The 70,559-nt window shown below is 47.3% G+C and overlaps 2 protein-coding genes, 1 non-coding gene and 1 pseudogene across 3 annotated transcripts; 1 reads left to right on the top strand and 3 right to left on the bottom strand.

Annotated features, from left to right (window-relative positions):
• Positions 1-5,941, bottom strand: part of LOC119231496 (polyunsaturated fatty acid lipoxygenase ALOX12-like) — a 21,519-nt pseudogene extending 15,578 nt beyond the window's left edge.
• A 3,563-nt stretch (positions 5,942-9,504) lies between these two features.
• Positions 9,505-17,133, bottom strand: LOC119231062 (polyunsaturated fatty acid (12S)/(13S)-lipoxygenase, epidermal-type-like). The gene is made up of 14 exons (XM_037492687.1): positions 16,999-17,133; positions 16,396-16,597; positions 16,132-16,213; positions 15,933-16,055; positions 15,735-15,838; positions 15,411-15,571; positions 14,210-14,353; positions 13,907-14,116; positions 12,009-12,095; positions 11,607-11,776; positions 11,365-11,487; positions 10,347-10,446; positions 9,787-9,954; positions 9,505-9,684 (listed from the first exon to the last, which is right to left on the bottom strand). Exons 1-14 carry the CDS (start codon positions 17,131-17,133, stop codon positions 9,505-9,507), a joined length of 1,989 nt encoding a protein of 662 aa, XP_037348584.1.
• A 28,779-nt stretch (positions 17,134-45,912) lies between these two features.
• On the bottom strand, positions 45,913-55,302 carry LOC119232067 (polyunsaturated fatty acid lipoxygenase ALOX15-like). The gene is made up of 14 exons (XM_037493951.2): positions 55,128-55,302; positions 53,370-53,574; positions 53,056-53,137; positions 52,840-52,962; positions 52,595-52,698; positions 52,262-52,422; positions 51,493-51,636; positions 49,570-49,779; positions 48,216-48,302; positions 47,953-48,122; positions 47,671-47,792; positions 47,005-47,105; positions 46,727-46,894; positions 45,913-46,618 (listed from the first exon to the last, which is right to left on the bottom strand). The coding sequence occupies exons 1-14, from the start codon at positions 55,260-55,262 to the stop codon at positions 46,439-46,441; spliced, it is 1,992 nt and encodes a 663-aa protein (XP_037349848.1). The 5' UTR covers positions 55,263-55,302; the 3' UTR covers positions 45,913-46,438.
• Positions 55,303-66,387: 11,085 nt separating this feature from the next.
• LOC119233144 (small nucleolar RNA SNORA70) lies at positions 66,388-66,518 on the top strand. Its single transcript, XR_005122296.1, has one exon. It is a non-coding gene; the product is annotated as a small nucleolar RNA SNORA70 (small nucleolar RNA).
• Positions 66,519-70,559: the final 4,041 nt, after the last annotated feature.

Raw genomic sequence — 70,559 nt, 5'->3', positions numbered from 1 at the left:
CCTGTCTTCCAAAAGAACATATTTCAAGTTCAATGCACCACACCCCTCTTCTCCCCACTGCCACCCTCATCCTTCTTTGGGAGATGTGCTATGGTGCCTTTCTCTGATGTATCCTCTCACCTAAGCCGCAGGAAAAGGGTTCTTAGTGCTCCCTTTACGTGGCTCCCTCTCACCTAGTCTCAACATCACATACATTGTTTCTTTTTTTTAAGATTTATTTATTTATACAAGAACTGGGGTACAGGCCAGAGGCACAGGAGGGAGAGAGGATTCACCAGAGACAGAGCGGGGAGCAGAACAGGCAGACGGACCCAAAGCACTGCTGAGGGGAGCAGCAGGTGAGTCAGGAGAGGTCTGCCGCGCCCTGTGGGTATCTCCCTGGGCGGCCAGGAATCGATCCCCCACTGCAGAGGCTGCAGACAGCTTCACAGCACTGCCCTCAACCCACTGCGCCACCGGGGAGGCCCACATACACTGTTTCTTAACCTGACAGGGTTGCTGCCCTCCTCGGTAATTATACTTGCTCGCCCCTCCAAAACTACCTGTTTCCATTCTTACCTGTCCTTGCCCTCTAGTGTCTCCTCTACTTAATTCTAAGGTAACAGATTCTACATTTCGTTCATTCCACCGCCAGCCCTGTGCTCCCTGTGAGGACTCACAGCTGTCTCCCATGCTTTTCCAACTTTTCAGCCCTCACAATCATGTTTCCCTCACTGTCTCCTAAACGGGGCGCCCACCGCCTCCTATCCCCTGCTACCCTCACCTTTCCCTGCCTTCCCTTGTTCCCCTTCATGGAGACACCTTTCTACTTTTACTCTGGTTCGTCAGTTTTCCATCAGTGTGCCCCTCTCTGTCCTCACCTTCTTGGAAGAGGCACCCTCAGATCACTTACTCTGTGTTCTTCTTACCGCCCATCTTGTCCTGTGGAAATCAGGGACCATAGCTTTTCGTGCCCTTCACGCATCCTGCGATCTCAAAACGTATTGTCTAGAGATCACCATGTTTTAGTTCCCCCTGACTTTGCTCACCCCTATTCCGCTACCCGCTGAGCCCCAGCAGATCCCGAGGCCTGGCGCCGGCCTCCTCGCCCCGCCCCGCCCCGCCCCGCCCCGCCCCGCCCCTCACCGGTGCCCTCGGGCAGGCTCAGCACGTCCTCGCCCTGCACCCAGCGGTAGCACGGGAAGGCGGCCTCGGCGCTGTCTCCCGGGCCCCGCACGGTGATGCGGTCGCAGAACCACGCGTCGTCCACCAGGGAGTGGTGTTTGCGCAGCTTCACGAACTGCAGCGGCCCCAGGTCCTCGGCGACGTGGCGCTCGAACTCCTCCACCTGGGGGCGCGGAAGCCGGCGGTGAGCCTCCGGGGCAGGAGGGGCGTCCGGCCGGGGCTGGGGCTGGGCTGAGGGGTGGCGTGGCGCCGGGGCGCGGCGGGCCGCTCTGGGGCGTCTCGCTTGGCCAGGTGCCCCGAGACGGCGCCCCGCGTCCGCTCCTCGGGACCCCGCGCGGCGAGGCCGAGCGAGCGGGGCGCGGACCGCAGGTGCCGAAGGGCCGGGCGCGCATCGCCACGACCGTCCATCCTCCGCCGACAGCCGTCGCCGCGTCCGCGCTCCCCGAGGCGCGTCCCGTTTACCCCGGACCCTGCGCTGTCAGGCCTCGGGCGCCCTTGGGAGGGGGAGGCTGAGAGGACCAGGGTCGGGGCGGGGGCGGCGGGGGAGGGTTGGGTGCCGCCCGGCCTCTGCCCCGGGAGCCCAAGTCGCCGGCGGGGACCGCCGGGGCGGCCAGGCGGCGCCGTTTCTTGCCTGGCCCCCAGCCCTCGCCGGCCCCCAGGGCGGAAGCCCCCCGTCGCGAGCCCCTCCCGACCGGGCTGGGGCTCCCGGCTCCGGCCCGCTGACCTGGCCCCGCGCCGGCCGCAGCTGCAGCTCCAGCTCCGCCTCCCCGCGCGCCCCGACGAGCCACAGCTGCACGCGGTTGTGGGACCCCGAGTAGAGCGAGGCCCCGGTGGCCACGCGGATGCGGTAGCGGCCGACGGTGCTCAGAAACTTGCCGGCCCAGGCGTCGGTGTTTCTTCAACATACCGGACAGACGATGGGCGGCCAGCTCTTGGCGTTGTCTCTAGGACTAGACAAAAACTTAAAAATGAAGGTGTCTGCGTGCCCACCCACTATATAAGATTTGAGGTGCTCCTGGGGCCCCACCTTAGGCAAATCCCAACCCGTGACTGGCCCTATAAAGTCAAAATGGATTATGAATTGAATTATGAATAGGGGGATTGGGTGGACTGGGGTGGGAGAAGGTTGTGAGGTGATGGTCTGTGTTCATTCTCTTGCTAATCATTCCAGAACATATTTGCATATTAGATTATGTTGTACACTTTCAATATATACAATTGTATTTGTTATTTGCCCCTCAATAAAGTGGGCAGGGGCAGAATCATTTGCTCATTAGGGGCCATAATTACTTAGGTCTTGGGGTAAGGATTGGCAGGAGACTTGCTTTTCACTATAAATCTTTTGTACTATTTGAATTTTTTGCCATGAGAAAAAAAAATACAGAAAAATCCCTTCAATTATAAACAATGAATGAATGAATGAATGCCAGGTAAGACAGAGACATGGAAGTCATTTTGACTTTAAGGAGAACATGCTCAGAAAAAAAAACAAACAAAACAGCCCTAGGGGTTCTAATGCAGCAATATAAAGCTACACCAATGGAGGACTTTTCTTTAAAATACAATAGATTTGAGTGTATTTGGATGACAAAGAACTAGAGAGAGAAACATTGAAGATCTAGGATACAGAAGACATACCTGAAGAAGGGACAATATGGTGCCTCCCTGGGGACGTAGGCAGTTGAGCGCAGTGCTGTGAGGCTGTCCGCAGCCTCTGCAGCATGAATTCTATCCAGGCAGGTCAGGGAGCTGCCCACATGGCACCTAAGACCTCTCCTGTCTCGCCTGCTGCTCCCCTCAGCAGTGTATTTCAGTCATTCTGCCTGTTCTGTTCCCCACTCTGTCTCTGGTGAATCCTCTCACGTTTCCACACATCTGGCCTGTCCCCCAGTTCTTATATGCATGCATAAATACATCTTTTTAAAAAGAAAAAAGAAGGGACAATATGACAGGGTGGGATGAATTCAAAGCGTATGTCATGTGCTGGTCTTGGATGAGGAGAGTGGACAGGAGGCAGAGAGTGGGGATGGAGGCAGATGAGAGGAAAATAGAAAATTCTGTTTAGGGATATGGAGGAAGTCCCATCTATGGTGGGATGAATTGTGCCCTCCCAAATTCATATGCTAAAATCCCAACCCCCTAGTATCTTGGAATGTGATTGTATTTGGAGATAGGGCCTTGAAATATATAATTAAGGTAAGGGCCTGCTGGTGGCACAGTGGTTGAGCGCTGGGCTGTGAAGCTGTCTGCAGCTTCTGCAGCGCCAGTTCGATCCCCGACTGCCCAGCGAGGGTCCCACATGGCGCGCAGACCTCTCCTGCCGCCCGCTGCTCCCCTCAGCAGTGTATTTTGTCAGTCTGCCTGTTCTGCTCCCTACTCTGGCTCTGGTGGATTCTCTCACCCTCCTGCGCTTCTTTTTTTTTTTTTTTTTTTAATAGAATTTTTTTTTTATAGAGGCATGTTATTTATTTATTTGTTTGTTTGTTTGTTTGTTTATACATGCACTGGGTACAATCAGAAGCGCGGGAGGGTGAGAGAATTCACCAGAGCCAGAGTGGGGAGCAGAGCAGGCAGAAGGACCGAAGTACACTGCTGAGGGGAGCAGCGGGCAGCAGGAGAGGTCTGCGCGCCATGCAGGACCCTCCTCCGGTGGCCGGGGAGCAGCCGGGGATCGAACCGGCACCACAGAGGCCGCGGGCAGCTTCGCAACCCAGCGCTCAGCCGCTGCACCACCGGGGAGGCCCCCTCCTGCGCTTCTGACTGTACCCAGTGCTTATATAAAATAAATAAATAAATCTTAAAAAAAAAAAGTTTAAAAAAAAGAAAAGAAAAAAGAAGAAAATATACATGTGAAGGTAAAATGAGGTCATCCTGGCAGGCCCTAATCCATTTTGACTGGACTCCTCATAGGTCACACTCATGCACAATAGAAGATCATGTAAAGAATTTGGGAAAAGGTGGTCATCTCCAAGCCAAGAAGAGTGCTCCTCACTAGAAACCAAGTCTATCAACATCATGATCTTGCATTTCTAGCCTCCAGAACTGTGGGGAGACAAGCTTCTGTTAGTGAGCCGCCCAGTGTGTGGTCCTTAGCTATGCCAGCCTGAGCTGACTAATATGCCATCTGACAGCTTCTGTGTTCACCCCACCCCTCTCCCCAGCCACTGACACCAGCTTATCTCTCCTTCTCTGTGTCCCAGGTATCACATTCCTGGATCTATTTTTCACCGCTAGACCAAAGGGCAGGGCCATGCTGTCCCAGCCCATCTTGCACAACCAAAGCTCATCTGGATGTGTGGCTCATCTGATAAAGACTGCCCAGTCTCTGTGGCCTCTGGTTACACTGAAGCAGGAAGTTGCTAGGTCTGCTGCTTGGAGTCTGTCACTTAGATTCTGCGGCTTCCTGGGGCATGCTGTTTGCCCTTAGTAGTAGCTAAGGTTACCTTGACCCCCTTCCCAAACAATAAAGAAAGTCTATAATAGATGGGGTGACAAGTTCCACAAACAAACTATATCAAACCAGCTTCTCAACCTTATTCATTACCTGACAACTGGTGCTGATCTTTCTCTTCCCTGATGATCCAAACCTAAAAGTTATCCCAGAATGCTATTGTTCAGACAGTTACACAGCAGAGTTTTTTGGAAGGTTGGGAGTGGCTGGGATGAGAAATTGCATCATCCTCTAACCAGCAGGGGCCGTATCACTTACTATAAGACAGTCTCTTCTTAAATGTTTTTTCTCTGTTGCTCTGTTCTTTTTATTATTCCCAACATCCCACACTGGACTCACAGTAACCCTCAAGCATCATTTTGCTCAGGTCTCTCACCTTCCTTCTCTCTTTATTCCTGCTCACTCTCAATGCTGCGCACTCCCCAGTCCTACTTCCGTTGTTAATGGAAACTCAAAACTCATCTCATGTTAGAGAAATTCAGTTATTTTTGATCAGCTATTGTTTTATTTATTTATTTAATGCGTAGAATAACTGGGTGCAGGCCAGAGGTTGGGGGAGTGGGAGGATTCACCAGAGACAGAGTGGGGAGCAAAACCAGCAGATTGTCTGAGATACCCTGCTGAGGGGAGCAGCAGGGTGAGACAGGAGAGGTCTGCTGTGCCATGTGGGCAGCTCCCCTGCTAGGGATCAAACTCAGGTGATGGTGGTGATAGTGCTGAGACTTAACCCCTAGGCCACGAGGGAGTTCCAGCTATCGTTTCAATAGCACAGAGTAAAGGCAATGACTTGCATGTCCATGAACATGATTAATTCTTTGCAATAACCTCTTCCCCAGAAGTTCTAGGGATATGGCGGGAAGTAGAGATTTGTTCTTCAAAAGATATGGGTCAAATCCACTAACACTCTCGAAGGAAAGGTGGCTCTATCTCTTTTTCTGGTATCTCTTTTTTCTGTTTTTTCTCTCTCTTTCTCTGTTTAATTCTTACCAAAAAAAAATGCACTGAGGTAGATCTAATTGTCCCAGTTTTAGAAATAAAGACATGAAAGTTCAAATAAATGAAGCCATGTCCCCAAAGTCAGCACACACACAGGTGGGGCCTAATGAACACTCACTGGATTCATCTCCTGAATGCTCTTCCTGACCCATGGGTGTTGCCTTCTGACCTCACTTCTCTCCTGAAACCTCTCCTAAAGCTACTTTATGACCTGTCGATTCTTAAATCCCAAGGTATTTTCTCAATGATTATAGTTGTCAAAATCGGTGATATGTTGGCTTTTTGTAACTTTTACCTGGGCTGCTGGGAGAGGTGCCCATTGTGGCTCATGACCTTGGGCCATTCCCTCTGTTCTCAGTGGAGACCCTTGGGAGTTAAATTGGTAGCAGCCAAGAGCACCATGGTTCTCAAGACCTCTCCAGGTGGCCACTGGGAATCTCAGCCACACTACCAGATACCTCAGGAGTGGTAAAGAGATGCAGAAGTTAAAAACCTGATCAGCAAATACAATCCTTTCCATAGTTATTGAAACTTGGCTCTCCCCTTGTGAGATGTCTGTTTAAGTCCTTTTCTCTTTTTAAAAGTCTTTTGTCCATTTTTATATAGGGTAGCCTGCTTTTTTTTATCTATTTGTAGAAATTCATCATTTATTTTAGCCTGAGAATTATTTTATTAAAGATGCCTTCTAAGATAGCATTTCATTGTCTTCTGACAGCCAGCATTTCATTAGGAAAAACACTATTTTATTACTGATGTCCCTTTGAAGGTAAGGAGGATTTTTTTCTCTTGCTACTGTTAAGATTTTTCTCCTTGTTATTGGTTTGAGCAGTTTTATTATTATAAGAGGGTATTTTTTTTTTCTTTTCATTCTGTTTGGAGTTTGTAATGGTTAAGCTGTCGGTGATGATGGATTTTGGTTAATTCTCAGCCAAATCTGTTTTTTTCTCTTTCTTCTTCTCTCCTCTGACTTTTGGTTGGGACCTAAAAGGTCAAATGGAAATTCAGGTCTTACAGGGACTGGAGGCCACCATCAGATGAGCTTAGTCCCCAGTTATATTGAGGACTGTGATTGCTAGGACCCCTCCCAGCTTAGTTTCCAGCACATTAAGAAAATGTTTTCTGAAGGAAGACGAATCTAGCTAGAAAACTAGACTAACTGACCTAAGCTAGACTTAACAGAATTCATTGGTCCAAATTATTTAATTCACCATGGCCTGAAATCAATAACATTTATCCTTTTGTTTATAATTGTCACCATTACACATGGTGACAAACCTATCACTTTTTAAGTGATGGCTTATTGGTTGTATTTATGTTGCTTTTAGATAATCCAAAAAGAGAAAGATGAATGACTATGTGCTGGAGAAAAAACATTAGATGATCACTGGGAGAAGCTTGGAGACAGTTTTGTGATTTTGAAGAAATATGCTTCTAGGTGCCAAAAACAAATACCAAGGCTCTGTTGTTAGACTTCCTTGGAATGAGATGGGGCAAAAGATGAAGTGATGAGCTTGAAACTGGGATCCCAGTCTAAAAGAATGAGTGCATCTCCAGAATTAGGGATGCTTTCACACTATTTTTTTTACAGATGGTTGCTATGCTGCAAACTCCAGGGAACACATTCACATAAAATACAACACAAATGGCAGCAACTGGAGTTTTGCATAAGCATTTTACATGCAATGCAGATAGACTAGGACAGAAAGAACCATTCCTAGGACTATGTAATATTGTGACTTTCATGACTTTGTCATGAGCATTCCATGCAGGAATCACCAAAAAGAGTGATTTACAGATAGCAGCAAGCCTGTCCTATGCAGACATGCCTGAACAAAAATTAGTAAAACTGTAGATCATAGATAAAATTCAGACAAAAGATTTTAGATGAGGGGGCCTCCCTGGTGGCACAGGGCTTAAAGACACAGCACTATCAAGCTATCGCCAGGCACTGCAGCACAAGTTCGATCCTGGCAGGCCAGGGAGCTGACCCACATGGTGTTAGACCTCGCCTGTCTCGCCCACTGCTCCCCTCAGCACTGTATTTCAGTAGATCTGCCTGTTCTGCTCCTCAGTCTCTCTGGTGAATCCTCTCACCCCCCCACCCTACACCTCCGGCTTACACCCCAGTTCTTGTATGCATAAATAAACAAATCTTTTTTTTTTTTTAAGATTTATTTATTTATTTATTTATTTATTTATTTATTTATTTATATAAGCACTGGGAGGGTGAGAAGCCTGGGAGGGTGAGAAGCATGGGAGGGTGAGAGAAATCACCAGAGCCAGAGCAGGGAGCAGAACAGGCAGACTGACGAAATACACTGCTGAGGGGAGCAGTGGGCGGCAGGAGAGGTCTGAGTGCCATGTGGGACCCTTACTGGTGGCCGGGGATGGAACCAGCGCTGCAGAGGCTGCGGGCAGCTTCGCAACCCAGCGCTCAACTGCTGCGCCACTGGGGAGGCCCCTAAATAAACAAATCTTTAAAAAAGTAATTTAGATGAAAATTTAGAGAACTTGAGGTCATGTCGTTAAAATTCCTAGTGTGGTGCCTGATCTACTCGATCCTTATTTTCCATCCATTTTCAGTGTCTAGGACTGTGGGCTGTATATGATTTAATGGGGGGAGGAGAAAACAGAAAAAAAGAGGAAGATGATCTAGGGTCCTGGGAAAGGGCGGCGATACACCCAGAGAAAGGAACTGGGCAGAGGGTGGCAGGGCTGGGGAGCAGCACAGAATACCTTATCAAAGGTGGGCTAAGGGTTATGTTGCTTGATGACTCCAAGAAGTCTCAAGTCAAAAACCAATGTTAAGGGCCTCCCCAGTGGCGCAGTGGTTGAGCGCTGGGTTGCGAAGCTCCACGCGGCCTCTGCAGCACCTGTTCGATCCCCACCTGCTCCCCGGCCACCGGAGGAGGGTCCCACATGGCGCGCAGACCTCTCCTGCCGCCCGCTGCTCCCCTCAGCAGTGTACTTCGGTCCTTCTGCCTGCTATGCTGCCCTCTCTGGCTCTGGTGATTCTCTCACCCTCCCTCTCTTCTGACTGTACCCAGTGCATGTATAAACAAATAAACAAACAAACAAATAAATAAATAAAAATACATACCTCTTAAAAAAAAAAAAAACAATGTTAAGAACCAGATTCCTAGGGGCCTCCCCTGGTGGCGCAGCAGTTGAGCGCTGGGCTGCGAAGCTGCCCGCAGCCTCTGCAGCACCAGTTTGATCCCCCGGTGCCTGCGAGGGTCCTACATGGCGCGCAGACCTCTCCTGCCGCACCCGCTGCTCCCCTCAGCAGTGTATTTTGTCAGTCTGCCTGCTCTGCTCCCCACTCTGGCTCTGGTGAATTCTCTCACCCTCCCGCGTTTCTGACTGTACCCAGTGCTTGTATAAATAAATAAATAAATAAATCTTTAAAAAAAAACAAAACAGATTCCTAGGCTCCACTGAGTTCCATCAGCAAGAACTGCCATTTGGCTTGCAGAGGCTTAAGGAAACCTTTGAAGGAAGCATTGACTGCAAGAAAACATTTCTGTTCCAGGAAAGCATCTTTATTTTTCTCATTTTGGAATATAAATGAGAGGGCAGGAAACTAGGTCTTTTTCCCACTTCCTTTCCTTTACTACCCACCATCAAATTTTTTATTTAATCAGATTGTTATATTTATATATAACCATATCCTTTGGGGAAAAGGAGAGGGAAGAGCTAGATCAAAGGGTAGAGTGCAGGACTGGGGGGCCAGCAAGACAGGACAACTACAGGGTGCCGGCTTCCAAAATTCAAAGGGAACCACCCCTGTGCATTCCCTAGAGCTGTGGGAGGCTGTTCACCAGAAAAGTGGCCCAAGGAGGATGGAGTGCTTAGGGGCCATGGTGCACTGGGGCTGAGGTGGGCAGGGCCTCTTAGATAGTCACACTGTTCTCCACCATGCTGGGTCGAAGGTACTCATAGGGCAGGTCCAGACCTGCATTCCGGACCTCAATCTCCTTGTCCATGGCAGCCAGCTCCTCCTGGAATTGCTTCAGCACAGCTTGGGGCTCAGGACCAGAGAAATATTCCTCTTTGTGCTGCCCCAAGGCTACCTGAGAGGAGAACAAGATGACTCAGACCTTGGGCCCTTTGGCCAAGAATCACAACCCTCTTCCAAGCTGTTCTGTCCCAGGACACAGGCATCTGTCTCTAACCATGACAGGTTGGCGTCTGCCTAGGAACTTTGTGAAGGTCTTCTGTATACGGGCCTGCTGGAGATTAGGCAGCGAGTCCACTATGTCCTTCTCTGTCACATCCTTGGTGATGGGAGGGGGTTTCCGCATGGTACATGGGCCGTTAGGGATCCAGGCGTACCAATCCAGCTACAGGAAGGAGAGTCATTCAGAAACCCAGGCTGGGCCTCCCTGGTGGCTCAGGGGCTAAAGACAGCACTATGAAGCTATTGCCAGCCACTGCAGCATGAGCCCGCCAGGGAGCTACCCACATGGCGCAGCAGACCTCTCCTGACTTGCCCGCTGTTCCCCTCAGCAGTGTACTTTGGTCAATCTGCCTGTTATGTTCCCCACTCTGTCTCTGGTGACTCCTCTCACCACCCTCTCCCCGCACCTCTGGTTTACACCCCAGTTCTTGTATGCATAAACAAATAAATCTTTAAAAAAAAAAAAAAAAAAAGGAAAGAAACCCAGGCGCTGACACCTCCCCGCCCCCATCTTTTACATCCCTGGAGTCCCTAAGAGGTGTCACAACTGATTACCTGGCCCAGGTGGGCAGAAGCGTGCTGGGCAGTGCACGTGAAGATGCACATGGAGACAAAGCGGCAGAGCTGGGCCTGAGACACTAAGGAGATGGGGAACCTGGGGAATTGAGGCGAATCAGACAATTTGGGGTGAGGACACAAGGAGACCTCAGGCAGTAAAAGATGTCTGGAGAGGCAGACAAGAATTTCCATCTGTACTCGTGGCCTCTAGACTCCGTCTTACACACAGTGTGGACACCGAGTCCTCAAGTAATGTTATTTGATAGGTTCTTGGAAATGGTGACTTTAAGCCAAAAAAAATAAAAAAGAAATCAATTTTACCATAGACTAATTGCTATAAACAAGAGTTCCAACAGTATATATCTCTGCTTACAAAAACATCACCAAACTTCTAAAGACTGAGAGCATTTCTACATTAAACATTTGTATTCTTTCACTCAGTCATTTTCCAACCTGCTTATCAGTAGGTGGGTAGCTGGAGACTATCCCAGTAGTTCAGAGTTCAGAGTTCAATGTGGGACCCCAATCTGCATAGGACACCCTTCCATCACTCACCCCCTCAGATTGGGACAATGTAGACATGACAATGAAGCCAACACGAGCACCTGGAGAAGGCCCACACAGACATGGGGAGACATGTGACCCCAGCCGGGAATGGATTTTTTTCTCATCGACAAGATAATGAAATGATGTAATTGGAAGACCCATTAGGTTCAACTGGATGAACCTTGGTAGTATAGGGAGAAAGTAGGAAAGGGTGAGGGACAAGACCCAAGAAAAATATCTGGTTCCAAAGGAAGCTCTTGGTGCGGGAGAGCAGGAACACTACCTGGAGAATGAGAAAGAAGCAGGGCTGGGGAATTGGGAACCATCATTAGGTTTTCTGGAGGAAGCTCTGGAGAGGCGGAGAGAATGTTCAGGTCCTCAAGATAGGCTGTTTTATGCTGGCAGAGATATGGGTTGTCAACAAATGGGGTGAGTTGACAAGATCAGTGAGAAGGGATCTGCGCCTCACCCACGATCCTGGGCTCCCTGAAGTCCAACCTCAGTGACCTCTCTGCACCAGGCTTGCAGTTCTGGATCATCCTTCACAGCTTCATCACTCTTGTAGAAAAGACCAACCATCCTCTCCACATACCTGCTCCCCAGGGAAGAAGGCGCCCAGTCTCAGGTGGCCAGTGGAGGGCCTCTGGGCCCACCAGTCTCCCTTGTTCTCTCTAATAGGCCCACTAGGACACCCCTCTCTGTCACTCTCACCGGTTGATGATTCCCCACAGTTTGAGGGCATCTTGACCATAGAAAGAAGATTTCACATCCAAGAGCCCACGGTCAGCCAGGTCATCAGGCGGGCAGAAGGAACGATAGGTCAGACCAGCTGTGGCTCTCTGGAGAATGTCCACATGGCCTCCACTACCAGTGCTCACCACCTGAGGAGAGCCCATGCAGATAAACTAGAATTAGCCATGCCAGTGGTGGGGGGAGGAGAGAGATCAGTGTCAGGTTGATAATTCTACTCAGGCCCCTTTAAGTAGAAGGCCATTCAGGTGTGAGGCAGATCAGGGAGGATTTGGGGGGAAGGGGGAAGGCCAAAGGGAAACCACCCTTAGAAGTCTTTCACCACTGAACCCTTCTCCCCTTTTTACCCATCCTTTTCCATACCAGATCAAAAATTCCCCATTCAGAGACAAGAGTACTCCGGGCCAAGGTGTTGATCTCCATGGTGTAGCGAAAGTGGGGGATCAGGAGCTGATTGTAGAAGAAAGAAATGGGACATAGTCAAATAAAAGGGATTCCAGGTTCAATGAAGGGAGGGGAAAGTAAAGGGCTAAGGATCGAAAAGAAGGGGGAGGATGGGGCCTCATGAAAATGAGAAACTCCAAATTGAATTTGATAGGTTACAATTTGGGAGAAGAGGGCCTTCCTGGTGGCGCAGGTGTTAAAGACAGAGCTATCAAGTTATCGCCAACCACTGCAGCATGAGTTCGATCCCTGGCCAGCCAGGGAGCTACCCACATGGTCCAGCAGACCTTTCCTGCCTTGCCCGCTGCTCCCTCAGCAGTCTCTAGTCTGTCTGCCTGTTCTGGTCCCCACTCTGTCTCTGGTGGATCCTCTCACCCCCCACACCTCTGGCCTGTACCCCAGTTCTTGTATGCATAAATAAATAAATCTTAAAAAAAAAAAAGATTTGGGAGAAGAGAGATGAGGAAATGTCTTCTGTGGTCTCATGTTGTTTGTAAGAATTCTAGGGAATCCCTTCTCTAACACCACAAAAGCTAGCAAATTTCCCATGTGAAACCATGTCTTAAGCTTGTCTCTTATTCTTATCAATAATGTATCTTTACTCTGTTCAAAGGCAAATTCCTTCCATCCCCTTTGCCTTCCTTCGGACATTATTCCTACAGTATTGTGTTCTCTCTCTCTCTCTTTCTCTAACACACACAGACACACACACACACACACACACACACAGATCTAATTAACACTACCCCTAATTTCCTGCTTCCTCTTTCACAACAAGTCTTAAAAGAATTATCTAGAATTGGTTCTACTTCCTTACTTCACATTTTTCCATTAAGTCCTAGTCAGTCATGCGTCTTTCTCCTGAGACAGCACTCATCAATGGATTAACCAAAGGTTTTCTTATATTGGAAAATACAAACATCTCTTCATTGTAACTTTGCTGACCTCTCAGCAATTTCTGACACAGATAATCATGCCTCCCTCTTGAAACATTTTCTTCTCTAGGTTCCCATGATATCAACCTTTTTGTTTTCCTCCCTATCTCAATGGGTGTCCTCCTCTTGCGTCCTCTCACTTATAAAGGCCGAGTACCCTCAAGTTATAGCAGGGTAAAATGTAATTTTTTCAAGTTCAAGTTCAAAAGTGAATTTGATTTTTTTCCCCCACCAAGTAACATAGCTTATTCTCTCAGCTTCTCCCACCTCCCATTTCTCCTACTCAACACTTCAAGCACTCATATCCTGCTCCTCAATCCTAATTGAAGCCATTATCATATACTTCTATAGCTCTACCTGATTGGAATGTTCCCATCTCTTATTACCCACCTGGCAACCTCCTCAGCTCAAATTTCAACTCCTTTGTAAAACCTGTTCTTACTGGGGCCTCCCTGGTGGCACAAGGGGTTAAGATGGAGCACTATGAAGCTATCAGCAGCCACTACAAAGAGAGTTCTATCCCTAGCCAGGGAGCTGACCCCCATAGTGCAGCAGACTTCTCCTGTCTCACCCCCCTGCTCCCCTCAGCAATGTATTTCAGTAGATCTACCTCTTTTGCTCCCCACTCTGTCTCTGGTGAATCCTCTCACCCCCACCCCGCATCTCTGGCCTGCACCCCAGCTCTTGTATGCATAAATAAATCTTTAGGAAAAAAAACACCCTATTCTCTTTCATTCGCCAACTCTGGGTGTTCCCATAGTGTGTATGTTTGTGTGTAATGCAACATGACACAAGGCTAGACTCTGTAGATGCCCCCTGAGGCTAAGAATATGAACTATGAAGGGCAGGCAGACACAAAAAAAAACAGAGAAGCTGAAAAACCTTGTAGATAGGATGCAGGCTGGGCAGTCTCCTCATTGTGGCCACAGCAATAACCTCAGCCATCAGGTGTCCCCTCAGCAGATGTGACTGTAGCTGGTGCAGCTGGAAATCAGAGCTACGGACCCAGGTCTTGGCCAGAAGCCAAGCATTGGGGGGATCCGAAGGCAGGAACAGCATAGGTGGGGGGCATCCATGACGAGGTGACTGGAGCTAGAGCAGAGAGAGAATGGGGACTGAGGGCCTGTGTGTCTACATTACTCGAGGGGATTAATGTCTGGGAATAAGACACCTGGATCCTCTTACCTGGATGACCATGGGTAAAAGTTTTCCATCAGGCTGTAGCTTCAGCATTACCAGCGGGGCTGTCACATATTGTTGCTTAAAAATGATGACATTAGGCTTGACCCCTTCCAGCAGGGAAAAATCAGCCTCAAACAGAGATCCAGCCTGGAGGACCGAGGACCAGGATTGATAAAAGGTGTTAGGATCAGCTCTGGACCTAACCTTCTCTCACTGTTCATGGTGGACCCTTCCCCTCGCTACCCAAGTGTTTTTACTTTAAAGAACAATCACTTTCATCATAACCAAAGCCCTAAATGCAAGGTTTCCATGTCCAATGTTTTCCATTAGAACTGGAGGTCCCTGTAGTGAACTTTCTGGTTTTCTACCACATACCCCCATCTCCCACAAAGTCTTCCCTTACCCCCCAACTCTTTTTTTAAAGATTTATTTATTTATGCATACAAGAGCAGGGGCATAGGCCAGAGGTGCGAGGGGTGAGAGGATTTACCAGAGAGAGTGGGGAGTAGAACAGGCAGATGTACGAAATACACTGCTGAGGGGAGCACTGGGCAAGACAGGAGAGGTCTGCTGTTTCATGTGGGTAGCTCCCTGGCCGGGGATAGAACTCTCGCTGTAGTGACTGCTGATAGCTTGATAGCACTGTCTTTAATCCCTGCGCCATCAGGGAGGCCCTATCCCCCCCACTCTTTTAGGATTTAACCAAATGTAGCACGAAAGTGTTCCCCGAAATGGCTCCAGCTCTCTGCAGGGCTATGTTCGCATTCTCTTTCTATTTTCCTCCAAAAGCTTGATCTCCTTCCAAAAATGGACATGCATCTAGTGAAGAAGGAAGAGATGAAGATGGAGATGGGAGAGCAACAGGAGATACAGCAGATGGTGTAGATCCGTAGTTCTTGACCAGGGGTGATTTTGCTCCCCAGAGGACATTTGGGAATGTCTGGAAACATTTGTGGTTATCACATTGGGCTTGCTCTTGGCATCTAGGTGGTGGGATGCTACTCTGTATCCTACCCTGCACAGCAGACACACAACAGCCACCTGACCCAACCTGTCAATAGTTCCAAAGAGACAAACCCTAAGTGCAGGTGGAGGAGGGTGTAGACAAAAGAGGTGAAGATGGGAGAGACTGGGGGAGGGAGGAGGAGAGAAAGGAGGTGGGGACAATGGCTGACAGGAGAAGTGAACTGAGGGCGCCCAGCACCTGGAGTTCTCGCTCCAGCTCTGTCCTCAAGTCTTCTGTCCCTGGGGGCAGCACCAGGCGGGCTGGGAGACGCTTGGACCGCCTCAGGAGCATGGGGTTTGCACCATTGAGAAACTGGTACCCAAAGAGGGCGTCATCCTTCCAGCATTCACGAACCCGCTCTAGGAACATCAATTGGGGAGCCCCTGGGGAGCGCCGAGCTCCTGATCCACACACATTCCACATTCCACATCCACACACATCCACACTCGCTACCCTCTCTCTTCTTTCAAACCTCTGGGTTAGAAATAAGCACATGGGTTTTGGGAGGTTGTGGTAACTAACCAGCCAGGGCAGTCTTTCCCTGAGGGAATATTCTTTCGAAGTCTTGCAGGCTGTTTGCACATTTTGTGATATCCAGAGTTCCCTTGACCGCCAAGTCCCTAAGCCTGTGGCAAGAGAGGCCGTGCGGGAAGACCGAGAAAGCAGCCCGCCCGGCGGTCCGGGATGCCAGTGCCCAGCCCCAGCCCGGCCGGCACTCACACTTTGGCCAGAGAGAGCGAGAAGTCTAAATCTTTGTCCTCGCGGAACCGCTTGTTCCTGGGTAGATCCCACGGCGTGCTCCCCGCGACAGGCAGAATTAACCCATCTTTCCAGGCGCCCCACCTGCAGGAAGAGCGCGCGGTCAGGGCAGGCGGTGGCCCCGCGAGGCCCGGCAGGGGTCAGAGGCCCTCGGACTCACCGGTACACCCTCCTTCTGTCCTCGAGCTCCTCCTCCCGGAGTTTCTTAAACAGGTTTTGGGGGTCGTCGCTCACGGTCCGGGCTGGGGGAGGGCGTTACTAGAGCACACCCCTGCACGCTGGGCCCCCTCCGGCAGCCATGCTGCTTAGCCCCTTTTCACTTCCCTCACCTTCGTCTCTCACCTTTCCCTTTCCACCATGGTATCCGCCATCCACCCCTCCTGCTTGCAGCCCTCCGCGCCGCCCCCCATCCTCACGCCCTCACCGGTGCCCTCCGGCAAGCTGACCACCCCGTCGCCCTGCACCCAGCGGTAGCAGGGGAAGAGCGCCTCGCCCCGGGCGCCGGGACCCTCCACTGCGATCCGCTCGCAGAACCAGTCCAGATCCAGCAGGACCTTGTGCTTGCGCAGCTTCACCAGCAGGAGGCGCCCCAGGTACTGGGAGACTTGGACCTCGAACTTGGTTTCCTGCGGGTCAGGACGAAGGTCAGCAGGCTGGTTTGGGGTCCTCAAAGAGGGCGCCTGGGTCAGCGAAACTTCAGAGGACGGCGGCTGCATTTTCGCCTCCGAGCACTGCCCGGGAGAGGCCTGAGCCCCGGGCTGGGGCTGAAGAGGCATAGCCCATTCTGGGGAGCTCCCGCCTGCTCCCCCCTCCCCGCCCCCACCCCTCCACCACCAGCGTCGGGGAAAGCTCTGCAAGTCTACTGGCTCCACCCCGGTGGGAAATTCTGCTCTTTTCTTCCCGCCCTCCAGCTTTCCTTTTACCCTACCTTCCCTAGCGCGCCCCGACCTCCTTCCCTACCTGGCTCCCCAGGAGCCCTCCGCGAGGCTCCAGGCCCGGCTCCCGCCCTGCAGAGCCTGGCACTGACCTTGCCACTTGCTGGCCGCAGCTGCTTGCCCACGTCGGCTTCCCCGTGCTCGCCCACCAGCCACAGCTGCACCCGGTTGCCGGGCACCGCCAAGAGGGAGGCCCCGGTGGCCACGCGGACCGTGTACTTGGCCATCTTGCCCGAACCTGGACGGGAAGCTGAGGTATATAAGCAGCTCGGAGGCCTACCCAGAGAAGCCACGCCCGGCCCCAGCCCCTGCTGTGTGGGATTCCAGGGTCTCCACCTTCCACCACCGCTTCCTCTCTGGGCCTCTGGCGGTGTTTTCTCAATGAGCTCCGGAAGGTGCACCCACTCTTATCACTTGGCCAAGACTCCCAGGTGCTAGTCCCACACCCCCGCCCGGAGCCGAAGGCACAGGCTTCCAGATGAACAGTGGCATCACCTCCACCCAATTTTGGTGAATAAATGAGTAAAAGAACAACAGGCCACAGAGATGAGGGAGGTGAAATGTTTGAAGCGTGGGTGTGTTTCCAGTGGAAAGTGATCAGGGCAAGATCGGGACTTTTTAATTGAAGGCAAGTATGAGATAATGCCAGGCAGGTGAAAGTAGGTGGATTTGTTGTCCAGACTCTGGGGTGGAGAGTGGGGATTTGCTTGGAATTCCCCTGAGTCATAAAGCTTCCACCCAGCATCCTTGAAACCAGGTCTTCGGTGCCAACACCTAGATTCAGTTCTTCAGTTGTGAGATACCAAGTGTCCATCCAAGAAATCTTCCTGGTTTGCTTCAGTTAGTTTTAAGTGGGTCTCTAGTGGATTAAAAAAAAAAATTCTATTAGGAGTAAGTCCTCCTGTAGGCACAGAAAAGAAATGACACCAGGTAGTGATGAACCTCACCGCTAGGGATGCGGTGTGGATGGTCCCTTCCTTCTGCTGAGTAGTTGGTTTACCTTTTTTTTTTTTTTTGAGATTTATTTATTTATGCATACAAGAACTGGGGTACAGGCCAGAGGTGTGGGGGGTGAGAGGATTCACCAAAGACAGAGTGGGGAACAGAACAGGCAGATCAACTGAAATACACTGCTGAGGGGAGCAGCGGGCGAGACAGGAGAGGTCTGCTGCGCCATGTGGGTCACCTCCCTGGCTGGGGATGGAACTTGTGCTGCAATGGCTGCAGACAGCTTCACAGTGCTGACACTTAACCCATCATTTGGAAAGCTGCAGTCCTGTGGCTTCTGCTCCTTGGTTAGCTCCACACCTCTTCACACAGAGCTACTGGATTCACTGATAGCTTCTTCTGTACCTGTTAAGGGCTAGTAGATGAGAAGTAGGGTGAGGTGACAATGGCTTCCATCTGCCATCTCCAAGGCAAAATACATTATGGTCCTTCAGGTCTTCTTAACAGGTGTCGCCTTTAAAAATCTCCAGTGAGTTTCCTTCATTCACAGCCAATTAAAGAAAAAAGATGAAATCTTACTATTTGCAACAACATAGGTGAAACTGGAGAGGATTATGCTAAGCGAAGTAAGTCAGAAGGAGAAAGATAAAAATGGAATGATTTACTCGTACATGGAACATATAAAGAAACAAAACAAAGGAACAGACAAAGCTAAACCAAAACAAACCCTAAAATCTGACTGCAAAATTGAGGCTACCAGGAGGTGAGAGTGGAATGGGGAGCACAGTGGGGAGAGACTCCTAGGAACTGGAAGGTTCTAGGCGCCTTGGTGGTGAGCATGGTGTGGTAACATACATTTAAAGAGGTGTGAAATTACGCTCCTAAATCATATACAGTATGCCAATATGACCTGAATACAAAATAACACATTAAAAAATTTTAAAACAGGGTCCTCCCTAGTGGCCTAGAGGTTAAGTCTCAGCACTATCACCACTACAACCTGAGTTCGATCCCCAGCCAGGGACTTAACCACATGGCACAGCAGACCTCTCCTGCCTCACCCGCTGCTCCCCTCAGCAGTGTATTTCAGTCAGTCTGCCTGTTCTGCTCCCCACTCTGTCTCTGGTGAATCCTCTCATCCCCTGCACCTCTGGCCTACACCCTAGTTCTTCTATGCAAAAAAATAAAAAATAAAAAAACCCTCCAGACCAACAACAAACATAAGTTTCTATATTAAAGTGTGTCCCCCAAATTCAGAAGACACATGGCTCTCTCCTCTTCCCAATAAAGGGGGTGAGGACTAAAAGGGACAATGCTCCATCCTCCTAGGGCCTCAGAGTTCTTTTATTATAACTTTTTCACTCCTCTACACTCCAGTGAAAGCACCAGGAGATTCATATTCTGCCAGTTTTCCTACAATAGCCAAGAACCCAATAGAAGACAGATGGGACATTTGGCACATTTAAATTAGGATAATTGGAGAGAAGTTTATTTACAAAGGGACAACTTATAAAGGGGTGGTTAGGATGTGAGAGAACTACACAGGGGTAGTGGGAAAACCTACAGAGGGGTAGCAGCCTTATGGCTACACCACCCCTAAACTCAAGAAAAAAGGGGAAGGAGAGAGAACTAGAATCTAGAAAGAGAAAACTAGGTAGCGCAGGCTTCCTTGAGAGACCAGAGTGTTTGGGGCAAGCCATACAGCCTAAAATGACCTTTTAGAGAGGGATCTAGTAACATAAACACCTTGTTATCACTCTCCTCCTTCCCTATGACATCCTGCTGGGGTTCCCCATTGGAAAAACCCATCAGAGCACATTAATATTTTCCATAAGATCACCCTCCCAGGAAAGAGAGAAGAGTGCAAAGGGCTGGAAATGGAGAGACGAAAAGAGTTTATGCAAACAGAAAACTTTTAGCAGACACCTTCAGTCTTTACTAGAACTTCTCTTGGATCCCCTCACCTTGGCTTTGGAGAGAAAAGAACCCTGTCCCTCCCTCCTCTTCATAAGTGGAAAGGAAATAGTTCCCTTGAAACATTCCACAGAGTACTAGGAACTTGTTCTGTCTGTCCTTGTTTTACATTAATTAGAAGGATGATTAATTAGTGAGCTGGCACCTTCAGTAAGCTCTGCATGGGGTTGGAAAAATCCACACTAGCTGGGAACTAGTGAGGGTTCCCCACCCTAGGGTAGAAAGTAGGCAGTGGCCAAGCAGCTGGTTAAACAATCATCGGTTTCTTCTGGGACTCATATCAAGAGATGAAAGGCCAACCCTAAGAATATCAGTCTTGTGGCTCTAAAATGAATCTAAAATGAGACACAGATTCTAGTTCAAGCCTGCTCATCTGGAAGCAGATGGAAACGCAGAAGATTATGTAACTGTTGTGGCAAACTCTTTTTGAATACAATCAGAGATTTGAGAACACTGGTGCAAAATCAAGAAATTACCCATGAGTTGTGATTAATGTGGTAGCACATCATCGAGCAGTAAAGCTGTCACAATAACTAGAAAGGGCCTCCCCTGGTGGCCCAGCGGTTGAGCGCTGGGCTGCGAGGCTGCCCGCAGCCTCTGCAGCGCTGGTTCATTCCCCGGCCGCCCATGAGGGTCCCACAAAAACAAAACAAACAAAAAAACAAAACACAATAACTAGGAAAATGGAGAATCCTGGCAAATAAAGGGGACATCTGAGAGGAACAAAAGAAGTTAGGGAATTCACCCACTCTCCAGACTTTACCACTCCACCAAATTCTATCTCCATATGACCCCCAAGTTGTGATCAAAGACACTACAATATTCCATTCGAAAGACGTTTCTACCATTATTGTGGGATGCCAGCAGATGAGCAGGGCATAGCAACATTTAAGAATGACCTCTGGACTGCTCTTCATTTCCCATTCATAATCTTTTTTTTTTTTTTTAAAGATTTATTTATTTATTTATTTATACAAGCACTGGGTACAGTCAGAAGCCCGGGAGGGTGAGAGAATTCACCAGAGCCAGAGCGGGGAGCAGAGCAGGCAGAAGGACCGAAGTACACTGCTGAGGGGAGCAGCGGGTGGCAGGAGAGGTCTGCGCACCACGTGGGACCCTCCTCTGGTGGCCCGGGAGCAGCCGGGGATCGAACCGGCACCGCAGAGGCTGCGGGCAGCTTCGCAACCCAGCGCTCAACCGCTGCGCCACCGGGGAGGCCCTCCCATTCATAATCTTAAGTCAGGGCAACAAAACAGTTTAGCAGAGCTGTGTGGAGCTTTCAAGATTACTGCTAAGAAATGTAAGCTCCTAACAGCTCAGTTCTAGTTATTAAGTCTCTGATGATGATTCATATGCCAAATATACACTTAATGTTTATATGGATTTCTATGTGAATTTCCTTATCAGAGACAAGGATCATAGAGAAAATAGTTAGTGGTTAAGGACGTAGGTTTCTGAGACACACACAAAAGTGGAATCCTGGCTCTTGCTCTACCTTGCTTTGTGTCCACGACACATTACTGAACTTCTTGGAGTCTCAATGTCCTCATCTATAAAATGAAAATAATAACACCAACATCATAGAACTATCTGAGCATTAAAGGCCTTGCTGTGCTGCTGCTTTTAATGCAGTAGCAAATATTTAATAAGCATTTATCAAACGGTCAATATCATCACTAGGTACAAAGAAGCCTCAAGGCTTAGTGGGGACGCAAGCTTGTGACTAAACATAAAAGGAGGCCAATAGCAGACACAAAATGAATCACCTTGAGGTCATCGACTGTGAGGTGACTGTGTCGTGGCTTTTTTGATGAGTAAATCAGAGAGTGGACTCAATTGTAGGCAGGAATTTTCTACATAATTTAAGTGAGTTTTAGGGTCATCTTCTCCAGGGCTTCCAGATCTTGATCAAACCCAATTTCTTGTAGGACTCAGAGATATCTGCCTAGGGTTTGAAAAGATCAAAGTTAATGAAGATGTACTGGTAAGCAAAAATAGACTGGACCTATCACATTGCTGGGAGATCAGAGATTAGCCTTGAGGATCTCTTCCCATCTAAACTTGACTACCACATTAATCACAACTCACAGTTAATTTCTTGATTTTGCACCAATGTTCTCAAGTCTCTGATTGTATTCAAAAAGAGTTTGCAACAACAGTTAGATAATTTTCTGCTTTTCCATCTGCTTCCAGATGAGCAGGCTTGAACTAGAATCTGTCTTATTTTAGATTCATTTTAGAATCACAAGATTGATGTTCTTAGAGTTGGCCTTTCATCTCTTGAAACCAATAGGATACGAATCCTATCAGAAGATAACTGATGGTTGTTTAACCAGCTGCTTGGCCACTGCCTACTTTCTACCCTAGGGTAGGGAACCCTCACTAGTTCAGAGACCCCATCTAAACTTGACTCATCAAAGATTCAAGGGTGGAGATGAATCTGTCTCTAACTAAAAACACCACTTAGAAAACATCTGGAAAAAAAAGAAAAAAGAAAACATCTGGGAGGATTATTCAGGTTTAACTCTAAATAATTGCATGGCATCTGTTTAAGTTACCAGTTTTGTTAGATTCCATGAACTGAAGGAGGCTATTCAAAACACATTCTTTAGCAAATGCCCCTGACTCTGAGATCCTTGTTAGCACAACACCATGAAGATGCACAGGCTGAGGAAACTAAAGAATCTGAAGGATGCATGGCCTCCCTGGCAGCACAGCGGGCAGTGGGTCGAGCACAGCACTGAGAAGCATCCTAGCTTCTGCAGTGCGAGTTTGATCCCCAGCAGGCCAGAGAGCTACCCACGTGATGCAGACCTCCCAGGTCTCAACTGCTGCCCCCCTCAGCAGTGTATTTCAGTCAGTCTGCCTGTTCTGTTCCCCACTCTGTCTCTAGTGAATCCTCTCACCACCACCACCACCACTCCCACCCCCACACCTCTGGCCTGTACCCCAGTTCTTGTACGCATAAATAAATAAATCTTAAAAAAAAATAAAGAATCTGAAGGATGCAAGTTCAGGGCTCTCTAATGAAACAACTCCAAGAAACATACCCTGAGGCCTTGGAACCACTTGCTGGCAGCCTTGAGTAGACTGAGACACTTAGAAATACTGCAAGGAAAAGGGACACTGGGCTAAATGTGGTTCAAAAGAAAAATATCAGCATTACATGACTTCCCTCTGAGACATGTGCTTCTGTCTGCCCCCTTAAATACAATGGATGAAATGAAACCCCCATGTATGGGCACCCATATGTAACAGTGTAAGTTCCCTGACCCACCCTAAGGAAGGATGGAGCTGGGCAGGAAGGTGAAGCCAGGAAGTGTGACAGTGTGAAGAAGTAGGGACTGGGGAAAAGGACTTGAAGGGAGTAGCAGGAGGAGAAGCTTCTGCTTCTTGGAGACCAGGAAGATCTGGATGAGGTCCATGGAGCAGAGACATATGAAGAAGCTGCACTTGCTTCTTGGCCTTGGACTTGTACCAAGAACATGGGGGACATGGAAGGAGACATTGGAAAGAGGCAGAGATGTGGATGAGAGACCAGTGGGGAGGCTGATAATGGCAGCCTTTGTCTTGACTTGGGTTTTGATGTATTCTTTTCCTTCCAGACTTGCCTGGTCCCTTCTGTCCCTTTCCTGTGAGTCCCCACCGGGAGGTGCCTTAGACTTGTGGTAAACTTTGGGGCCTCAGTGGCCCTGCTTTGGGTGAGCCCTGTTTAACTGGGCATTTACCCATGAGATGGGTAACTTGGGGTGCTTGATTTGGAACCCATATCCTTTCCCTTTTTTTTCTATCACACACTAATTGTATTAAAGTTCTTTTCTATTCAAAATCTTGTGCACTAGCGTATGTTTTGCCTCGATGCAGCAGGTGGTAGAACCTATTTAGAGCAGGCAGGTTTGGGAGTTCTAGGGTGCCCTTTATTCTGCCTTGTAGCACATAACTGTGGGTGGTAACCTTTCTGATAGACACTAGAATCCCCTTCTCACCCTAACACTGTTCCCCCCATAATCCCTCAATAGTGGAGTTAGGTAATTTATCACATGACTTGGCCCTCTTTAGCCCCTCCCCATATATCCTGGACCCCATGATGCCTAACACAGCCTTTTGTTAAGTTCTGCAGCCCTATTAATCTATGAGCCCAAGACTTATTTTCTAACCAGCAAGTAAATAGTTTACGTGATCATGAGGATTAGCCCTTGAAACTGTGGTCCTGCGCTCACATTTGTCCCCTGACAGATTTGATAGGCACCCTGTTTCCCTGTCCCCTCCCACTTCCCCAAGCCTTTGAGGGGGACAGTGCTCTCATTCAGAACACCCTGCACTCCCATTCCTGGGGCTTTTTTGGCTACAGGACCAACAAGACATAGGATTTATTTGGGAAGCAAAGGCCTTGAAAGTGGAAATCTCTACCATGCCCCTCCATGAACTACCCCAATATGCTTTATTTATTTATTTATTTTTTTATAGAGGCATGTTTTATTTATTTATTTATTCATTTGTTTGTTTGTTTTGTTTATACATGCACTGGGTACAGTCAGAAGCGTGGGAGGGCGAGAGAATTCACCAGAGCCAGAGCTGGGAGCAGAGCAGGCAGAAGGACCAAAGTACACTGCTGAGGGGAGCAGCAGGTGGCAGGGGAGGTCTGCGCGCCATGTGGGACCCTCCTCTGGTGGCCAGGGAGCAGCCGGGGATCGAACAGGCACCTGCAGAGGCAGCGGGCAGCTTCGCAACCCAGTGCTCAACCGCTGCACCACCGGGGAGACCCCAATATGCTTTAAAACCTGAAGCTACTGAACATCTCAGAGGTTTTATTCAAGGACCCTTTGTGTTTTTTGTTTGTTTGTTTTAAAGATGAATTTATGCACACAAGAGCCTGGGTGCAGGCCAGAGATGCAGGGCAGTGAGAGGATTCACCAGAGACAGAGTGGGGAGCAGAACAGGCAGACTGACTGAAACAAACTGCTGAGGGGAGCAGCAGCTGTCAAGAGAGGTCTGCTGCACCATGTGGGTCACCTCCTTGGCTGGGGAAAGAGCTCATGCTACAGTGGCTGCAGATAGCTTCATAGTGCTGCACTTTAACTCTATGCCACGAGGGAAGCCCCTCAAGGACACTTTGGAGAAGGTTCCTCATCCCAATCTGCAACTCTTGACACACCCTTGTTTTCTATGGAAAAGCCTAAACTTTATGCTCTGCTAAAGACACTTTGAAGAGGATAAAAAGGCCACAGATGGGGAGAAAACATTTGCAACACTTAAGAGGCTTGCATCCAAAATATACAAAGAACACTTACAACTTGACAATAAGAAAGCAAACAACTCAACTTAAAAATGGGCAAAAATTGGCAAACTCTAAGATCTGTTAAAAGATAAAATTAACTGTTTAGAGATAGAATTAACTCAGAGCATTCATGAATGGGGCAGCATTGAGTTTAGATACTGCAACAGTTTACACAAAATGATGGAGAGGTGTGCTGTGCCATGTGGGTCAGCTCCCTGGTCAGGGATCGAACTCATGCTGCAGAGGCTACGGATAGCTTCATAGTGCTGTGCTTAACCCCTTGCACCACCAGGAAGGCCCCCATTTTTCTATTTTTAACAGATCCCATTTATACAAAGGACCTAAAGTCATCATCTTCATGGACACAAAACATAATCCCGACAAAATGGTAAGTGTGGGGCAAAAAAGAGCCACCACAAGCAATTACATTTTATTTGACTCCTTAAATCTCATGGTTTGGGATACGCCCTTACTGTTATTAGCGTGTTCTCTCATTGGCTAGAAGCAATCTCATATAAGAGGCCACCAAAGAACTACGGTCCTCTGTAGCCAACACTGTAGATAAACTTGAGGGGACCCAGACCTGGAGACACATCTCACAATCACAGAAGTACAAGTGAGTCTTTTAATGAAAATCTCCTGCAGGTGCAGATCTTAAACAGAGGCTCTCAAGACTCCCCAGAAGCAGAGGCCTCCCTGGTACTGCAAGGGGTTGAGCATCAGCACTGTGAAGCTATCCGTGGCTACTGCAGCATGAGTTCGATCCCCAGCCAGGGAGGTGACCCACATGGCACAGCAGACCTCTCCTGTCTCCTCCGCTGCTCCCCTCTGCAGTGTATTTCAGTAGAACTGCCTGTTCTGCTCCCCATTCTGTCTCTGGTAAATCCTCTCACCTACACCCCAGTTCTTATATGCATAAATAAATAAATCTTAAAAAAAAAAAAAAAGACTCCCTGGCCTCCCTGGTGGCGCAGGCAGTTAAATGCAGCGCTGTGAAGCTGTCCACAGCCTCTGCAGTGCCGGTTCCATCCCCGTCGGCCTTGGAGCAACCCACATGGCGAGCAGACCTCTCCTGTCTCACCCGCTGCTCCCCTCAGCAGTGTATTTCATCAGTCTGCCTGTTCTGTTCCCCGCTCTGTCTCTGGTGAATCCTCTCACCCTCCCGTGCATCTGGCCTGTACCCCGGTTCTTGTATAAATTTAAATTTTTAAAAAGACTCCCCAGAAGCAGATGGCATCATGAAGCAGACAACCTTCCCCAAAACTTTCCATCACATAGATGAAATCACCAGGTACTGGCTATTAGCTTCCATAAAGGATGTTGAAACAAGTTCTCCATCCACAATCACTGCCACCCTTGTCAAGGATTTCATAGCCTATTTCCATCCTCACCCTTTTCTTTACCCTCCTCTGCTGCATCCTTGTCCTTCTCCACCCCTCCAACATCATCCTTGCTTTCCACTGAAGTCCCTCCACTACACCACTGCTTTCCATGATAGTCTACTTGTGTCATTCTCTCACTCTCTCCCTCACCCAAGCTATTCCCCACTTTGATAATTCCTCCATCCTTCTCAGGACCCCAAAATGTATGGCATTCTTTCAACTTAATTCATAACTCAAACTCATAACCTTGCTTCCAGGGCTTGACTGTACACCTCTTTCCATCAGCGTCATCCAGTGTTCTAAAAAACCCCATTCCCCATTCCCAACAGCACTACACACACGCTCTCCTTTCTGGCCCTGCTCAGGCCAGGGCAGACTCATCAAAATTAACATCATCACCGAGAAGTGAAAGAACCCCAACACTTGGTCTTTCACCACCCCCTGGCACTGGACATGATTCTGGCTTCTCAAGGAGGTAGTGGCAGTGGTAGGTAACAGCTGCTATGCACAGGTTTCCCTGAACCTCTCTGATGGCTGTGCAACTACTAAAAATATTGAGGTCACAAACCAGGAAATTCATCAGGTCATCACTAGGGACATTTCAGCACCAAGGTCCTGGGGCCTTCTTGATTGGCTCCCTTTACAACTGCAGTTTGGCTTACCCATTATCCAACTTTCAGAAATTCTCTCTGCAATAAGCCAGAAAGAAAAAGAAAAACATCAGATGGTTTCACTTACAGGAGGAATGTAGAGGAAACAAATAAGGGATCAGGGGGAAAAAAGTAATCATAATAAATTAAAAATCAAAATCAACAGGAAACTATAAATCAGAGACATTCTGCAGGGGAGGAGGAGGGTGAAGGATCATACAGGGGAGGGAAGAGCCCAAGGGACTCTGGTGATGGCGCACGGGTGAATTGGTGGTGGGAATTTCATAGGGACTACACCTGAGAGGAGAAAGCATACATGGTACAAAAATGAAGAATGATATAAAGTATATATTAAAAAATTAGTAAAAAAAAATCTTCGTTATTTTTCTTGCATTCCTCTTATTAAGTGCCTGATTTCTAAGACCTTCCAACAGCTGTCAGTCTGATGACATGTGCAACAGATGGTTCAGCTAATTTTGCAGGAACATCAACAAGAGCCTCAGGAAATTATTGCTTATACCTACCTAGTCTCACTCATGAGGCTTATTGCCTCTAAGTCGTTCAACAATAAATGCTATTAGTTTTATCTTTAACAAAATAGGGGACTGATGATGTTGAACTTGACCTAAACCCTATGATGCTGGAAGGTAGGGATGGCTAAAGAAATTCCCCCTCACCTTTTGTGGTTTTTTTAAAGATTTATTTATTTATGCATACAAGAACTGGGGTACAGGCCAGAGGTGTGGGGAGTGAGAGGATTCACCAGAGACAGAGTAGGGTGCAGAACAGGCAGATGTACTGAAATACACTGCTGAGGGGAGCAGCGGGTGAGTCAGGAGAGGTCTGCTGTGCCAAGTGAGTCACCTCCCTGGCTGGGGATCAAACTCGTGCTGCAATGGCTGGGGATAGCTTCATAATGCTGAGACTTAACCCCTTGCACCACCAGGGAGGCCCCATCTTTTATGTTCTATAGAATGAAACCCATTTCCCTTCCGCATGTAACTTAGTTAATGCTAAGTGGATAAGCCCTTTGTCCACCTCCAAGCACAGAATTTAAAGCCAGACACAAAACCTCCAAGTTCCCATTTTTTGCCTCATAAATGGGCATCTGAACTGTTCATTCTCCCTGGTCAACTGGAGCAAAATAATTATCAACTTGACCAAACTTCAATTAAGTTTTTCACCTCCCCACAAGACCCTGAACTTATACTCACCCAGCAGGGCAAATACACACTAGAATTCGGTACAACCCCTCCCAACCAACCTCAAGGAAATATATTGCCTGCTCCAAGGTTCAATCACACTGCCACACTGGCTTCTTTCTAGTTTGTTTACTTCCCCTATTAAAGAAAATTTCTATCTGCCTGATTTTGAAGACACTTGGAGATCTTGTGGTCAAAGTGTTCTCCCTATTGCAGTAATCTGCAATAGACTTGCTTAAGCCTGGATCTATTTTTATTGAATGGGATATTGGCAAATGGGTCTTTTTTTTTTTTTAATTGTATTGTATTGGGCACTAGGCAATCCTTTAAAGATCTATATTGTTCCAATATGGCAAATTCTTTTTATTTCCTGAAATGTAATAAATATACAACTTGACTTTCTCAAACTGAACACACCCTTGTAATCAACACCCAGATTAAAAAAAAAAACAGTAACACCCAGAAGCCTCTTTCATGACTCCTTCCAGTCATTACCCTCCTCCACACAATTCTGATCTCTAGCACCATCAATTCTTTTTTTTTTTTTTAAAGATTTATTTATTTATTTATTTATTTATTTATTTATACAAGCACTGGGTACAGTCAGAAGTTCGGGAGGGTGAGAGAATTCACCAGAGACAGAACGGAACAGAACAGGCAGACTGTCGAAATACACTGCTGAGGGGAGCAGTGGGCGTGGCAGGAGAGGTCTGCGTGCCAGTGGCCAGGGATCAAACAGGTGCTGCAAAGGCTCCGAGGGCAACTTTGCAGCCCAGTTCTCAACCGCTGCGCCACCAGGGGAGGCCTCCATCAATTCTTTTGCCCAGTTTTGTATATAAATGAAATCTCAGTACACATATTCTTTTGGGTTTGTCATCTTTTGTTCAACATTGTGCTTGTGGTTGCTTACTGTTTGTTCCTTCATTCTCATGACTGCATAAAGTTCTTTTGTGCAAATATTCCACAACTAACATATCCATTCCATTGTCGATAGCTGTTTTGGGTAGCTTCCAGTTTGGGGATATTGTAAACAGTACTGCTGTCAATATTCTAGTGCATGTCTTTTAGGAAACATACATAAATGCATTTGTTGGACACAGAATAAGGAGTAGAGAGCCTCCCTGGTGGCGCAGGGGTTAAAGACATAGCATTATGAAGCTGTCTGCAGCCACTGCAGCGCAAGTTCTATCCCAGCCAGGGAACTGACCCACATGGCGCAGCTGACCTCTCCTGACTCGCCCACTGCTCCCCTCAGCAGTGTGTTTCAGTGGATCTGCTTGTTCTGTTCCCCACTCTGTCTCTGGTGAATCCTCGCACACCCCCCAACCTCTGGCCTACACCCCAGTTCTTTTATGCATAAATAAATAAATCTTTTTTAAATAAATAAATAAAACAGCCATTTAGAGTTTTGTGAAGAGAGGCCAGAACTATCCCCCAAGATGGGTGACCCCCCCAGATGGATGAGAACCCTGCACTGCTGAATCACAGCATCCAGAGCCTGCACCCAGCATTGTGGCTGCCAGGCGCAGAGAAAGGCCAAAGGGGATGCTGAGGCGATAAAGCCAAGGTAAATGTCTCATCACAGAGAAGATCCGCCAGGTTATCTGCTAACTTGCTCCTCCAAAGCCAAGCCTAAAAGAACTCTGCAAAGAAGGGAGCAAAGGTACCCCAAAGGGAAAGGGTCAAACTGCTGGAGGCCAGGACGGAGCTAGCCCTGCGGAACATGGGAATACCAAGCAGACCAGCCCCAGGAAACACTCAGAAAGCAACGGTCTGTGATGGAGAGTGAAACGTGTACTTTCCGTGACTGTGCAGTTTGGAATATTGTTTTTATCAACTCCCATAAAAATGCAGAATTTTGTTTTACTTTTTTGAACGCTACAGAACATTTGTTGTTTTTTGGGGGGGAGGGCATATGTCACTAATATAATGTCTCCAAAACTGGATGGACATGGGAAAAAGACACGCTCCCCTTTCAGTTTTGAGAGACTTCCTCTTGGTTCCCAGGAGGAGAGATTCTTTGATGTTGACACATGTTAGGCACCTTGGCACAGAAACCCCATAGTGTTAAAAAATGAAAATTTGTTTTTAAGTCCTGTAGATTTAAGGTAATGTGTGTGTGGGGTATGGGGGAGAGCTAAGGGGGGAGGGCTGTAGACTATGGTGGAGGGCTGTGGGTGCTTTGGGGTGGTGTATGTCTCCAGATATACATCTGGAGAGGCACAATCCTATATCTGAGTCACATACATCGTTGTAATCCAATGTTACCTCAATTAAAATGAAAGAGTTGGCATTCCTCAAAAAGGCAGCAATTCCTTTTGTAGAATGTAAATCTTCAGACTGACAATTTCCCCATTTTCTTTTTTTTAAAGATTTATTTATTTATGCATAAAAGAACTGGGGTGTAGGGGCCTCCCCTGTGGCGCAGTGGGTTGATCACAGCACTGTGAAGCTGTCCGCAGCCTCTGCGGTGCGGGTTTGATTCCTGGCGGGCCAGGCAGATTCCTACATGGCGCGGCAGACCTCTCCTGTCGTGCCCGCTGCTCCCCTCAGCAGTGTATTTCGGTCATCTGCCTGTTCTGCTCCTGCTCTGTCTCTGTTTAATCCTCTCACCCTCCCATGCCTCTGGCCTGTACCCCAGCTTTTGTATAAAAATAAATAAATCTTAAAAAATAAATAAATAATAAAATGTAAAAAAAAAACCCACAAATATCTTTAAAAAAGAAAAGAAAAAAAAAAAACTGGGGTGTAGGCCAGAGGTGTAGGGGTGAGAGGATTCACCAGAGACAGAGTGGGGAATAGAACAGGCAGATTGACTGAAATACACTGCTGCAGCAGGTGAGGCAGGAAAGGTCTGCTGCGCCATGTGGTAGTTCCCTGGCCAGCCAGGGATCGAACTCTTGCTGCAAAGGCTGTAGATAGCTTCAGGCCCAATTTTCCTATTTTCATCGCATTCCCTGAAAGTCAGATTTCACTTATGAACAGTTGTTAAACAACTTGCTAAATGTAAAATTCAACCTTCACTGTGAACTTTCTCTGTTCAGACCATCAGATAAAGACTTAACTGGATTTCTTGGTAGCTTTCTGATTTGGACAGTCCATTGGAGAAGGGAGTTTGAAAGTTGCTGTATACTGTTAATGACTGCCCATTTCCTGCTGGAAGTACTATGATTATCTTTAATAAAGCTGGATATTGTATGGCTTGGAAACAAAGTTAAATAGATTTAAAAATATATAAATCTACAGCCAGCAAAAAAGTAGACCTTGAGTACAGATGTGCAGAGATGAGCTGCATTTGTTTTCTTGTTAGACTCTAGAGAACAGTGGGTCAGCTAAAGAACAATGGGGGGTGACATCCTTAAAGTACCCAAAGAAAGAAATCTATAAACCTAGAATTCTAACACTTGTAAGACATTATTCAAAAGTAAAATCAATAAAGACATTTTCTGACAGACACAAACCAGGAAAATTCATCACCGAAAAAAAAAAAAAGAACTTGCACTGCAAAATATTAAAGGAAGCTCTTCTGGCAAAATGAAATAATATGGGATGAAAAATTGTAATCACCTGAAGGAATGAAGATTTCTAAAATGATAAATGATCTTTTATATCTTTACAAAAGAAAACTGGTTGTTTATGGAAAATTAATGGAGTCTGGCAAGATGGCAGCAAGCTTTCCTCAGGTCACACACAACAAAGCTGAGACAAAGCAAACATGATCTGGGCCTCCCCTGGTGGAGCAGCAGTTGAGCACTGGCCCGCAGCCTCTGCAGCACCGGTTCGATACCCAGTCACCAATGAGGGTCCCACATGGCGGGCAGACCTCTCCTTCTGAGCCCGCTGCTCCCCTCAGCAGGGTATTTCATCGGTCTGCCTGTTCTGTTCCTGACTCTGGTGAATTCTCTTACCCTCCAGCGCTTCTGACTGTACCCAGTGCGTGTCTAAATAAATAAATAAATCTAAAAAAAAAAAGCAAATATGATCTCCTGAGGGAAAAGCTGAGCATCAGCATACAAATAGAAAACAGCAGCCTGACTGAAAGGGTCAGGAAAAACTAAGCAATAATCAGTACAGCCCACTAATGGGAGGAGGCACTGTGGGGCAGAGCTACAACCCACTGGATGAAGGAGGCATTGCCGGGCAGCGTCCCCTAAGGCTATGGACCTGGGCACTTACCCACATCAGGGCTCCTGAGGTCCAGTGCTGTACTGGATAAGGGGGTGCATGAGCAGACACCTAATATAGAGGGTGCATTGCTAGAGAGCTACAGAGTGAGGACTACTGGCTTGAATCTGAGGCTCATAACACAGAACACTTGTAGCTAGAACTGGGTTCAAGAACCCCAACTTCCTTATAGAAGAGATCACTCCTGAAGTTCTGGCTGAGCCGTCTGCTAGACCTGTTACCACCCCCTACATTGAGTCGTCATGACAACTGCCCCCTTTTTCCAGACTGAGAGATCTAAAATACAAGGACAAAAGGGGCGGTGATGAGAGAGACTTCAAAGAGATTTTAACACATCTTTGAAAGCAGATGAAGAAATGGATGCCAATTTTACAATGTAAACACTACGGATTAAAGCACATTAAGAAGGGAACACTAAGTACAAAGGCAAATAGCCCTGCAGAGACCCTCTCAGAGGTCCATGACTGGGGTGTGGGGACCAGGTATACCTTGAATACATATAAATGAGAAATACAAAGTCTTGGCTGCAACAATCCCTAGACAACACACCTCACCTTGCAGGCAGCATGCACCCCTGATGCAGTTACAAATGATGGAGCTCTCAGATAAGCATCAACAAGTTTGTCTTTCCTGTATTTCTTGCAATTTCCCCTTGTTTGACAGGTTTGTCTTCTTGCCTTCCAAGGAAAAGGGAGTGAAACAGCAGTTGTTGAAAAAACCAAGCTGGCCCCCACCTGTCTCCATGCCGACCCCTTCCCTTTGCCTTTTGCAGATCCTTGCCCACTTCCCTCCTCTTTTTCCCCCTTTGTATAAATACCCCTGCACTCTGCCAGAGAGCAGGACGGTGTTCTTTCAGACACGAGTGAGCTGCCCTCTTCATTTGTCGGCAAATTAAATCACTTTCATTTTTCTCCAACTCTGTTTCCTTATTGGCTGAGGGAAACTGAAGCTGGCGTTCAGTATCATCTCTGTTAAGATCCTAAGGTTTCATTCCATGGGAAAATTGAAATTAAGAGTGTTACAGGGCAGCCCTGATATTGAACGGGTTGCCTGGCTGTGGGTCCTCACCCGCGCGCTTACAAGGGACTTATTAATACTCCACTACAGGGCCTCCCAGGTGGCGCAGTGGTTGAGCGCTGGGTTGCGAAGTTGCCCGTCGGCCTCTGCGGCGCCGGTTCAATCCCCGGCTGCTCCCCGGCCACCGGAGGAGGGTCCCACATGGCGCGCAGACCTCTCCTGCCGCCCGCTGCTCCCCTCAGCAGTGTCCTTCGGTCCTTCTGCCTGCTCTGCTCCCCGCTCTGGCTCTGGTGAATTCTCTCACCCTCCCGCGCTTCTGACTGTACCCAGTGCATGTATAAACAAAAACAAACAAATAAATAAAAACATGCCTCTATTAAAAAAAAAAATTAGTAAATACTCCACTACAGGCACACACAAAAGGCTAATAAAAGGTTTATTTACAAGGGAAAGGGAATTGAGGAAATGTACAGCTCAGGGGGGAAAATAGGGAAATAAAGTCTTTAATGCGTCCTACCCGATCCGCTGACCTGGAAACCCAAAGTCACTCTTAGAGCTGGCCGCGCTGCGAGCTGGCGGAGAGTCAAAAATGGGGGACCCGCCCAAAGCCCACGTGTCTGGCTTTATGCCAACCTGACTGCTTAACCCCACCCTCAGGTCCCAGCCACCTTCCCTTTGGTGGTGATGGGATTTGGAGTTCCCAGTGTCTTTGGCTTTGGCCTGGGGTGGGGGTGGAGTCCACGAAGCCTGTATGGGATTAGCTTTAGGACATCCTTTTCCCCCTAACAAGAGGATCTGAACATGGGACACTAGGACAGAGACTAGTTAAGTTAGGGCACAAGGCTTAGAGGGCGGGGGTTAATGTGAACACACAACCAATGGTGGAGCCCCACCCTTTCCCCTCACCCTGCTCCTGAATACCAGGAACCTGGTGTGTGCCCTGAATTTGGAAGATTCTCTTATGGAGAAACTAGAGGACTCCAGAGAAAATATCTCCAAATCTTGCCATGTGGGGATGCATCACCATCAGACTGAAGTCAGTTTGGGACATGTGCTGGGTTTGGAGAGCAGGGTCCTGGTAACTCTGGGGAAAGTTACACCAGAGCTCCCCTTTCAGCGGCACTGGTGCGTTTCTCCACGAGACAGAGGCGTTAGTTATATCCAAAAGGGGAGGTTTATTACTAAAAAAGGAAGAGAAGAATAAATGACACTTGCAGAAAGAGCTACCCCAAAAGGGACAGGTTTGCTAAAAGAGAGGCCTGCGTGGTCACAGGCGGGCAGCCTTGGGAGGAGCTGCCTCTGCTGCTTTGCAAAGGGAGGTCAGTGGGGATGTCAGTCACAGGAGGAGGTGGGCAGAAGGGCTGCTGCCCCTTGCAGGTGCAGAAATTGCACAGACTTTGTCTTCTCTTTGAGAGGGGCTTGCGCCTTTGTGGAGTTAACTTTTGTTAACCTAATTACTTTTAGGGTGTGGCTAGGTTGATTTGTAAGGCCTGGTGTTCTCTACAAGGGCCCCTCCATCTCCATATCCCCACCTCTGGTCTGCGCCTCACCGGGCTCTCTACAGCAGTCTGACACTTGATAGATACAGCAGTCAGCACCCAGGGATTTTTGATTTCTACAGCTGGTTTAACCACTATGTTAATCAATTCTTCCCCCACCTCCAGCTCCCCAGCATTGCTGGAGCCAGGTTTCTGGTCTTGTGGTGCCTCCTTTCCAAATTTTCTACTGTTCACCTACATCAAGACTACTCAAAGAGAAAGCTTCCTATTCACATAAAGCTTCTGTTCTTTCTTTTTATAGCTAATATTTTCTTAAGATTCATTCTTGGCTTTGATCCTTTAATAATTGTTACATTGAAATACCACAAACGTTTCCAGTGAGCAAAGGCAAACTTCCTTCATTTCAGGAATAGTTTTTTTGAGTTTTTTGTGAATATTTTTTTAAAGATTTATTTTTATTTATGCATACAATTTATTTTTTTAAGATTATTTATTTATGCATACAAGAGCTGGGGCACAGGCCAGAGATGCAGGGGTTGAGAGGATTCATCAGAGACAGAGTGGGGAACAGAACAGGCAGACTGACTGAAATACACTGCTGAGGGTTAACAGCGAGTGAGACAGGAGAGGTCTGCTGCACCATGTGGGATTCTCCCTGGCCGCCCTGGGAACTGCCATTGCTTCTAGTGCTGTGCCTAATCCCTTGCACCTCTGGAGGCCCTATGCATACAAGTTAATGTATATTTATTTATGCATGCGACAACTGGGGTGTAGGCCAGAGGTGTGGGGTGGGGGAGTAAGAGGATTCATCAGAGACAGAGTGGGGAACAGAACAGGCAGACTGACTGGAATACACAGCTTAGGGGAGCAGTGGGCTAGACTGGAGAGGTCAGCTGCGTCATGTGGGTAGCTCCCTGGTGACTTATGATAGCTTTGATGGAGGATAAGAATAGAAAAACTGGTAAAGAGGTGCCACAAGACCAGAAACCTGGCTCACACAAAGCCGAGAGCTGGAGGTGGGGGTAGAAGGGATTAGCATAGCCATTGACCCAGCTATAGAAACCAAGATTCTTAGGTGCCAATGCCTAGATCACAAAGCATAAGATCCAAGCAGGTATCAGACTGCTGCTGTAAGGAGTGTCTAGAGCATAGAACCAAAGATAAAGACAGGGAGATTGAGCCCATTGTAGAATCTCTGGTCCCTTTCAAATTCTACAGATATCCAAACTTAGCAACCAACTCACAAGGAGTGAGCCCCTCCCAAACAGAAGAAGACTATAGCAGAACACTATATAGAAGAAGACTGCACTGGCTCGGGCAGCAATCCCTCTGCCCACCCGTGCCTATGCAGGTGCCTCTTTTTACCAACTCTCTCCCTCTGGAGGGCAGCAGCTTCCTGCCTGCCCGTGACATGTACCTGCTGGAGCTTCTCTTCACTGACCTCCTTCAGCGGAGGCCGCTCTCCTCAAGGCCTCCCGCCTGCAACCACGCAGGCCTCTCTCAGCAAGCCTGTCCCTTCTGGGGCAGCTCTTCCTGCCCGCTTGTGTCATGCAAGTGTCCTTCATTCTTCTGTCCCCTCTTCCTAATAAATCTGCTCTTTAAATATAACTGATGTCCCTGTCTCCTGGAGAAATTCGCCTAGGAACCTCGCTGCGTGCAGCTGAGAGGGGAACTCTGGTGACAGCATTCCCAGAGTGAACCCAAGGACCCCACACTCCAAACCCACTGACTCCAAAAATGACATCAGCTTCACAGTGCTGAGACTTAACCCCCTGCGCCACCAGGGAGGCCTGCTGTGAATATTATTTTTTAAAGATTTATCTATTTTTATACAAGAGTTGGGGTACAGGCCAGAGGCGCAGAAGGGTGAGAGGATTCACCAGAGACAGAGCGGGGAACAGAACAGGCAGAAGGACCAAAGACACTGCTGAGGGGAGCAGCAGGCGCGACAGGAGAGGTCTGCGTGCCATGTGGGAATCTCCCTGGCTGGCCAGACTCAATCCCATGCTGCAGAGGCTGCGGACAGCTTACAGCACTGTGCTCAACCTGCTGTGCCACCAGGGAGGACTGCTGTGAATATTTTTTAGTGCCATTTGTTATGTCTTTTCCTCGGTGCACTCTGCAGATGATCCCCAAATCCACATGTCCAGCGTGGGTCCTTGCCAAGCACCATACATCCACACACAACATCTCTACCTTGATGACCCCTAAGTCATCAAACACAAATTTTCCAAAAAATCACTCTTCTTCCTCAACTCCCTCCCTTTCCCTGTCACTGAGATGTCACTATCATCTCTGTCTAAGCTGCTGTTTGGGGTGATGCCATTGCCCTGGACATTCATCCTGGGAATTTTTCTCTTCTCTTCGCAAAAGGGGGCTGCCCTCACCACCAGGTCACTTCATTCAGCCTCCTTTGTGTTTTTCACATTTCTCTGCCCGCCTTCTCTCCTACTCCCTCTCATTCATTATCACCTCATTTGGAAGGCCCAACCACTGTCATAATGGGTCTTCCCACTCCACTATCCTTCAATCACTAAATGTCTGCCAAGTTAAACTTTTTGGTCTGATCATGACACTCCCATTTCTTGGAAACCAGCATTGGCTCCCTGCCATCTCCACAAGCTCATAAAAACCCATTCCAGTTTCATGTGCAGATTAATCTGTCTAAGCCTGGGTTTCTCACTAAAAAACAAAACAAAAACAAAAAAAAAAAAAAAAAAAAAACCCAGCTCCTGTATTCATAAATAAATCTTTAAAAAAAAACCAGGAGGAAAGAGCATGGTGACCGTCTGAAAGGGAAATGCTAAGCAAATGAAATCTTTCTGTTTCCTGCTAAAAGAGTCACAAGTCTGGTGCAGTAAATAGTGCAAAGTAAATGTAGACAACAAGTTTTGCTTCTCTAAAGCCTATCTAGATGAGATTACCTAACAGAGGTTACATTTCACCAAGGCCAGACAGCCGCCAGGCTGATTGATATCCCTGGGCATCCTTGAATACCTGTCTTTTGTCACAAACTTTTGTGCTTAGTGACAGATGTTAGATGTTATTAATGTAAGATGGTTATGTATAAAAGAAACCCTTTGTCCCTAGACTGGTGCTCAGACCTTAAGGGGCTACCCAGGTCTGGGACCTCATGAGTAATAAAGCGTCTCCTGACCTCACCATTCCTGAAGTACCGCTTGTTCTTCCCCTGCCTGGGTAAAAGCCGAGAATTTATTTCTGCAACAGGTCCACAGGTGTCTTGGTGGTGGTAGTTTTTTTTTTTTTAAGATTTATTTATTTATGCATACAAGAGCTGGGGTACAGGCCAGAAGTGCAGGGTGTGAGAGGATTCACCAGAGACAGAGTGGGGAGCAGAACAGGTGGATCCACTGAAATACACTGCTGAGGGGAGCAGTGGGCGAGACAGGAGAGGTCTGCTGCGCCATGTGGGTCACCTCTCTGTCCAGGGATGGAACTCGTGCTGCAGAGACTGTGGACAGCTTCATAGCGCTGCTCTTAACCCCTTGCGCCACCAGGGAGGCCCTGAAGCACTTTTATTTAATGAATAAATCACTAGTTTTAAAATTGACAAGGAGTCTCTAAATATTCAACAGTAATGTCCATATTGAAAGGGAACTGCTAAGCAAATAAATTTTTCCATCTCCTTCCTAAAGGGTCATAGGGCTGGTGCAGTAAATAATCCTATGCATTTGTAAATAATAAGTTTGCTCACTTAATAAATCTTTCTTAGAGAGTTTTCTATCTAAGTTTTCGCTTATCTAACCAAGGTTACATTTTAACAAGGTCAGACATCCAGCCCAGCTAATTTATCTCTCAAACGCCATCCCCGAATGTCTGCATCTTTCCCCCTTTGTTTAGGAGTTTTACAGCAAATAGTTGTGCTTGCTAACCCATGTTATCAATGTAAGATGGTTGTGTATAAAGGAAACCTTTTGTCTCTAGACAGGTGCTCAGACCTTACGGGGCTACCCAGGTCTGAGACCCCATAAGCAATAAAGTATATAAAGCATAAGTAATAAAGCTTCTCCTGACCTTGCCATTCCTGAAGTACTGCTTGTTCTTCCCCTGCCTGGGTAAAAGGCTAGAATTTATTTCTGCAACAATATCATTAACAGTGATTATTTATATAGAGAACATATAACAGTGTCCTTTGGGATCATGCTATGTGTTCAGAAACCCAATAAAATCTGTTAGAAATAATTGGTAATCGTGATGCATTCTAGTAATTTGGTCCTAAAATTTTAGTTTTGAAACAAAAAAACTAGGGCCTCCCTGGCGGTGCAAGAGGTTAAGCATAGCACTAGGAAGCTATCCACAGCCACTACAGCACGAATTTGATCCCAGGCCAGGGAGCTGAACCACTTGGCACAGCAGACCTTTCCTGTCTTGACTGTTGCTCCCCTCAACAATGTGTTTCTATAGATCTCCCTGTTCTGCTCCCCACTCTGTCTCTGGTGAATCCTCTCACCCCGAGCATCTAGCCTACACCCCAGTTCTTGTATGCATAAATAAATAAAAATAAATCTTAAAAAAAAAGAGAGAAAGCTTTGATATTACTGACTAACCTGATCTCATTCTGAAGCATCTTACAGGCCAAAAAGGAAATGAGGTTAGTAAAATGCCTCAACAGAGTTTGAGTAATCCTGGATTTGAGATTTACTGGAACTATTTGAAAATGGGTGGCCTGTGCTTCCAGCTTCTCAAGCTCAGTAAACTGTGACATTAGTCACTTGGCAGGTCACACGCATTTCCAAGGTCTTCTCTTTCCCTCAGCAGATGCTGACAGATGTTCAGTCCTTTTCCAAAACAGATAGGCAGCCCCACAGACAAGAGAAAGGAAGAATATGGAATGAAACTTAAGAAATTCTGTGAAGAAAACAGCCTCTTACTTTATGGCTCCACTTCACCTCATGTTTGGGGCGCCCGGAGTGGAAAGTTTTCAGGTCAGAGATTAGACCTTCCATAACTATAGCCTGGTGGAGGAGTCTGTGCATATTTGTTGCCTCCATGGCTAGGGTTGGACTTAAAGTCTCTAAAGTTCATCCAGGAAGGGAAATCTAGACTTGAAATGGAGGAGAAAAAGGGCAGGCTGGAACTTGTGAGGACAAAGTGGAACCTGTGTCTGTCTTGTTGTGCTGCCAACTTCAGTGATGTGATGACCAACCTTGGACTTGCATCAGGGACTTGGGGGACAGGGAAGGAAGAGAAGTTGGTGAAAGACACGTCTAGGGGCCTCCCTGATGGTGCAAGGAATTAAGACGCAGCACTAGGAAGCTGTCCGCAGTCACTGCAGCATGAGTTCTATCCTCAGCCAGGGAGCTACTCACGTGGCACAGCAGACCTCTCCTGGCTTGCCCCCTGCTCCCCTCAGCAGTGTATTTCAGTCAATCTGCCTGTTCTTCTTCCCACTCTGTCTCTCGTGAATCCTCTCACACACACCCCACCTCTGGCCTGTACCCAGTTCTTTTTTTTTTAGGGATTTATTTATTTATGCATACAAGAGCTGGGGTACAGGCCAGAGATGTCAGAGTGAGAAGATTCTGCTTGTTCTTCCCCTGCAAGACAGGAGTGGGGAGCAGAACAGGCAGATTGACTGAAATGCACTGCTGAGGGGAGCAGCGGGAGAGTCAGGAGAGGTCTGCTGTGCCACGTGGGTCAGCTTCCTGGCCGGGGATCGAACTCTTGCTTCAGTGGTTGTGGATAGCTTCATAGTAATCTGTCTTAACCCCCTGCGCTACCAGGGAGGCCCGGCAGCCCTTATATCGACTTGTAATTTGATTTTGCTCCTTTCCTTCCAGACTTGCCTGGCCACTTCTGCCCTTTTCCTGTGGGTCCCCACCAGAGGGTGCCTTAGACTGTGACAAACTTTGGGACCTCATGGTTCTGCTTTGGGCCAAATCTGCTTGGCTGGACATTTACCCACAAGGGGATGGGTAACTTTGGATGTTTCATTGGGAAACTATATTCTTTCTTTTCTTTCTATTGCACACTAGTTGTATTAAAATTCTTTTCTATTGAAGGTCTTTCATACTATGTTTTGTTTTTATGCGGCAGTTGGTAGAACCTAATTAGAGGATATGAAGTTTGGTGTCTTTGGGGTGCCCCTCAGTCTGTCTGATAATAATCAGGTGGCTAGAAGAGGTGCGACCACAGCAAGACTGACTGATTCTGTGGCAACAACACAAATCAAGTCCCCTGCCCCCTTTTCTCACTATTTCTTTTTTGGAGTGAGCACATTTAAGATCTATTATCTTAGCACTTTTAAGTGTATAACGGTATTAACTATAATCACAGTCCATTAGATCCCCAACACTTAGTCATCCCCTAACTGGATATTTGTGTCTTTGACTAGCACCTCCCCATATACTCCCCACTCCAGCACTTTCTGTTTCTTAATTTGACTCTCAGCATCCCCTCTGGAGCTACCCTTGGAGCTGGGCTACCCTGGCCAATGGATGACAGCCTGTGCCTGGATCTTTAATGTAGGCTGCAGCAGTGTCCGTCAAGAGGGCGAATCCTGGTTGGAGGAAAAAATATTTGAATACTCTGCCACTGCCTTGACTGTTTCCCACCCTAGGGAGCCACTGGTGCTCCTGAGAGGCCCAGCTTTTCCTCTGGGCACCCTGCTTCCACCGGTGAATGCTGTGTATTTTGGACAATCCTTTATCTCCTTATCTGAACTGCTAAGGGAAGTGGATTAATAGTCTTCACGTGATACAGCCAGGTGTGCTAATCCAGGTGCTATCGCCATTGCTATAACTCCCAACACGTTGCCTTTGAGCAGTCCTTGCAGCCAAAGATAAGCAAAGCCTGCCCAATGCCCCGGAGCTCTAATCCCAGCCTGAAAAAGGAGTCTTAGTGGTTGGACCAGTTTGCACTCCCACCAGCAGTGCAGGAGAGTTCCTTTTTCTCCACACCCTCGCCAACATTTGTTGTTGCTAGTTTTTTTAATATGTGCCATTCTCACTGGTGTAAGATGGTATCTCATGGTAGTTTTGATTTGCATTTCCCTGATGACAAGTGATGTTGAACATTTTTTTCATATGCCTGCTGGCCATTTGCATTTCCTCTTCAGAGGAGTTTCTTTTTAGCTCTTCTGCCCATTTTTGGACTGGATTATTTTCTTTGTTTTTGTTGAGTCTCATCAGCTCTTTGTAGATTTTTGTGATCAGTCCTTTATCATTAGTGCTGGGTGCAAAAATGTTCTCCCAGTTGGTGGGGTTTCTCTTTGTTTTGGTTATTGTCTCTTTTGCTGTGCAGAAGCTCTTTAATTTGATGTAGTCCCAGCTGTTTATCTTTCTCTTCACTATCACTGCTTTGGGTGATGTGTCTGTAAAGATGTCTTTGAGGTGCATGTCATGTAGCGTTTTGCCTATATTTCCTTCTATGTATTTTATGGTTTCAGGTCTTATGTCTAGTTCTTCAATCCATTTTGAGTTGGTTTTTGTGGAGATTTCTTGACCTACTAATCATAGAGCTTCCATATGATCCACAATTCCACTCCTAGGTATTTACCCAAATGACACAGAAACAGTAATTCCAAAGGGCACCTGCACCCCTATGTTTATAGCAGCACTATTTATAATAGCTAAGCTATGGAAGCAACACAAATGCCCAAAAATAGATGACTGGATCAAGAAGATGTGGTACATATACACAATGGAACATTACTTGGCAATCAAAAAAGATAAATACAAAAGCCTACTCTCTTCTATTCCCTGCCCTAAAATGAGTTATCTTTTCATTATGCCCATAGTGAACAAATTTTATTCTGAGCATACTTCCTAGGGGACTTGCTCCCCTTCTACCTTCCTCTTTTCCTTTCCTATGCTCAGTTATTTTAACATAAGTTACATGGGTAGATTACATTTTGGGTAGACAAGGTCATTCAAACGGAGGATGAGCAAAAGGGGAGTTTCTCGAAATGGAAGGGGGAAGGAGCTAGCAGAAGAGAAGAGGCACTGGCTTGCCCTGCCACCATCTCCTCTTTGTCCCTCTCCCTCCCCACCCCCCAGCTTTAAACAGAGCCTTTTCAATAAATAAGTTATAACATGTCAAATCAGTATTATTGGACTTGGTTATCTCTAATCTGGCTCCAGAGAACTCCCTACTGTCCCCTCCACACTCAAAAGGTGCCCATAGAGAAGAGGTAGACAGTGTTCACAGCTGGCAGAACTGATAATTGTGTAACACAGTGGAGGTGTAGGTTAACACTACTGCTGGTAATCGTATTGCAATGAGTGTGTATCAAATCAGCGTGCTGTACATCTTAAAGCTATAAAATGTCACATGTCAATTATATCCCAATAAAATGGGGAGAGGGGAAATACAGGAAGAAATGAGGCGCAAAAGAAAGACTAGATAAACCCTTCAACAAATCTAATTATCTAAGAATCAGAAAGAATATATAATAAAGTTCATTAATCTAAAAGAATATTATTTTAATAGCTTTTTAATCAATTAGGAAATGAAGGGAATCTGACTCTGGGATCTTCATATTATCAAAATGAGTTTAAGGTAATGTTTATTAAAAACATATTCTTGGGAATTTTTTTTTTCTCCAGCAGGGGCTGCTGTAGCATGCAAATACAAATTTTGTGACAAATTGAAACTTTCAAATGAAGAAACTGAATAAGGATTAATTTATTTTATTGACTCTCTTGAAGTTTCCTCTTAATATTGAAACCTAATGCTCTTTGTAGTTGTAAAACCCCATTTCCATCAAAACCATTTATCAAAATCTTGTAATTTGTATAGAAAAACAGAAAGTATTACCTGTGATTCTTCAATAATGATGCAATTAAGTTTGTCCATTAAAGACACAAATGGTTTCCAACCAGGAGAAAAGACAACCCCAAAGATTATAGGAATATCAATCTGCAGAACATTCATCAGTTTTGTTATTCCATCCAGCATTCTCTACTACAGTAATTAAAATACTTCTGTTTTGGGCTTCCCTGGTGGCGCCCGGGTTAGAGATAGCGCTATCAAGCTATCGCCAGCCACTGCAGCTCAAGTTCGATCCCCGGCAGCCAGGGAGCTACCCACATGGCACAGCAGACCTCTCCTGCTTGGCCCGCTGCTCCCCTCAGCAGTGTATTTCAGTCAGTCTGCCTGTTCTGCTCCCCGCTCTGTTTCTGGTGAATCCTCTCACCCCCCACACCTCTGGCCTGTACCCCAGCTCTTGTATGCATAAATAAATTAATCTTTAATAAAAAAGTACTAGTTTCAAATTGTAACATTATTTTTTTAGGGAACAGTCTGCACATATCAAAGCAGAGTAAACCAACCCCCCTTCCAACTACGCTCAATATTTGCTCAAATAGGCTATCAGTGTCTATAATTAATACACAAAATTTCCACTCCATCAAGAATTCTTATCAATTCTGGAGACTGGAAATTTTTTTTCAAAGATTTATTTATTTATGTATGTATGTATGTATGCATTCAAGAGCTGGGGTACAGGCCAGAGGTGTGGGGTGGGGGGGAATGAAAGGATTCGCCAGAGACAGAGTGGGAAGAAGAACAGGCAGATTGACCGAAATACACTGCTGACGGGAGCAGCGGCTGAGTCAGGAGAGGTCTGCTGCGCCATGTGGGTTGCTCCTTGGCCGGCCAGGGATTGAACTCACGCTGCAGTGGCTGTGGATAGCTTCATAGGTTGTTTCTTAACCCCTTGCGCCACCAGGGAGGTCCCCAAGGCTGGAAATTTTTGAGAAGCCATGCTGAGTGTAGATTTTCACACTAATTTAGAAATACTATGGACAAACATTTTCAAGTGGATCTTACAAGGCTATCAGAGAACAATAGTGATGAACTAAAACTTTAATGAAAGACATAACTTTTATTTTTTTTAAGATTTATTTATTTATGTGTACAAGATCTGGGTTGTAGGCCAGAGGTGCAGGGGGTAAGAGAATTCACCAGAGACAGAGTGGGGAACAGAACAGGCAGACTGACTGAAATACACTGCTGAGGGGAGCAGCGAGCGAGCCAGGAGAGGTCTGCTGCGCCATGTGGGTCACCTCCCTGGCTGGGGATCAAACTGGTATTGGCAGCAGCTCGCTATAGCTTCATAGCGCTGTGTCTTTAACCCCTGCGCCACTAGGGAGGGAGGCCCTGAAAGATGTATCCCTTAAAAAGTAAATATTTTAGCACCCTAACTAAAACTGCCTCCTTACCAATTGATCTGCAATAAAGCTGCTTTTTTTTAAGATTTATTTTTTATTTATTTATGCATATAAGAACTGGGGGGTAAGCCGAAGTTGTGGGAAGTGAGAGGATTCACCAGAGAGAGTGGGGAGCAGAACAGGCAGACTGACTGAAATACACTGCTCAGGGGAGCAGCAGGCAACACATAAGGGTTAGCTGTGCCATATGGGTTAGCAACCTGGCCAGCTGGGGATCAAACTCAGTGCTTTAGAGGCTAGGGATAGCTTCACAGTGCTGTACTTAACCCTTTGTGCCACTAGGGAGGTCCGACTTTGTTCATAGTTCAAAGAAAACAATTTTGCCTTATTGTACTGTTCATTTCTGTTTTAAAACATCCACAGATAAGCATACTGAAAAACAAATCTTCCAAGTTTTTTTTCCAAAATTTTAACTGAATACAGAAACTGAATTCTTTCCAGTTCTTTTGTTGTCACTAGCTAAAATAAGGAGGGGGTGTGTGTGTTATTTTTCAGTTCATTATTGTAATTTGGAGCTTCACTATTACAAATGGGTTACAGTTGTGGATTCCTCACATAAAACTGAGACAAAACACCTCTAGATGGGAGCAGCTTCTTCAGTTTCATCAGTTTAATCCCATTTATCATTTTTCAGTGAGCCATGAAATGAAAATCTTTTTTTTTTAAAGATTTATTTTATTTATGCATTCAAGAACTGGGGTAGAGGCCAGAGGTATGGGGGGTGAGAGGATTCACCAGAGAGAGTGGGGAGCAAAACAGGTGGATCTACTGAAATACACTGCTGAGGGGAGCAGCGGGCAAGACAGGAGAGGTCTGCTGCACCATGTGGGTAGCTCCCTGGCTAGGGAATCGAACTCATGCCGCAGTGGCTAGTGACAGCTCATAGTGCTATGACTTAACCCGTTGCGCCACCAGGGAGGCCCCCCTTATTTTACTCTAGAGACAGTTTATATAAAAGGCAGAGGTGAATGATGAGGGAGGAACATAGGAAAGGAAAAGAGGAAGGCAGAAGGGGAGCAAGTCCCCTAGGAAGTATGCTCAGAATAAAATTTGTTCACTATGGGCATAATGAAAAGATAACTCATTTAGGGCAGGGAATAGAAGAGAGTAGGCTTTTGTGGAGGTGGGGGGAAGCTGAAAGCACTGCATGGTGGGGTTACAGCTTGGATGGGAGCCAGCTGAGACAATCAGAGGCTCGGGGCATTCATATGGCCACGCTGTTTTCCACCAGGCTAGGTCGCAGGTACTCATATGGTATGTCCAGCTTTGCGTTCCTGGTCTCAATTTCTTTCTCCATGGCAGCCAGCTCCTCCCTGAACTTCATCAGTATAGCCTTGGGCTTAGGACCTGAAAAGTACTCCTCCTCATGCTGGCCCAGAGCCACCTGGATGGAGAGAAAATGACAGCTGAGAGCCTTATAATCCTCAGTATGGAGTGCCACACCTCCCCACATTTGCCGCCTTCCTCAGGAACTCAGGCACCCGGTTCTCACCATAACGGGCTGGCGTCTGCCCAGTTGCCAAGTGATGGACATCTGGAGAGAAGCCTGATGAAAGTTGGGCAGCGTCGCCATCACTGTCTCCAGTGTCGCATCCTTGGTGGTCGGTGGAGGCAAACGCATGGTGCAGGGTGCGTTAGGCACCCAAGTGAACCAGTCCAGCTAAGGAGGGCAGACAGCTAGAGTCAGCATCTGCTAAGTGTGCCTTAGCTCACCTGCACTCCCCCCAATTCTAAGTGCAAATGCCCAGCTGTGCCCACAATGGGAAGTACCTGGCCCAGGTGGATGGAGGAGTGCTGGCCGGTGCAGGTAAAGATGCACATGGTGACAAAGTGGCAAAGCTGTTCCTGGGACTGTAAGGAGACGGGGAAGCCTGCAATGGGCAGGGAGAGTTCAAAGCTGTGAGTCCCGGAATAGAAGCAGCGCTCAGAGAGATGAGAAGCAAGGGTCAAAGGGTTGGAGAAGGCAGGCCAAGAACCCTCAGTAACTACTGTGAGATCTGAGTGGCTTAGGTGAGGAAAGGGGAGATCTGCTGGGAGGGTGACTCAGGGGGACACCGGCATGGCTCATAACAAACTCACAAGGTCAATTATGTTAACTTTTCAGATATTCAGCAAACTTGTTCCCGTGGTAGGACTATAACACGGAGAAAGGCAAGTGCTATAAATCATCAGAGCTTTATGTTTTTGTTTTCAGAGTTGGTTGTTGAGCATTTATGAGCAAACAATGGTCTCACTACATCTGGGACCAGGATGGATTTTCTGTACGTAGGATAGGGATCTGTCTCCAGCTAGAAGAAAAGCAATCTAGGATAAACTTTGGGCATTTTCACAGGGGTTGGAATGCTTCAAGAAGTTTCCATAGTGATAAAGGGGATTCCGGGCATTTTCCAAGGAGGAAACTTACACTGGTGGTCTGAGGGCAGGGGCTCAACTTACCTCGGTCCTGGGCCCCTCGCAGTCCAACTTCAGTGATCTCTTGACACCAGTTCTGCAGCTCAACATCCTCTTTCACCGCTTTATCCGTCTTGTAGTAGAGAGTCAGGATTCCCTCCACGTAGCTATCCGCCAAAGGGTCAGAGAAGAGAGCTGATACTGACAGGGAGCCCCCAGGCCCTCTTCTCTTTGCCCCAGCCTCCCAACACACACACAGACCTCCTGCTCACCTAGCCCCCTCCTCTACAGCCAGCCTGCCCAGCCCTGCCTTCCCCCTTGCTTCACCTGAAGATGATTTTCCAGAGTCGCAAGGCATCTTGGGCATAGTAGCAAGACTTGACATCCAGAAGCCCCCTGTCAGCCAGATCGTCAGGGGGGCACAATGATTTGTAGGTTAGAAAGGCTCCAGCCCGCAGGAGCAGCTCCACGTGGCCTCCCCCACCTGTGCTCACCACCTAAGGGGTCAGGAGAGGAGGGTCAGGCTTGTGGACCCGCCCCAGGGCTAGAGCTGGAGGAAGAGCAGTCTCCAGAATTTTCTCTCCTCATACCTGGTCGAAAACTCCCATGTCAGAGACCAGCCCATTCCTGGCCCGGGCATTAATTTCCATGGTGTATCGCAGGTGGGGAATTATAAGCTGGAAGGAAGAGAGCAGAGCAGGGCAGAGTCAGCAGAGGCCTGTGTCAGGTTCCCGCAGGAGATGAGGGGTGGAAAGCAAAAGTGACACCAGGTCTTCAGGACACGAATAGACATACAGTTCAGTGACCCCTTCAACACCGGGGGTGCTCAGTGGGTTTGTAATTCCTTCAACAAACCACTGCCTTATTGTTCCAGGATAACTGAAAGAAATCATTCTCCTTTTCATATAAGACTTGTTAAAGGTCTAACTCAATAGTTCTCGGATTTTTTTCATTATTACTCCCCTAAGGAGCCTTTTCAGATATTTTTTTCCTATTCTCACCTCCCTCCCAGAAATTTTAATGCTACAGTTATACTTTATATCTGTTATATACAAGCTGTATCTATGTGATTTATAATAAACATGGTTTTTTGCCCTCCCCCCACCACTTTCACCCCCTTGGGGCATAATCTTCCCACCGAGAACAGGCTAACCTGCCCGCCTTGGAACCTTCTCTCCAACCCGCACCCCTTTGTCCATTACACTCACCTTCTTCGTGTTCTTCAAACAAGCCAAGCTTATTCCTGCCCCAGGACCTTCACACTAGCTGTTCCCTCTTAGGACAACATGGCCTATGATCAGCTCTAGGTTGGTTCTTGGCATCTCATTCCCTCTGTCATCTCTTCAAGGGAGTCTTTCCTGACCACCAGTCTAAGTTTCTCATCACATCCCTTGTGTTGATTTGCTGCATTGCATTGTCAGAGCTGATGTGACCATACTATCTCCATGGTCTGATATCCCTTAATAGAAATGGAATTTCCCATAGAGCAGGACCTTGCCTGTCTTGCTGAGTGAGCACTGGCATCTAGAGTGGTTCTTGACCCATGGGTTACTATGTTAGAACTCTTCAAAAATGGAGAGGACGTCTTTTATGTTATGTCCCCTCCCCCATGTTGGATGGAATCCTTGGTCATTTTTGTGGACGGTGTACATACTGTATATATATATATATATATATATATATACACATATATATGTATATCTGAGCTTTATACATTAAAAAAAAATAAGGCTCCCCCACACTCATACCACTGAGTCATTTTCACTTCCTTGGGAAGTAATATCACCCCACCGAAAATGCACAGCAAGCCATATTCCCACTCCCTCGCTCATTGGGTGGCTCTCCCCACATCCTGAGACTCCACAGAGAGGGTGCTTCCAGTTGTGGGACTGTGCCCTGGGGCAGAGAGAGGGGCAGGCAGGAGAGAAGGGAATAAGGAGTTACCTTGAAGACAGGGTGTAAGGATGGAAGGCACCTCATCGTGGCTACAGCGAAGACCTCAGCCATCAGGTGTCCCCTCAGCAGATGAGACTGCAGCTCATGAAGCTGGAAGTCGGAGCTACGGACCCAGCATTTGGCCAGGAGCCAGACCATCGGGGGATCGGTGGGCAGGAAAAGCGGTGGCGGGGCGGACCCTATGTGTGGCAGTTGGAGCTGTAGCAGGAAGAGTTCAGGGAAGAGACAGGTAAACGCCAGGCACCCTGGGCACCGAGGCCCAGCTGGCATGTTTGACCTCTCGCTTCTCCCTCCAGATTCACCCCGCCTGGTTGAGGCGACTTCTCTACATCCACCTTCCTCCCCTCCCTCTCCTTCCTACTCAGTCCCTTGACAGCCTGCAAGTGGCTCTGCCCTCCGCCTTCTGCAGAAACGGCTCCTCCACTTCCCCTGAGAGTCTGCTCAGTGTGCGCAAGATTCAGAGCCCACACTCCTCTTCAGAAATCTCAGCCTCTCCATTCTTTCAGGCACACAGTGAAGTCTGCAGTTCTCCCTGCCTGTGACACCACCAGCCAGCCCTACAAGTGGACCATCTCCCCATTCCCTCAAAATTGGTCAGACCAAACCTTGGCTGAACTTTTTTCCTCTTTATTTGTCCTATTTCTGTAAGTGCCTGCGTGACTGCTCCCTGCCTCTCTCCTTAAATCCAGACCAGGTTCATTTTCCTCTGCAGCCCCATCTACCTTTCCTGTCCACCCCCTCCCTCCCATCACCTCCACCTTGGTCAGCTGCCCTAACAGGTCACCCTAATCTTGATGTCTACAACTGCCTCCAACCATCTTAAACACAGTTGCCCAGTAACACGATTATAGCATCTTGCACAACAGCCTCCACCGGCCTCCAAGTTCATAGGACTTAGCTTGACGTCCATGATCCACCAGCCTGGCCCTCTCAGCTCACCTCATTCCCCAACACGCCATCTAACTATCTGGAATCTTCTGACTCCAGCATGCTCAGTCATTCCTTGGCCTGTCTTGCCCCTGTGGGGAAGGTCTGCCCCTCCTTCCAGCTTGAAGATCTAAATCTAAGTCTTTACCCTCCTCTAGGGCTAGTGCCCACCCCATCTCCAATGACCCCTCCCTGACCATCTCTACCCTCAGGGACTTCTTAGTCCTGGAGCTTTTTCACACCTGCCCTGTCAGTCTCTCCAGCTAGACTACAACTTTCTTCCTTGGTCCCTTTCCTTCTGTGATGCCTCCCCCAGGGCCTTTGCACACAACGGGTGCTCAGCGAGCTGGTTGTTAAACCAGCCAAGTTGACTCCTATCTGCCAAACAGTCTTGTATTATCTCTAGTTTCTACCTTCCATCTGTTCAAATTAGGGAAGTTTTCCTTTTCATTGAGTTACAGCACTTTGGCGGCAAATCACAGCAGCCACTTATCAAACAAACTTAAACAATGAGAAAAATATGTCAATATTTACAACACACTAGAAACTGCAGCCTTAGCAACACTATCTTTGGATTAAAAATAAAAATCTTAGATATCAACTAAAACATGTGTAGGGCTTCTAGATTTTTCACAATTCTCAAGGGATGTTCATTAGTAGAAGAAAGGCAGGCCCCTAGTCCTAGAGGTGGTGGGGAGGTCCCAGCAGAGGAGAAAGGTCTGTCCCCAGGACCTGAATCACCAATGAGAAAGGGATGACCCAGGCAAAATGGGGGGGGGGGTGGAATCTACAGAGAGGGGGCCTGCAGGCAGAGGAGGGCCTAGGTAGAATCACAAGGGTACAGGGGTCTAGGGGGCAGGTCTCGGGACCAGGCATATGCCCTCCTGTTTGATGTCAGTTTCTAGGTAAATAAATACAAACAAACAAAGCTGACTGAACTGAGGGGGCCACCCACCGGGGAGGAGAAGTCCCAGGTCCTCTCACCTGGATGACCATGGGCAAGAGTTTCCCATCGGGCTGGAGCTTCAGCATGACCAGAGGGGCAGCCAGGTACTGCTGAGAACACAGGATGACATTGGCCTTGATCCCATCCAGCAGGGCAAAATCGGCTTCAAACAGTGTGCCTGCCTGCATGAGGGTAGAGGGTGGGGCCACTATCAGCATAAGGTGCTTCACCCACCCTGACGCCCCACAGAAAGGACAAAGAGAAGGAAACTCACCTACTTGTAGCAAATAGTGGATCATGGGCTTATCGCCTGCTATCATTCCTATATGTCCTTGAATTAGCCCCAGGTTTGATGTTTTATGTGATTAGACAGGTTAGGTATCTTGCCTGACGCCACACAGTTTATAAACAGCAAAGTCAGGATCCAGACCCAAGTTTGCTTCACCCTCTAATCTCATGAGTTTTCTCTCCCAACTGATCCATGTCGATGTCCCAATGAATAACCCCACCCCTGGGGCTGATTTTCTTACTCCACACCCACCTGAGAGTCCTAGCACCAAAGCCCAGTGATATTCCTTCATTTTGACTCTGCTTCTATGAACCACCTCACACGCTTCCTCCATAATGCAGTATAAACATGTAGGGAAGGATGTCAGGGAACTTCTAAGTGATCACTCAAGATTTCTCCAGTGGAATCCCTTGTTGCTGTCTGCAGCAAGCTGGGTCAGAGTGGTCACCACAGAAACACAAACATCCACCCCACCTCCATTTCACTGAATGACCAGCCTAGGGCTCTTGTGTCCATACCTGGAGCTCCTTCTGCAGCTGGGCCTGCAGCTCCTCCATGCCTGGAGGGAACACTAGGCGGGCAGGAAGTTGACTGGAACGTCTTACCAACATGGGGTTGGCACCGTTGAGAAACTGGTACCCAAAAAAGGCATCATCCTTCCAGGAGTCACGAACCCGCACTGGGGATGGCAGTTTAGAGCGTGTTATGAGATCTGAGTTCCTGGTCTTTCCTGTCCCCACCAAACCATCTCCACTTGACTCTAGCCTATCAGAGGAACCCAGGCTTATGGTCCCTTAATTGGGTGGGATCTTGCGGGTAAGAGTCTTGGAAGAGGTATTGGGTGTACTGACCAGCCAACTTGCTCTGGCCACACCAGAAAATCCTCTTGAAGTCATCCAGATCATTCCAATGAGCCAGAACATTTAAAGAGTCTTTGATAGCTAGTTCTGCCAGCCTATAGGAAAGGAGATCAACTCAAGTTATTCTCAGAAAGAAATGTTAAAACCAGCCACTGAGCCACCTTGAGCTCAGGTCATAACCATTGGCTTCCATTAAACCAGGACACCTCCCTCTCACCCAAGCCTCTTGTTCTCACCCCTTGGCTAGGGAAGCCTCAAAGTCAATTTTCTTGTCCTCCAGAAACCTTTCATCTACTGGAAGGTCTTCCTTTGTGGCCCCACTCATATTCAGGATTAGCCCATCCTTCCAGTTACCCCACCTGTGGTGTAGAAGTGAAATGAGGCATTGGTGCTGGGGAGGGTGAGCAACTTGCTGTGGGGTGAGGACTCCGGGGCAAGGGAGTAGAGCTAACCTGTAGAGCGCCCTTCTCTCCTCCAGCTCCTTCTCCCTGTGTTTCCTGAACAGACCTTCAGGGTCCTCTACCATTGTGCAGCCTAGAAGTGGAGTGAGCACATAGGTAATCCCTTGTCCCTGCCAAGAGTCCCTTCTCAGCCCCGCTGCCAATCCACACCCTTGCCTCTCTATGACAGCTCCTGCAACCTGCTTTTCTGACAAGCCTGACAGACCCCACCCCCAGCTTCCACCCTCACCCCCACCTCCCTCCTCCTAGTCTGCCACCCAGCAAAACTTGAGCCCCGACCTCTTCACACACACCCTTCTGCTCACCAGTGCCCTCCGGCAGGTTCAAAAAGCCATCGCCCTCCACCCATCGGTAGCACGGGAACGTGAGCACTTCCCCACTGTCCCCGGGGCCCTGCACGGAGATCCAGTTGCAGAACCATGCATCATCCCCAAGGAAGCACGTTTTGCGCACTTTCACGAACAGCAACCGCCCCAGGTATTCCTTCACGTCCACCTGGAATTCTGCGTCCTGCAGGCAACAGAAGAAGCTCGGCGTCCGTGGAGCTCGCCGAAAGGGTGCTTGGACTGAGCTCGGCTCTCTCTGGAGCCCTTCCGCTGGGCTTGTGGGCAAGTGGCCAAAAGCAGCCAGAAGAGGAAGGTGGCGCTCACCGAGCTAGTGGCCCCACCGTCCCATTCGGGGTCGTGGGGTTCCTCAGTCCGGGGTGAGGAGGGGGAGGGAACATGAGGGTGTGCGCTCCTCCCTTCATTTTTCCTCCCTGTGATCACCGGTGGGGTCTGGCGCTGGGTTGGGCTCGTGGCAGCGCACCGAGAGCGCGCGAGCAGCAGAGCCCGGAGACCAGCGGTTACCACGGAGGCACCACCAAGGCTGGGCCCGGCCAGGGCCAGTCTTTCCCGAGACCGCGCCCTCCATGAGGAGAAGCTCCTCGTAGGGGATGGAAAGGGTGTCGCCAGGGAGACGGAGAGGGGAAAGGTGTGCGGGATCGAGGGAACAGGGCTCTGAGGCCGAGCGCGGGCGAACAGCGCGGTGACCCTGGACTCAGAGCGCGAGTGTGGACAGATGGGCAGGACCTGATGCGGAGAGTATCGAAGGAAGACGAAGCTACGTCTTTGGATTTGGTCCTTCCAACAAGCTGAAGCCGGTCCAACTTTTTAAGGCGGGGAGGGCGGAGGGCAGGGTCACCTTAAGGGTGGGAGTGTGTTTGGAGGAAATCGCTGCAGCTGTAGAAGTGCTAGGGAGGCGGGAGGGGAGCGGGGAGGTGGGTAGAGGGCGCAGGTGCTATTGGTTCGAGGTGCCGGTGATCGGGCGCTAGGGTGGACATCAGGGCACGGACGCCAGAGGTGTCCAGAAGATTAAATCGACAGCGCTCGAGTCTTGGTTAGACAGAGCCTTAGAGAGCCGGAGCCCAGCGCGACGCCTGGGGGAGACCAAAGGAGAGGTCTGGGAGCTGGAGAGAGGAGCGGACCTCACTCTGCCACGCTCCTTTGCCGCTTCCAGGGGACAGACATCGGGTCTGGGGTCCTTGGAGAGAGCTAGACAGGCGCTGAGAACTTGCGGGTGGGCGGAGGGAAAAAGTAACAGGAACCAGGAGCCAACCCCTAGGAGACGCGATGGGAGAGGGAAATTCAGATTTCTCTGTCCTCGGTGTCTCACCCACGCCGCCCCCGCCCCGCCCTTGCCGGGTTCCCCCAGCCCGCTCCCCCCCCCCCCAGCTGATAAGACCACAGGGTCGGAGATCCAGCAACAGCAGGAAAGGTTTGAAATAACAGTTTTTAAGAATAGAGAAAACCAGAGACGAACGACCGCTTTGGGGAGCCGCTGTCTTTCAAGAAAAAAAGGGAGTCCCCGTGTCTGTGGAGCCACCGGCGCGCAACAGGATCCTCTCCATTCCTTGGGGTGGCGCGGCGGGAACGCTCGCTGAGCCTCAGCCTGGACCACGCATCGCCCAGAGGAGCTTTACCAGGCGGCCTCCGAGCTCTCTGCGCAAGCAGCGCGTCTCTTCACCGATATTTGACAGACTTGGGACCCAGGGAGCAGCCCCCCCTCCCGACTGGCCAGCTCACCTTGCCCCGCGCCAGCCACAGGTACGACCCCAGCTTGGCCTCGCCGTGCTGGCCGACCAGCCACAGCTGCACCTTGTTCTTGGAGCCCGCGAAGAGAGAGCAGCCTGTGGACACGCGGACTCGGTAGACAACCATCTTGCCCAAGGACGTTTTGCCTCCCCTGAGGGGTAAGAAGAGTGGCCGCAATAAATAACTGGGCCCCACACCCCGCCCCGCCCCTCGGAGGCCTTGCTGAAAGTCGGGGTGTGGGATGGCTTATCTCCAACCAACCGCGCCTGTCCAGGCGCTGGGTCACCCAGCTCCCCGCAGCTTGGGGCCAAGAAGGTGGGGCCGGAGGCGCAGTGCAGGTCAGGGAGTGCGAATGATTATTTTGGTGGGAGGAGGATCGAAGGGGGAGGCAGATAAGGATTTGGGCAGAAAGCGTGCGGGAGGAAGGTATCCGTGATGCCCCTTTCTCCTAAGTGCAAGCACTTGCACACGCGCGCGGAGGAACACACACCCATCATAGTTTGGTTCATCCCAGCGAGGGATCATGGAGAGGGGTTGAAAGGAACTAGGAGACCTGGTCAGCTGCAACCTTTAAGGAAAGTGCTCTCGGCCCCGGAATTAATTTGACCAACCTGGAACGCTTTGCTTGCCTTCTTGCCTTTCCTGTGCCAGACTCTGGGACTCATTTCTTTCTGCTCTGAAAACCTCTGCTCTCTGTTGCCAGCAGGATAAATTCCAGACTTTCTGGCATCCAAAGCCCTTGCCAAGCTAGCCTGCCCACCTTTACCTCAAAAACAAAAAATAATTTATAAAACAGGTGGTCTCGCAAGGGTTGACGCAGCACTATGAAGCTCTCCACAGCCTCTGCAGCACCAGTTGGATCCTCGCCCTGGGAGGTGACATTCATGGCGCAACAGACCTCTCCTGCCTAGCCCGCTGCTCCCCTCAGCAGTGTATTTCAATCAGTCTGCCTGTTCTGTTTCCCACTCTGTCTCTGGTGGATCCTCTCACCACCACCACCACACCCTGCATCTCTGGCCTGCACCCCAGCTCTTATATGCATAAATAAATAAATCTTTTTTTAAAAATTTAAAACACGAATAGTACTAACATCATAATAGTCATGGAGATAACAGTCGTAGAGGCAGGAAGGGACACGGAGCAGGTTTTCTATGATCCAGCAGACCAGGTAAAGCAGGAGTCAGAGTCCTCAGGGGCTTTTGCAGGTCTTTTATTTAGATTTAGCAGGCATATGGCAGCCAGGGGTGCTGGGGGGCCAGGAGGCTGGCAGTCCTCCCAGCCCCCAGCAAATCCTCACTCTATCTGGGCTCTCTCTGGCGTTCTCTCTGCTTCTCTTCTCTCGGCTTCCGTTCATTCCTGGCTTCTGCTGGCGTCCCCAGGAGGCCGCCCTTATAAACTCAGTCTCTCAGCCCAGGTGTACCCACTTCGGGTGCCCACCATCAGGCATGCATTCAGGACCACAGGGTTCCCTCATCTATCCTAATGGCGGGAGGGCAGAAAAGCCTGATACTTTTTCCTTACCCTACAGTCCACCCCCTCAGGGTTTTCTGCCATACAATCTACACACGTCACATATGTTTCTCTTGGCAATAGAACACTGCAGCCATGGCCCACAAAAACAAATAATATACATCACAATAGAACAACAAAATACATAAAATACAACAGAACACAAATAACTCCAGGCAGGGCCCCAACCTAGTGGCAAAAGACAATTATTGGCACCAGCAGATGAGCCACCAAATCTGCTGCCAAAGGCACTGCTCATATGAGGGAGGGGAACCACTCACGGCATCTACTGTCACATACCAGGAGCCGTCAGGCTTCCCGGCCTTCTCTGGCTGTGGTCTTGGCCACAAGCCACACACCGCATCCACCCCCAAGATGCACTCACTCTGGGATTGGCGATTCTATTCTACTGTTGGGGGTAATCGCCAACCCTCAGGGTTTCTGTCTGCAGTTGCTCCAACACTCGGCTTTCCTAGCCACCAACACGACTCGCAGACCCCTGCACTCAGGCCAACCCACTGCACAAGCACATGGGTCAGGGATCCAAACTCCACAAGTGGCCTCTCTTGGGTCCCCTCTTCGACTTGGGCTTTGCCCCAAGCCACGTTCCCCACCCATCTCCCAAGGACGGGTTCCTCAGCTCCTCACCCTCACACAAGAACGAGCAGAGCATCACCCACAGGTGATTTTACGAGACTCACAGGTCTTCAGCATACTCAGGCTGCTTAACAGCCACTCAGGGCTTCTCAACTTAGCACCAGCTTTTGCCTTCTCAAAATTGGCTTTTCTCCTCTGCCTGGCTGCTGGGCAGTACACAGGCTGCTTTTGGCCACTGAGGCCCACTGGCCACCCCAGATTCCCATCTCCTGGGGTGTACAAACAATAGCATCCTCCCCCAGGGCCCCAAAAACTTAACTTGCCAAAGTTCTTCCACCTTCTGGTGGGATTGTCAGTCTAAGTCCATTAGGCCTCTCCCTGCCATCAGCCTGGTGAGTTCTGAATCGTGGTCCTCTCTTCCCGGACGATTCTTGCTGCCTCGGCGGTCGTTGGCTGGTCCTCTCTGGCGTCTCCTCCATGCGAGTTCTTGTCCTGCATCTCCTGGACCTTGTCCATCTCCTGTGCCGCCATGACACCTCCATCGTCGTCACAGGCAAACAGTCTGTTACTCCTTAGTCCCTCCAGGTCTTCGGAGGGTTCCATACCCGTCTGCATGGATCATCTTGCCGACTTACGCCAATTGTAAAGTCAGGAATAGACACGGTGCAGGTTTTCTGATCCCATGCAGACCGGGTAAAGGAGGAGTCAGAGTCCTCAGTGGCTTTTGCAGGTTTTTTATTGGGGTTCACCAGGCACATGGCAGGCAGGGGTGCTGGGGGGCCAGGAGGCTGGCAGTCCTCCCAGCCCCCAGCAAATCCTCACTCTATCTGGGCTCTCTCTGGTGTTCTCTCTGCTTCTCTTCTTCTCTCGGCTTCCGTTCGTTCTTGGCCTCTGCTGGCATCCCCAGGACATTGCCCTTATAAACTCAGTCTCTCAGCCCAGGTGTACCCACTTCGGGTGCCCGCCATCAGGCATGCATTCAGGACCACAGGGTTCCCTCATCTATCCTAATGGTGAGAGGGCAGAAAAGCCTGATACTTTTTCCTTACCCTACAATAGTAATTAAAAAAAAAAAAAACTCAGTCTAACTGAACAAATAATGTTCACAGAAATTGCTGTTTCCCTCCCTCAAATATCCACCAATTTACACTCCGACCAGTAAACTATATGTGAGAATCCCCATTCTCCCCCACTCTTGCCATGATGTGTTAATAAACATTGTTACCTTAGTCAATCTGATAGGTGGAAAAAATACAGTAGCCTAGTGTGATTTGAATTTGCATTTGTCTTACTAGGAGTAAGATTGAGCATCTTTTCACATTGTAGGAGCTATTTGTATTTCCTTTTCTATGAACAAGTTGTTCATCTTTCTATTGGATTTTGGCCTTTTCCTTTGATTTGTGACATAACAATATCAAGTAAGACCACATCTTCCTGTGTCTCCCTTTTTAAAAGCAGGAGAAGCTTTCCCAGAAAATATCCAGCAGCTTCCTTCCTTTCTACTTGTGGTCAAAACTTGGCACCAAACCCAAATCCTTCAATCCGTCAAGAGAAACGGAATCATCACGGTCATCTCAACCTAGCCAGGATTCACTCCTGAATTACAAGAAGAAGGAGACACACAAACCTATTTGGGGCCCCACCAATAAGTAAGAAGGGAAAATGAATGGGCTATGAGCACCCATGGGTGTCTACAACAATTAACTTGTAAAAAAAAAAATCTAGGGCCTCCCAGGTGGCGCAGCGGTTAAGCGTTGGGTTGCGAAGCTGCCCGCGGCCTCTACGGAGTCGTCGGATCGATCCCCGGCTGCTCCCCGGGGCCACCGGAGGAGGGTCCCACATGGCGTGCAGACCTCTCCTGCCGCCCGCTGCTCCCCTCAGCAGTGTACTTCGGTCCTTCTGCCTGCTCTGCTCCCCGCTCTGGCTCTGGTGAATTCTCTCGCCCTCCTGCGCTTCTGACTGTACCCAGTGCATGTATAAACAAAAAACAAACAAACAAACAAATAAATAAATAAATAAACATGCCTCTATTAAAAAAAAAAAAACTAAAAAAAAAAAATCTAAATTCACTGTAGTATGAAAAAGAAAATTTACTGTAAACTGTTACCAAACAAGAAAGTGATTCTTTTAGAACTTTTGAAGTTTTTACAGATTGTTAGAAGAAAGGGAGTATTACTATATGCAAACGAGCCTGTTTTTTCTAAGTATGCATCTATTTATAATGAACAAATAAATGCTCATTTCCATTGGTAAACAGAAAAGGATCAAAACAGGAACTGGGCCTGAGGAAAATAGTCCCAGGAAGAGTAATCACTCCCAAAACAGGAAGCAGTGATCAGCACACGGTGGTCGCACAAGATAACTAGGTAAAAAGGCAGTCCACCCCTTAACCAGCACTGGGGCTCATACTTTATGACCCAGGAGAAGGGCACTCCTGAGATGATGAAAGAGCCAAATGTCCTAATGAGAAACATTGATGTGTGAACACAATCCTTCTCTCCCAGGAGATGACTCTGTTAGATGCCCCCTTAGCTATAATGAACATTAATAACATGTGCATCATTTCTTCATGATACTAACACAACAAGTCAATATATCATAATGACAGAAGGGGTTTCGTAACTTGGTCCAGGGAAACTAAGTGAAAGCATCATTTCAGGGAAGTGGGATTGCAGAAACTAAATACTTACGTGGAAGATACACTATAAGACTTACTGTGGTAACAGTTAAGTGGGATGAAGAACTAACCTCAGTCTTCCAAGCATGAAGCAATCGGCTGAGAAAGCCAGTTCCATAATTTCAATGCAATTGCAGTCAGAGACAATTTCTTTTGGGGAAGGGAAAGAAGGAAGGGAAAGTTGTCAAAATTCCAAAAACACCAAGAAAAAAAATCAAAAGAAGTATTTTAGCAACCTTGAGAAATATCTTATTCCTAAGAAAAAACAAGAACAAGTGAAAATCAATGACATGATGAATTAAATCCATGTTGTTAGTGTTTTAAAATAGATTTAAGTATAATGACAATAAGTCTTGCGTTTGTGTTTATTTGTTGTGTATTCAAAAGAACCATCATATTAAATTTCTTATTGCAGTTTAAATTGTTTAAGGAAATGTAACGAAGTTGGCAATCGGTGTTTAAATATTAAAGATTTATTTTTCTAAATTTTGTTTACAGATACATGTTTCATAAATTGAACATTAAAGAAAAGAAAAATATTTGTGGCATATTCTTTCTCTCCATGGACAAAAATATCCTCAAAATTTAAAAGCTAGTTCGACCATAGGCAAAACTCTACCAACAATAAGTCAGGAAAACATCTGCAAGAGTGTACACCAAAGTACTAGCAATGATTATTTCTAGGGAGTGGGAGAAAGTGTGGAAGGAATGTTCTTTTTGGCATATTTTGTAATTTAAAAACATTTTTACAGAAGCATGAGTTATTTTTGTAATCTCAAAAATTTAATATTGAACAAAATTCAAGTCTATGAATGCTATCATAAAAACGTTAGCGATAATCAGGTGTGGCTCTAAAGGGAAGTCTCAAAACTGAAGTTCAAGTTTTCTTTTATAGGAGAAATTCAGGAAAGTCAAAACATAGTGGATAAAACTCATCATCTGTAGAGATGGCACACACCCAATCATTTTCTCATAGATTAAAAGTGTGGTTGAGGAGTTGGGAAGACACCCCAAAGCCATTCAAAGTAACTTATGAGGAATTTCAGTGAGCTTACATTATGATATAGTTATGACCTGAGAGGTAAAACCCCAAGCCTCCCCGCCTCTTTTTTTTTTTTAAAGATTTATTTATTTATACAAGCACCGGGTACAGTCAGAAGCGCAGGAGGGTGAGAGAATTCACCAGAGCCAGAGCAGGCAACAGAACAGGCAGATCGACCGAAGTACACTGCTGAGAGGAGCAGTGGGCGGCAGGAGAGGTCTGCGCGCCATGTGGGACCCTCGCCCATACCCGGGGATCGAACCGGCACTGCAGAGGCTGTGGGCAGCTTCGCAGCCCAGCGATCAACCGCTGCGCCACCAGGGGAGGCCCTCCCCGCCTTTTTTTTGACTAGGAATATCTACAATGGTTGTCCTACGCCTGTTCCACCAGTGTATATTGGAAGGAGGGAGACAGGTGACCTCTTTAGTTAAAAAAAAAAAAATCTTCAGAAAAAAAGGAATCTCGCTGGAGATGCTGTCCTTAAGGAAATCCACTTGAGAAATTCATCCAGACTTGGGCCTGATTTAGGTTATGTAATTCTAAATTTCAAGCTTATGCTGTAATAGGATTAGATTTTGGGGTGCCTTGAGAAGGGGTGAGCGAATTTTGCATATGGTAAGAATATGAAAATTGGGTAGCTAGTCCTCAGAACTGCCCCCAGAGATCCATCGACATAATATTCAGGGTCTTGGATATTCTCCCAAATTTTATCAGGGCTGAATATGCAGAATAGAATAAGGCAGAAGTGATGGTATGTGACTCCTGAAGCTCAGAACTAGAAGTCATCATCTCCTCTCCTCTCTTCTCTCTCCCACCCTTCTCTCCAATTGCTTTTCTGGGAGAAATCAGCTCCTGTGTCATAAAGACAATTGAGAACGCTATGGAGATGTCCTCAAGACAAGGACAAAGAACCGAGCCCTCCTGTCACAAGTCAGTGTGGAACAGAGCCATGTGAGGAAGCCGTCTTGAAGGCATTTCCTCCAGATCCAGTCATGCCTTCAGGTAACTCCAGTCCCAATCAACATCAAGACTGAAACTCCTGAGAGACCTAAGCTAGAACCACCTGACTCTCAGAAACTGCGTGAGACTACAAATATTTGATGTGCTAAGCCACTGACTTTTGAGATAATTTTAATGCAGCAATAAATAATTCAAATGGTCTGCATATTTATTTTCTGACTCCCCAAACTTATTAGCTTGTGTAAAGTCAAAAAAATATTGATGGTGGGCCTCCCTGGTGGCGCAAGGTGCAAGTCTCAGCACTATGAAGCTATCAGTAGCCACTGCCTGTCCCTGGCCAGGGAGTTAACCCACATGGCGCAGCAGACCTCTCCTGTCTCGTCCACTGCTTCCCTCTGCAGTGTATTTCAGTCAATCCACTGGCTCTGCTCCCACTCTGTCTCTGGTGAATCCTCTCTCTCACACACCCCACACACACACCTCTGGCAACACCCCAGCTCTTGTATGCATAAATAAAATAAATCTTAAAAAAACATATTTATGGTGAACTGACAGCTTAGAAAATTATTCCACACTGAAGTATTTCTCCCTTATTAATACTAGCTACCAACCTTGCCATCTAGTCGACTGCAGACTGAAACTTTTAAGTTTTGAAAAAGATAAACTGCACCAAGTCCATGGAAGTGCTATTAGAAAACTGGTGAATCTGGGGCCTCCTTGGTAGCGCAAGGGGTTAAGATGCAACCTATGAAGATATCCACAGCCACTGCAGCACGAGTTAGATCCCAGGCCAGGGAGCTACCCACATGGCACATGGAGCATCAGACCTCTCCTGACTCGCCCACTGCTCCCCTTACCAGTGTATTTCAGTCAGTCTGCCTGTTCTGTTCCCCACTCTGTCTCTGGTGAATTCTCTCACCCGCCCCCACACATACCACAGACCTATACCCGAGTTCTTGTATGCATAAATAAATACATCTTTAAAAAAAAAAGATAAGGGCAATTTATGCAGCTACATTGAAATCAACCTTATAGCTTTCAGGGAGTGGATATATACTCTCAAATAGAATGTTTCAACAGTACTCTATGTATACATTATCATATGAACTTAGAACCACTGAGCATAAAAAATTCTCTGGTGAAATAATGGGTAGCAGAAGACTTCAACATTGGTGTTTACAGCCTCAATAGCACCCCATTCCTTAAGACAGTAGCGTCTCTCTGGAAGAATAAATGAAAAACCAGAAATCATTCCTTGTGCTGAAACAGGATTCCCAGAAACTGACTCTACTGCATAAGCAAGCATTGGAACCTCTAACTAAGGCTACCTGTTACGTAAACTAGAGACATACTTACGGAGTTCAAGACTGGGACTTAACAACAGAGTTTGAGATTTTGGTCAGAACATGCCACTGAAATATAGGCATGAGGGAAAGAAGCAAAAGGTTAATGGAAATGGTAAAAGGGCCAGTGTTAGAAGTAGCCTCCATGCTGTCACTACCTCCAATTCTACACTTACCAAGCAATTCCCAGAGTACTCAGCGAAGACTCTGCAAGAACTGGACTTCAGATTTCTTAAAAACATACTCCCATAGGGGGCCTCCCTGGTGGTGCAGTGGGTTGAGCACAGCGCTGTGAAGCTGTCCACAGCCTCTGCAGTGCAGGTTTGATTCCCGGCCGGCCAGGGAGCAACCCACATGGCACAGCAGACCTCTCCTGTCCTGCCTGCTGCTCCCCTCAGCAGTATCTTCGGTCAGTCTGCCTATTCTGCTCCCCGCTCTGTCTCTGGTGAATTCTCTCACCCTCCTGTGCCTCTGGCATGTACCCCAGCTCTTGTATAAATAAAATAAATCATAAATAAATAAATAAACATACTCCCATGGGAAGGAGAAGAGACTATTCTGCCTGTGTGGGTTAAGGCTGAAAGAGCCTTTGGATGAGCTAATCCACCAGAAGCTATTGATTGCCGTTTGGGAAATTAGGATTAATTAGCACAAGATAGTAATGCATAGAGCTTAGTTGGCAAAAATCAGACTTCAAAAGAACATGAAGAGGTAGAGAGTGCATCCATAACCTCAGGAAATAGAGTAAAACAAAGGATATTTGTTGACATTGATGAGCTCAGATTTTAGAGTTGATGTTGATGTGGCTTTAAAAAAAAAAAAAGATTTATTTATGCATACAAGAACTGGGGCATAGGCCAGAGGTGTGGAGGGTGAGAGGATTCATCAGAGAGTGGGAACAGAACAGGCAGATTGACCAAAATACACTGCTGAGGGGAGCAGTGGGCACAAAAGGAGAGGTCTGCTATGCCATGTGGGTCACCTCCCTGGTGGGCCAGAAATCGAACCAGCGCTGCAGAGGCTGCAGACAGCTTCATAGCACTGCGCTCAACCTGCTGCGCCACCAGGGAGGCCCTCATGTGATCATCTTAATACATGAGGAAAAATTATTATTATCACATTATTATTGTCACATTATTTCTCTTCTTTGTTGTGTTGAAATGATGAATTGCAATGACTGATTTTCTTTTTTTTTAAGGTTTATTTATTTATGCATACAAGAACTGGGGTACAGGCCAGAGATGCGGGGAGTGAGAGGATTCACCAGAGACAGAGTGGGGAGCAGAACAGGCAGACTGACTGAAATCCACTGGTGAGGGGAGCAGAGGGCGAGACAGTAGAGGTCTGCTGCACCATGTGGGTTTCTCCCTGGCCAGCCGGGGATTGAACTTGTATGGCAGAGGCTTTGGATTGCTTCATACCGCAGTGCTTAACCCCTTGTGCTGCTAGGGAGGCCTTGCAATGATTGATTTTCAAGTGTAAAATCAATCCTGTACTCCCAGGAAGAACTCCACTTGGGCATGATTAGTACACTTTTTATATACTGCTGAATTTAGTTTGGTCATACTTTGTTACAGATGTTCTGTGTTTATTAGGGATATTAATTTGCAATTTTTCTTACTTGTCATGTCTTTACATGGATTGTAATGTCTTTCTCAGGTAAAATTAGTCTCACAAAATGAATTGGAAAGTATTTACTCCTCTTCTATTTTCCAAAAGAGATTGTGTAGAATTGGTATTATTTCTCCCCAAAGGTAACAAAAACATCTGGTTCTGGAGTTTTTCTTCTCAGTAGGCTTTTTTTTTTTTTTTAAGATGCTATCGTCTTTTTTTTTAAGATTTATTTATTTATTTATACAAGCACTGGGTACAGTCAGAAGCGTGGGAGGGTGAGAGAATTCACCAGAGCCAGAGCGGGGAGCAGAGCAGGCAGAAGGACTGAAGTACACTGCTGAGGGGAGCAGCGGGCAGCAGGAGAGGTCTGTGCGCCATGTGGGACCCTCCTCCAGTGGCCGGGGAGCAGCTGGGGATCGAACCAGTGCTGCAGAGGCTGCGGGCAGCTTCGCAACCCAGCGCTCAACAACGGCGCCACAGGGGAGGCCCTCAGTAGGCTTTTAACTATAAATTCAACTTCCTTAATAGGTAAATATGATATTGTGGTTTGTAATAAGAAATGTATATTTGGGCTTTGTTCCAGTTTGGCACAAAGTTCCTAGAGCCCTTAGAATTTCCTAAGTGATGAAAATATTCTCTTCTTGTATAAGTGAAGCGACTTCTGGAAAGCACCTAAATATGGGGTCTCGCTGCCAGAGGGGTCAACCAAGTGATCAGAATGTTAAAACTTTCAGTCCTACCCACCCTGATCAACAACATCTAGGCAATCATTTTTCCAGTCCTCTTACTGAAAGAGTGCTTTTCTCTTCCAGTCTTGGTCACTGGCACTACCAGCTCTGCATGCCTGGGGCTTCCCTGGTACAAAGTGGCAAGAGAAAAGAAGGAAGAAATAAGAGACTTTCCCAAACGCACTTTGACCAATGGGGTCTCCTTTTTCTAGTGCCTGGTTAGGAAGGCAGGTTTTCTTTGTTTTACATGCCCACACCACTGTCCCCATTGCTGCGTGCTCTATGCCTTACAACACCTGTGAGTCAGAACCAAGAGAGGAAAAGAGAGAAGTAAAAAAGGGGAAGTCAGCACCACCCTTTTGACCTTGCAGATGCCCCTTTTCTTAGTTTTTTGGCCAGAAAGACAGGGTTTCTGTCAGAGCTTGCTGCTGTGCAACCCCACACTGAGTTCATGCTCAGGTCAAAGTCAGGAGATAAAATAATTAAACAAATGGGGAAACTCACCCCAGTTACATGCCATTCTTCAAGTTCTGGCTACTCTCCCAGTTGGCATGGCATTATTAACTTTACAGATTCCTCAGGTGATTTGTTGCATTTTGTAGAGTTTTCAGTTGGAGGAAATAGACTGTATCGTGCTTATCAGAAGTCATTGTTAAATTTTAATAACACATATGTGCAATGGATGAATGTGCAAACATCACACTAAGTAAAAGAAGCCAGACACAAAAGACCACATGTTGTATGATTCCAGTTACACAAAATGTCCAAAATAGACAAATCCCTGCAGCCAATAATACCTACCATGCTCTTCTTCCTGGGGGCCCAGTGTGCAAAGCTGTAAACAGCAGCCTCCTTGATAGTGTCCTTGGCCTATTGCTTGTCTGGGTTGTTCTAAGGACCTTGGAGACAGCCCTTGCTGTCCCTGATGTTAGACTCCAGGCAGGTGGTGCAGGATGCCTTTGGGAAGCCCCAGGGAACAAGGACCAGGGTCCACGTTGGCCAAGTCATCATGTCCATTGGTACCAAGCTGCAGAGCAAGGAGCATTGAGCAAGGCTCTACACAGGCCAAGTTCACGTTCTTTGGTGGCCAGAAAATCAGTATCTCCAAGAAGTGGGGCTTTACCAAGCTTAATAAGGATGAGTCTAAAGACACAGTGGCTGAAAAGCAGCTCATCCCAGATGCCTGTGGGCTCAAGTACTTCCAGAATCGCAGCTTCCTGTATGAATGTTGGGCCCTGCACTTGTGAGCACAAAAGAGCTATCCCCTTGTTAGTCACGCAAATAAAAAGCACATTCTTGGGTCTCCTTGGTGGTGCAAGGGGTTGAGACACGACCTATGAAGCTATCTGCAGCCACTGCAGCACAAGTTCAATCCCCCACCAGGGAGCTACCCACATGGCGCAGCAGACCTCTCCTGTCTTGCCTGCCGCTCCCCTCAGCAGTGTATTTCAGTCAATCTGTCTGTTCTGCTCCCCACTCTGTCTCTAGTGAATCCTCTCACCTCCTCCCCCCCCCACACTTCTGGTCTGTACCCCAGTTCTTATATGCATAAATAAATAATTTTTTTTTAAATTTAAAAAGCACATTCTTACCCAGAAAAAAAGAAAAAGAAAAAAATAGGTAGGCAAATCTATGGAAACAGAAAGTAGATCCATTGTTTCCAGGCTTTGGGGAGAAAGAAGAATGGCAGGGTAACAAGAAGAAACCCCACTTATACGGTTTCTTTTGTGGGTGGCAAAGTATTCTGAAATTTGATAGTGGTGAAGATTGCATAACTGTGAATATACTAAAAACCACTGAATTGTATGCTTCATAAGGATGAAGGATTTTAAGGATTTTATGGGTGTGAACCATAAATTAATAATTGTTATCTTCAAAAATAACATGTAGGGCCTCCCCGGTGGCGCAGTGGTGGAACGCTGGGTTGCGAAGCTGCCCGCAGCCTCTGCGGCGCCGGTTCGATCCCCGGCTGCTCCCCGGCCACTGGAGGAGGGTCCCACATGGCGCGCAGACCTCTCCTGCTGCCCGCTGCTCCCCTCAGCAGTGTACTTCCTTCTGCCTGCTCTGCTCCCCGCTCTGGCTCTGGTGGATTCTCTCACCCTCCCGCGCTTCTGACTGTACCCAGTGCATGTATAAACAAAGCAAACAAACAAACAAATAAATAAAAAAAACATGCCTCTATAAAAAAATAAAAAAAAAATTATAAAAAAAACAAAAATAACATGTAAATTTAAGATTTTCATTACTTAATTTCAGAAAATATTGTATTCTAATTGAAAGTTAATTTTGAGAACTCTTATACTGTTGACTCCTGACATAACTACACATGTTCATAAGCAAGTTCATCAACAGTTCAGAATTATCCACCTTACTTTGAGTGCAGTTTATCTCTAGGCCAAGTCTGAAGGAGTACTCATTTTGAAGTTGTGCTAACATCAAAGGCAATTTTTTAAAAATTTAATCTCAATCTCTGAAGTACACTTTGATTCCAAAAAAAAAAAAAAAAGCAAACATAGGCGGATCAGCTTAGATCCTGCTATCTGCTATATACAGTTTTTCTTTCCTGAGTTCTTTTTTTTCCTGCTGTGAAATTTTAAGTACAATTAATCAAACACAAAAATATTTGCAAACAGCTGGAGTCAGCCTTAAACAACAAACTACCAAGTTTAAATTGTTCCTTGAAAAAAGAAAACCTCATTCACTGTTGGAAATGTAGTCTGATCCAGTCCCTATGGCAAACAGTATGGAGGTTTCTCAAAATATTAAAAATGGATCTACCATATGATCTAGAAATTCCCTTCCTAGGAATTTATCCAAATAATGCAAATACATTAATTGAAGAGACACACTACATTCATCAAAGCACTATTTATAATAGCCATGTTATAGAGAGGGACAGGTGAATGGATAAAGATGTGGTACATACAGAAAATGGAACACCAAAAAAAAAAAAATGAAACCTCACCATTCACAAAAATATGAATAGAACTGGAAAATGTTCTAAGCAAAATAAGTCAGAAGGAGTCAAACACCAGATGATATCACTTATCAACTGTGAAGAAAGAAGAGGAACAAAACAAACAAAACAAACCCTAGAAATCTGATTGCAGAAGTCAGGCTACCAGAGCAGGGTCAGGGAGGGGTCACAGCCGGGAGGAGTTCCAATAGACTAAGGTTTACTGTGCTTTGGGGATGGTGGATGTGGTAACATACAATTGAAGGGGTGTATAATCCTACACCCCTAAATCTTTTTTTTAAATTTTTTTAAAAAAATTTTTAAAGATTTCTTTCTTTCTTTATTTATTTATTTATTTATACAGTCAGAAGCGCGGGAGAGAGAATTCACCAGAGCCAGAGCAGGGAGCAGAACAGGCAAACTGACAAAATACACTGCTGAGGGGAGCAGCGGGCGGCAGGAGAGGTCTGAGTGCCATGTGGGACCCTTACCAGTGCCCGGGGATGGAACCAGTGCTGCAAAGACTGCAGGCAACTTCGCAACCCAGTGCTCAACCGCTGAGCCACTGGGGAGGCCCACACCCCTAAATCTTATACAGTGTTGTAAGCCTATATTACCTCAACAAAAATAATAATTAATTGTTCCTTTAAGACTGACCATAGAAGGACATCGATGATGGCTCAAGGGGTTAGAATGAAGCACTGTGAAGCTCTCCACAGCCTCTGCTGCACGAGTTCCAGTTCCATCCCCTGCAGGCCAGGGAGCAGACCTCTCCTGTCTCACTGCTGCTCCCCTCAGCAGTGTGTTTCAGTCAATCCACTGTTCTGTTCCCCACTCTGTCTCTGGTGAATCCTCTCACCCCCCACACCTCTGGCCTGTACCCCAGTTCTTGAATGCATAAATAAATAAATCTTAAAAAAATAAGACTGACCATAGAAATTACAAAGCCATTAACTATGCAACAGCAAAATATAAGAAAGTCAGCATTTACACAAAAAAGAATCAAAGTTCAAAGACAAAAAGTAAATTCAAAGTACAAATCCACAATTTTTCTTATTTACTAATTTTTTTTAAAGATTTATTTATTTATTTATTTATTTCTACAAGCACTGGGTACAGTCAGAAGCGCGGGAGGGTGAGAGAATTCACCAGAGCCAGAGGGGAGAGCAGAGCAGGCAGAATGACGAAGTACACTGCTGAGGGGAGCAGCAGGCAGCAGGAGAGGTCTGCGTACTTTGTGGGACCCTTGCCCGGAGCCGGGGATCGAACCGGTGCTGCAGAGGCTGTGGGCAGCTTCGCAGCCCAGCGCTCAACTGCTGCGCCACCAGGGGAGGCCCCTTATTTACTAAATTTTTTTAATTTTAAATAATTTTCTGTCATATACAAGTTTCAATAAAAGAAAATTTGACTGTCTCCAATTATTTCCAGGCATGATTACTATAATTATTAGTATCATTTTATGATTACCAAAATTAATTTAAGGGCGTTAAAAATTATCTGCTTTCGGTGTTAAATAAGTTGGGTATGCATCTGCTCCTTGATTTGGATTGTAGCAAGGATGGCTCCTTTGATTAAAACTTCACCTTGGAAATCATGGCAGGTTGTAGTTTCCAAATATGTCCCATTGCACACAATCTTCTTATGATCACACATTGACTTTCCCTTTGACTGATGCACTTTATGTTCAGTCTCCTTGCTGCTGAGTGACTGTCTCAGCCAATGGAGGACAACAAATGATAGTCTGTGATTTCCAAGTCTATCTCATAAAAAATTCATGCTCTCCCTTTTACCTTGACTTGGGAACCCAGCCACCATGCTGTGAGGAAGCTCAAGCCACAAGGCACGTCCACATTTGGATTTTTCCACTGACAACTGGCCTCAACCATCAGATATGTGGGTAAGGAAGCCTTCAAGATGTGTCCAGTTACAGTCACCACCTGACTATAATCACGAGAAATTTCCAATAAGAAACACCTAGTCCAGATAACCTCCAGAAT

The sequence above is a fragment of the Talpa occidentalis genome, unplaced genomic scaffold (genome assembly GCF_014898055.3).
Source record: "Talpa occidentalis isolate TD23 unplaced genomic scaffold, MPIMG_talOcc4v2.1 talOcc4.7, whole genome shotgun sequence".
NCBI classification, from domain to species: Eukaryota; Metazoa; Chordata; class Mammalia; order Eulipotyphla; family Talpidae; genus Talpa; species Talpa occidentalis.
This window is presented reverse-complemented; position numbering and strand designations above follow the sequence as displayed.

Excerpts from the sequence above, each read along its gene's own strand:
- LOC119232067 (XM_037493951.2), bottom strand. The coding sequence starts at position 55,262 with ATGGTTGTCTACCGAGTCCGCGTGTCCACAGGCTGCTCTCTCTTCGCG. Across the intron at positions 52,423-52,594 it reads TGGCCAGAGCAAGTTGGCTG|TGCGGGTTCGTGACTCCTGG; the intron begins GTCAGTACACCC and ends TGCCATCCCCAG. Across the intron at positions 49,780-51,492 it reads TCTTGCCCATGGTCATCCAG|CTCCAACTGCCACACATAGG; the intron begins GTGAGAGGACCT and ends TTCCTGCTACAG.
- LOC119231062 (XM_037492687.1), bottom strand. The coding sequence starts at position 17,133 with ATGGCCAAGTACACGGTCCGCGTGGCCACCGGGGCCTCCCTCTTGGCG. Across the intron at positions 16,214-16,395 it reads CAGCTTGCCGGAGGGCACCG|CCCGGACCGTGAGCGACGAC; the intron begins GTGAGGGCGTGA and ends GCCCTCCCCCAG. Across the intron at positions 12,096-13,906 it reads GCCTGCATCCTATCTACAAG|CTCCTGATCCCCCACTTTCG; the intron begins GTTTTTCAGCTT and ends TTCTACAATCAG.